The sequence below is a fragment of the Zootoca vivipara genome, chromosome Z (assembly GCF_963506605.1).
Source record: "Zootoca vivipara chromosome Z, rZooViv1.1, whole genome shotgun sequence".
Classification (NCBI taxonomy): domain Eukaryota; kingdom Metazoa; phylum Chordata; class Lepidosauria; order Squamata; family Lacertidae; genus Zootoca; species Zootoca vivipara.
Genome location: NC_083294.1, coordinates 11,717,454 through 11,783,650, shown reverse-complemented (window position 1 = coordinate 11,783,650; position 66,197 = coordinate 11,717,454). Strand labels below are relative to the sequence as shown.

General features: G+C 45.1%; 2 protein-coding genes across 3 annotated transcripts in view; both read left to right on the top strand.

Annotated features, from left to right (window-relative positions):
- NSMF (NMDA receptor synaptonuclear signaling and neuronal migration factor) overlaps positions 1-14,947 on the top strand; it is a gene marked incomplete in the record, with an annotated part of 52,486 nt that extends 37,539 nt beyond the window's left edge. Inside the window, 7 exon segments of the mRNA XM_060270133.1 lie at positions 644-727; positions 2,599-2,632; positions 4,438-4,508; positions 6,920-6,999; positions 10,467-10,569; positions 11,364-11,439; positions 11,776-14,947. Coding sequence (XP_060126116.1) covers positions 644-727; positions 2,599-2,632; positions 4,438-4,508; positions 6,920-6,999; positions 10,467-10,569; positions 11,364-11,439; positions 11,776-11,873 — 546 coding nt within the window.
- A 21,467-nt stretch (positions 14,948-36,414) lies between these two features.
- On the top strand, positions 36,415-65,522 carry ENTPD8 (ectonucleoside triphosphate diphosphohydrolase 8). Of its 2 annotated transcripts, XM_035113732.2 has the most exons (12): positions 36,415-36,565; positions 50,234-50,262; positions 51,306-51,422; positions 52,821-52,956; positions 53,457-53,574; positions 54,418-54,568; positions 55,122-55,281; positions 57,084-57,314; positions 59,046-59,312; positions 60,439-60,549; positions 61,933-62,070; positions 63,224-65,522. In XM_035113732.2, the coding sequence occupies exons 3-12, from the start codon at positions 51,337-51,339 to the stop codon at positions 63,404-63,406; spliced, it is 1,581 nt and encodes a 526-aa protein (XP_034969623.1). In that variant the 5' UTR covers positions 36,415-36,565; positions 50,234-50,262; positions 51,306-51,336; the 3' UTR covers positions 63,407-65,522. The 2 variants fall into 2 exon arrangements, with proteins under 2 accessions (XP_034969623.1, XP_034969624.1); XM_035113733.2 differs by lacking the exon at positions 50,234-50,262.
- Positions 65,523-66,197: the final 675 nt, after the last annotated feature.

Below are 66,197 nucleotides of genomic sequence, written 5' to 3'. Positions count from 1 at the left end.
AACAAATTCTAGAGAGGCCACCCTGTTAGGCTGCAATAGATGGGGGGAGGGACTCGCCCCCCCCCAATTGCCTTGCCCCACTCTGTCCTGTATTTTGCCAGAACAAAGGTGGCAGCCCTAGTTGTATGCAGCCAAATTCTACTCAAAGTCAAAGACCCACTGGAGTCACTAGAATTAAGCTAGCCATGCCCATCAGTTTCAGTGGCTCTGCACTGAGTGGGGCTGACATTCCGTACAACCCAGGGTGTGGCCATCATAGCTGCCAAGTTTTCCCTTTTCTCGCGAGGAAGCCTATTCAGCATAAGGGAAAATCCCTTAAAAAAAGGGATAACTTGGCAGCTATGGTGGCCATGGGAAAAGTGTGGCCTACGGAGAATCCCTAGGGTCAGATAGAGTCCACCCCTTCTGTGTAGGACCATGTGATCTCTAGCCAAACTACTGGGTAGGAAAGCAGCAAGTGCCTTTGTAGCACAGCCCACTTTGGCAAACAAACAAACAAACAAAAGATCAAAACAAACAAACAAACCAGTTCAGCCCTCCATATATGGGATTTGGCCCTCGTCCACTTTCCTCTGCCACTCCCCACCTCCCTGCTGTGCCCATTTTAATTGTCTCTCCTCTCTTTCTCCTTTAATTTTTCCAGCTCATTTCCTCCAAGGTGCCCAAAGCTGAGTATGTTCCAACGATCATCCGCCGGGATGACCAGTCCATTATCCCCATCCTTTATGTAAGTCATAGCACAAGACCTCAGTGGTCCATTCCAAGTTAGTAATTTTCTGAAGTGGCATCACTTTGCCAAGTGCCAGAAAGCGTATATTGATGAATTCCCTCCCAAGGGAGGTTAGTCTGCTCTGAAAGGTATTTGGAAACTAAGGAGCAGGCTGTGCTGATCACTGGGCTGCTGTCAGGGCAAACCATGACAAATTGCTGGTTCCCAATATGTTCTGATGCATTTTAACCATTGTTTTCAATTAGTTTGGTTTTATTGCTTTGCATTTTATAATGTTGTGTTCAAATGTTGTAAGCAGCGTTGAATTCCAACTTGGAGAATGGCGGGATATAAATCCATCAAATAATAACAATAACAATAATAATATATCTCTTTTAGGGAGATTCCCAGGAAAGCTAAACCAATCACCCCCACTCTATGCTGATTCTATTATTATAACATTTTATCACACTGTTCTATGTTATTTGAATCTTCATGCTGTTGGCTGTTTCTGAGTTCTATTTTGGGCGGAGAGTGGGATAGAAGTATCTCAAATCCATAAATAAATTGTAGGCAGAAGATTGGTGGAAGATCACATTAAACGTGGACATTGACTGATAGTTTATGGGAGAACTTGGCCAGTACAGTGGTTGTTTTACTTCTTCTCCTGGGTTATTCCCATGTGACAGAGGCTGGAAACGTTAGCTGTAAATAAGAGCCTGTGCTGTTATTAATTAATTAATAAATAAATAATATTCCACCAGTGGCATGTTACAGCATAGCATGAGCTAATAATAATTGTCAGGGGGTTGTTGTGGCTACTCTCGAGTAACGACGCTCCAGTCTGCTCTGTCTTTAAGAGTTTTATTGTGCATATACTATTTACAGTGCAGAGATATCAAAAACATGACCGCCTAGTCACTTTCAGAACCCGGCAATGGCTTCCGTCTGCTTTTTGGCCAGCATAAAAGCCTGGGCACCCCAAAACGCCTCCCCTTTGCCCTACGTGTGGGTGCGCGCCTCAATTCGGGTGCTGGAAGGAAAGGTCTCCCGTCTTGCTGGCTGGGGCGGCGCCTGGGCTCCGATGTCTCGCTGAGCCCCTCATCTGCTGACCCTCGACCAGAGCGGTGCCAAGGCTCTGACGCATCTCTGAACCCTTCCTGCACGCTCTGTTCCCCATAGCATTGCCAGGGCTCAGACGCCTCACGGAGCCCTCTCTCCATTCCGATCCATTCCTTATTCTCTCCTCCTGACTCGCTGCTCGTGCTGTCGCTGGGCGAAGTGCTGGTCAGGATGACGGAGGGAGGCTCCCTATAGGGAGTCCCCCTGATAACAACAACAACAACAACAACAACAACAACAACAACAACAGCAGGGCATGCTCAAAATGCAACTCTTTTTTGACTCTATATCAGAGGTAGCTAACATAATAATAGTAATAGTAAAAATAATATTACTGTAGTAGTAGTAGTAGTAGTAGTAGTAGTAACAACAACAATAATTTTATTATTTGTATCCCACACATATGACTAGCCATTTGGATGGCTTTAAAAGAGGATTGGATAAATTCATGGAAGAAAATGCCATCAATGGCTGTTAGCTACAAGAACTTCTGAATACTAGTTGCTGGAAATCAGAGGAAGGGAGAGCGCTGCTGTGCTCAGGTCCTACTTGTGGGTTTCTGGTTAGCCACTGTGGGATCAGAATGATGCACCAGATGGGCCATTATAGCCTGATCTAGCAGGCCCCTTCTTATGTTCCAACTCGTTTAAAAAGTTAGTATCACTTTTTCCTGCCTAGCACAATGCGCTTTGCGCCTTTCTGGTGGATTAAAATGTGGTGTGTTTTTTAAATCAAAAAGCAATGGCTCTCTGTTTGTTTGCTTCCAGGATCACGAGCATGCCACCTTTGACGATATTTTGGGTACGTGAGTAATTAAGCTGAATAGACGGGACTGGGACTGGTGGGTGGGTGGGTGGCATCGTGCCCTGAGACAAATGGCTAAAAACTTTGCTTCACTGTCAGTCCTGGATGCAAGACAAAGGTTTCTTCACACCCCACTGGCTCCAAAGGAAGCTCACCTCTAGAGAAAAGGGGAAGGGCTGGGGTGCCTTTCGCTGGCCTCCTTCTAATCTTCTTGGGGTCTGATGGAATGGCGAGATCCATCCTTTAGACTACAATCCCAATCAGCCTCACTCAGTGCAAAGGGTTTTAAAAGTGGAGTAGACAATCAATCAACTTCTCGATTGTGGCCAATGACCAATACAGGGGTACCTCTAGTTACAAATGCTTCTGATTACAAACACTTCAGGATACAAGCTCCGCTAACCTGGAAGTAGCTGCTCCTGGTTGCGAACTTTGCCCCAGGATCTGAACGAAAACCACGCGCTAGAGGCCCGTGCACAACGGGAAGCCCCATTAGCGAAAGCGCTCCTCAGGATAAGAACGGTTTAAGCTTAAGAACGGACCTCCGGAACGAATTACGTTCGTAACCAGAGGTATCCCTATATTCGGAAAGAAACTTTTTACATACATATATAAAGTAATGCAAAGCAAAATAGAAAACCACAGCAGTCAGATTACTAGTAAATGCATTGTGTTATAAAATTCTAGGCGCAAAAAAATATATGAAATTATAAATTTGTTAAAATTAATTCCTGGCAAGTTTTACATGCAGGAGAACATCAGCCACCCTTAAAGAGGTGGAAGGATATGTTCTGATCTGGAAGTATAAGATGCATCTGATCACCCTGGCAGTTTCTGTAAAAAGAGTTCGGTAAAAAAATCCTAGGCATATCATGATAAAAAGAACTCTGCATAAGAACTCAAGTTATCAGTTTTACCTCTACAGATTTGCAGGGGTATTTATGCTGACAATAGCAGAGGTTTTTTTTTTCAACCTCCCCTCCAGACCTGCTGATGGAAAAAAACATTTAAATGCTTTACTTCACGCAGCACATAGTTAAACTATGGAACTCACTCCCACAGGAAGCAGAGGTGGCCACCAACCTAGATGTATTTAAAAGAGAACTGGACAGATTCATGGAGAAGAAGAAGGCTACCAGTGGCCATTAGCCACGATGGTTTTGCTCTGCCTCCACTGCCAGAGGCAGCAATTATTCAGAATACCTGTTGCTGGATATCACAGGAGTTTATAGTGCTCCTCTTGTGGTCAGGTCCTGCTTTTGGGCTTCCCAATGGGGCAGTGGTGAACGGTGCCGCTTGGCTGCCCGAGGCGGCACCTCCTGGGAGTGGGGCGTCACTCCGCAGCGCCCATGCACCCTGACACGCGCGTCCTGACGTAACGACGCGAGCGCCAAGACGAGCCAGGACGGACTGCGCATGTCCACACATGCGCAGTCCGTCTGGGTTGATGCTGCTGCTCTGCTTAGCCAGCGGCGCTCGTTCGGCGCTCTGCTTCTTCCTGCTCGGGCGGAGGAGGCGACGGGCGGAGCTAGGGGCGGCCCATCCCCTTCGCCCCTCCCTTGCTATGTGCCTGCAATGGGGCATCTGGTTGGCTGCTGTGGGAACAGGATGCTGGACTAGATGGGCCCTTGGCCTGATCCAGTAGGACTGCCCTTAAGTTCTTAGGGACCAGCCCTTTGCTTCCACCATGATGGTGATATCTGCACTTTGGTCAAAGCCTTTTCCTGCATGCTGTACATGTCTGATATACCCTTCCTCTTCCCTCCCTGCCACCCCACCTGCCCCTTTCCTTTCTTCCATAGAGGAAATTGAGAAGAAGCTGAACATCTATCGGAAGGGCTGCAAAATCTGGAAGATGCTGATTTTTTGTCAGGTACATAAATGCCCCCTGTCATTTCTTTCTTTCCCAAATCTTGGATTCACTTACCACTGCCTTGTTCACATCTTTCCCCCAGCCCTTCTCCCTAATGGCTTGTTCTCAAGAAGCTGGACTGAAGAAGTCCTTTCAGCCCGAGGGCCAGATTTCCTTCTGGGCAGTCTTCTGAGGGCCACATGACAGTGGTAGGCTGGGCCAGTGACAAATGTGGTTGGAGCAATGAATGACAATTTTGCCTTTGTACAGTAGGCTAGTTTTCTACAGAGAATAAATACACACACTCCTTTCTGTCCTCCACCAGGTCAGGCAAAAGGTGTGAACAAAGTTCAAGGACACATTGCGGCCAGGCAAACACACTTGGGGAGGGGGCAGTGAGGGGGTGGCCTGGAGAGAGTTCTGAGGGCCAGATGGGGAGGCTGGAGGGCTGCATTCATCCCCCGGGCTTGAGGTCCCCCATCCCATCATAAACTCCTTTCTCTCCTTCATCCTCCCGATTTTTGAGAGATGCTAGACTGCACAGCACCATCTTCTAGGTCTGTTCCCTCCCCTTGGCAACCACCAACAGCAGATTTTTTTCCTAGAGCCTCCATTTTTTTTGGTGCTGATTCGTGAAAGTGTATACTTAACCCTCACCAGGCTGCCACCTCCAAAGGCCTAGAAAATGTGTCATGTTTCTTAAGCACTCAGGACTGCCTATTCTCATTACAGTATTATCTTTTAAATGTCAAAGCCCTTGTTTGTGTGTTGCCTGGTCCACCTCCTTATCCTTTTTCAATTGTAAGTTGTTGAAATTTCCAAAACAAAGCAGAGTGCACAAAAGGCCTGGAGTTTTCACATTTCCACCCCATCAGACACACATCCAATAAATTCTCTTGTTCAGCAATACCTTCTTCTCTGGGGATTTTTGGAGTTTATTGGTCTGCATTCACATTTAAAGCATGATGATACCACTTTGAACAGTCATGGCTTTCCACAAAGGATTCTGGGAGCTAGAATTAATTAAGTGTGCTGAGCTCCCCTCACAGAGCTACTGTTTCTGAAGTGGTTTTACAATCAGCCCCTCTTCCCGGGCAATGTCAACTTTTCCACTGAATTTTTTTGCAATATATAGATCTGTTAAAATGTAATCAGTGAAGTCTGTAACATGGGGTGCAATTACTTGAGAGTAAGCCCTGCTGAACTCAACATAGCTGCCAAGTTTTCCCTTTTCTCGCGAGGAAGCCTATTCAGCATAATGGAAAATCCCTTTAAAAAAGGGATAACTTGGCAGCTATGGTTGAACTCAAGCGGGTCTTGTTTCTGAGTAAACATTACCATGATTGCAGTGTTAAGTCACTGGAAAGCAAGGCTGTTAAAAATAGCAGTTGACTGATAGCATGGTTTTTTTAATTAATTAATTTGCGTGTTCAAACAAAAGTTCTAAAGCAACAGACATACTTCCTTTGCCTTTTGAGGATACAAGCAGCAGCAGCATAGCAGAGGTGTTTCCCCTTATGTGAGAGAGCAGGGGGACACTTCTTCTAAGACCGCATTTGCACCATACCGTTAAAGCTCTATGATACCACTTTCAACTGTCATAACTCCCCCCCCCCCAAAAAAAGAATTTTGAGAGCTCTAGTTTCTCCAGAGTGCTGGGAGTTGTTAGGAAACTCCAGTTTCCCTCACAGAGCTACAATTCCCAGAGTGGTTTAGCAATCAGTGCTTCCCAGAGAATTCTGGGAATTGCAGCTCTGTGAAGAGAACAGGGGGGTCTCCTATTCAGCTTTTAGTAAGGTGGGGAGGTAGGATTTGTTACCCACTGAATAATTTTAATAATTAATGGTTCTTTTTTGCATTACATGTGTTTTGCATTACATATGTTTTTATAATGATAAGTCACTCTGAGACATTTTTTTGTTGTAAGCAGCAAATAAATGTAATAAATAATAAGTGCCTCCCATTAGGTGTAAGGTAAAGGTAAAGGGACCCCTGACCATTAGGTCCAGTCGTGACCGACTCTGGGGTTGTGCGCTCATCTTGCATTATTGGCTGAGGGAGCCGGCGTACAGCTTCCAGGTCATGTGGCCAGCATGACAAAGCCGCTTCTGGCAAACCAGAGCAGCACATGGAAACGCCGTTTACCTTCCCGCTGTAGCGGTTCCTATTTATCTACTTGCATTTTGACGTGCTTTCGAACTGCTAGGTTGGCAGGAGCTGGGACCAAGCAACGGGAGCTCAGTCACAGGGATTCGAACCGCTGACCTTCTGATCAGCAAGCCCTAGGCTCAGTGGTTTAACCACAGCGCCACCTGGGTCCCATCCTATTAGGTGAAGCTGACCAAATAATAAAGGAAAAGCAGTAACTGCCATAGCTCCACTGCAGCACCCACAGGCTGTTTCTTCAGACTCTGCCTCTTTTCCTCCTGCAGGGCGGTCCAGGCCACTTGTACCTTCTGAAGAATAAAGTTGCCACATTTGCAAAAGTGGAGAAGGAGGAAGACATGATCTAGTGAGTGAGAGGATCCTGGACTTTTTACTTGTTTCTCATTTGGGAGCCACAGCTATGTGTATCCTGCACATGTATGGAACTTTGGACTAAAGTTTCAACATCTCAGCATTCACTGTGAACCATACTGAGACCAGCTGGTATAGGGCAGTATATAAATTCTAATAATAACAATATAGTTTCCAGTTCTTAGGACTGCAGAATATTGCCCATCCATTTTGGCTGTCCGAAATCTCTACATGTGCACAGCAATTGTGCAGGATTTCGCACAGAATTTGGAATCTGGAGAAGCTTCCAGATTGTTGTTGATTGGGAGAAAGCAAGCTTTCATGACCTCCAATAGAACTCTCCCCTCCTGAGTAGCAAAATAGAAACGTAGAGCTGGAAGGGAATCCAAGGACCACCTAGTCCAACCTCCTGCAGCACATTAAACAGCATAAAATAAATAAGTGAATACATTCATGTTTGTGGGAGTTATCTGCATTCAGATCTCTCTGGTGCAGAATCTGAGATGTGTTGGCCCAGAATCAATCAACCTTGGCTGACTGTCTTACATGGTTTTTGTCCTACCCTTCAAACACATTTTTTATTTAAAATCTTTCTATCTCTTCTCCATAGCAGATGATCCCAGAGCGAGCTACAGATTGATTGCCCATAAAATAAAACTCATCTTATATATATATAAATGTAGGCATTGCGCGTGCAGAGGTCACAGCCTTTCTCTGTAACTGCTGAACCAAATTGCATCAAATTAGGACAAAGCGTACCTTGTCCATCAGTGAGGGATCTGGCATAATTTTTTCCCCAAAACACAGCTTTCATACCTTAAATAGTGATCAAACGCAAAAAAGTGGCGCAGAAATTAGGCATCACCAGCAAAAGCTCTGAAGACTCCAGCAGCATCCAATAGAAAGGCAGATTGCACGCTGTCACCAGCAAAACTTCTGAAGGGCGGTGCCAAATAATGACATCATCAACCAAGCAACTGAAACCATCAAGGCGCCATTACCAGACCCCCTAGGCCCCTGCCAGGCTGCTAGTCCCCAGGGGGGAGGGCGAGTGCCCGGATCGCAGGCCGCAACACGGCCTTTGTTTTATGTAGGCCCCTGCCAGGCTGCCAGGCCCCCACTAGGCCCAGGGGGAAGAGGGCGAGTGCCCGGATTGCGGGCTACAGCACAGCCTTTGTTTTATGTAGGCCCCTAGGCCCCTGCCAGGCTGCCACGCCCCCACTAGGCCTGGGGGGGAGAGGGCGAATGCCTGAATCGCAGGCCGCAGCATGGCCTTTGTTTTATGTAGGCCCCTGCCAGGCTACTAGGCCCCTACTAGGCCCGGGGGGGGATAACCCACAGCAACGCACTTGGGGGCACGGCAAGGGGTTTTTACTTTAAAATTTAGCGGTCGTTGAGTCACATGCGAGGCTCCGGCGGCCATTTTAAGTAAGGGCAGTCGTGCCCCTTTTAATCTAGGCTTTATACTATGACTGATTGCAAGCCTCTGCATCTTTAAAACAACCAACAACCATGCACTTTCTCTCCCCAGTTTAAGTCCTCGGATATTTGCAGTGGCCAACCCCCCCCCCCAATTTACAATCTCCTACCTTCCCCATGCCACTTCCTGGGTTTTTATGGAACCGAACAGCTCGGGCGCTTCGGAACTCACCTTCTGTTGCTACAGGGCTGTGGGTCTTCACTATTTGACACCCCCCCCCCCCGGTTGGGATTATTAAAGTAGTTCTCTGGGTTCTCTGGGTCACCTACTCCAAATTTGGAAAATCCAAATAACAAAACACACACACAAATCCAAAACACACAACAATGCCCAAATCATACAATACCCACCAAAATAAATGACAACCCCAAAAATAAAATTAAACAATAATAACTTCTGCTTCTCATGTTCTTATTTCAATTTTTTTAAAATCTAAATATATAAAAATGTTCATGATGGAGATATTGGGGGGAGGGGACAGCACTCCCCAGGGGAAACAGAGGGAAGGGTATCCTACCGAAACACAGGGAGAGGATGCGATGGAAGAAGAATGGAAAGATTTTAAATTGTATTTAAAAAAATATGCTAAAGTAACATATTAGATCAGAAATTAAGTTGTAAATAAACTGTGGAATTTAGGAATATGTGTTATGAAAGGTAGAAAATAAGGCTAGGTAAGGTGATGAAAATGATTTAGAACTTGCTAACTATAAATGTGTTAAAGAACCACAGGGAGGGAAGCCCGAGGAAGTCCCATTATACCATGTGAGATGATATGAGAATTGTTACCGTATATATTTTCTTTTTTCTTTTTATTCTATGTGTCTATTTTTCTTTTTTTTCTTTTATATATTGTTGTTATTTTTGAGAAAATACTAATAAAAAATATAAAAAGAAAAGAAAAGCTGGTGACACTGGATCAAGTTCATCAATTTTGTTGAATTTATTGAACTAGATAGTTTTAATTGGATTTTTAAAAATGTGCAATTAATTGCTGCTGTTTAAAATTTTTATTGTGGGTTGTGCAAACCGCTATTCTGATGTGTGTGTTTTTTTAAAAGGGTAGGGAGAGGTGGTCCATTTTTTGGGGGGGGAATCACTGGGTTAAGGAATGGGTGGGGGACATACCTGCAAAGTTGCTGTCAGAGAAATAAGGGACCGGGCCGGAAATAGCAGACCGGAAGTAGCGCTGCCGCCATTTTGGAACTGGGCAGAGCAGCATCAAAAGTCGCTTCTGAGCATGCTCCGCCCAGTTCCAAAATGGTCGTCGCGCCAGAATAAACCAGGAAAAAACAAAAAAATCCGTTTTTTCAGCTAGGAACAGCTGGAAAAACAGGGATTTCCCGGGGAAAACGGGAGACTTTGCAGCTATGGTAGGGGAACCTTTTTCAACCAGTGAGCCAGATATTGATATCCTGCCACCCCAGCAGACCATCTTTTATAATCTGACATCCCTCTGGCGCCAGGTGGGTGGTGCTTTGCACCTGTCAACAGAGTTGACCCACTGGAGGACGCAGGGGAAATACCACACAAAGTGGTACTGAACTCCCCACCAATCCTGCTTCGCATTAACATTATTGAAAGTGGGACCATGTATAACTGTCCCAATACCAACATAAGCACAAATCATTGTGAAGACACCATAAAAAGGAGGGCCCTCAAAATGGGCTGCCCACACATGTTTTTGGTCATAGAATTGTAGAGTTGGAAGGGAATCCAAGGGTCATCTAGTCCAACCCCCTGCAATGCAGGAATCTCAGCTAAAGCTTAAAAACCTCCCAAGGAAGGGAAGTCCACAACCTCCCAAGGAAGGTTTCAGTGTGTTTTGTGTTGGTGGTGGGTGTCTCTGAGCCCAGGCATGGTGGGGGCAAGTTCCATTAGGCATTAGGCAACCGGCCAGCCAGGAAAGATCATGTGGCATTTGACAGAACCCCCTCCCCCATGACTGACTAATGGATTCTTCCATCTCACCCCCCCTCCAGTTTCTGGAAGCGGCTGGGCCACCTGATGAGCAAGCTGAACCCGGAGCCAAACATCATTCACATAATGGGGTGCTACGTGCTTGGGAACCACAATGGAGAGAAGGTGAGGCCTTCCACCTTGTTCCCCAGAGAGGCTCCAGGTGACTCCAGCACAGCGTTTGGGAACCTGTTTCAACCTCTGAAACCCACAGGCCAGTGGTGGGTGGGACCAAAGGAAAAAGTGGGTGGGGCAATGGATGTGATTTGTACCTCTGAATAGTAAGCCACATCCCAGCTATGCAAATCAGTATTACATGTGCACACACATGCACACACCCTATTCCACCCTCCCTTCAAAGCAAGCAAGAAGCATGGTGATAAGTTTACAACAGTTTACATCCCAGATAGGCAAAAGTTTCCATGGAGCGTGCAGGCCAGGCCTAGTGCGGAGTAGGCATGTCCAGGGAGAGTTCCAAGGGCCAGATAGAGAGCTCTAGAGGGCCGCTCTAGCAGTTCTGGTCCAGCTCTTTCCTCTGTGCTGTTCTTTTCTGGAGATAACTTCTCAAAGTCTTCCTGTCTCTGATATCACAGTAGTGAAACATACTGTGTAGTGGGGAAGAGCATAGCTCAATGGCAGAGCATCTGCTTTGCATGCAGAAGGTCCTAGGTTCAATCTCCAATGGCACCTCTTGGCAGTGCTAGGAAACGCCTTAAACCCTGGAGAGCTGCTGACAGTCAGTGTAGACAATACTGGGCTAGATGGGGTGATGGCCTGGCTTAGTATAAGGCAGATTCCTGTGTTCCACCAGCCATGGGCCCTGGTAAGATCCTGTGCAATTGGCAGCTGGCCAAGGCTGCCAACTGCAAACAGTGACCCTGGCCAGAAAGCAGTGATTGTGAAGCTCCTTTGCCTTCCAGCTGTTCCAAAATCTGAAGAATCTGATGAACCCCTGCCGAGTTACTTTTGAATCTCCTCTCGAACTCTCTGCTCAAGGTAGGTTGCTTTGTTGCTTGGTGTGGGGGCTGATTCCAGAGTCCTCTGGGAAGGGGGGCTTATTGTTGAACCATTCTGGGAATTGTAGCTCATTGAAGACAAATAGGGAATCTCCCTAACAGTTCTCAGCACCTTTAACAAACTACAGTTCCCAGGATTCTTTGGGGAGGGGAAACATAACTGTTTGAAGTGGCATAGCAGAGCTACAAATGTTTAGTTTGCAGATGGGGCCATGAAATGTGGACTCCAAGGGGTTACCCCAACATAGCTTCCATAGACGTTAACCTAACCTTGCTATGCGGTGTTGACTCGGCCTTCTCTGTGTTGTGTTTCCAGGGAAGCAAATGATCGAGACTTACTTCGATTTCCGCCTTTACCGCCTCTGGAAGACCCGCCAGCACTCCAAGCTCTTGGATTACGACGACATCTTGTGAGCCAAGCAAGTGGTGGCTGAGAGTGGGTTGGTTTTATTGGAGTCCCAAGTGCCGTGCAGAGGGAAAGAGAGAGACCTTTTCGCAGGCACAGGGGAGGCCTTAGGAGCCCCGTCATGGGTGGTAGTTTGTGCTGCAGAGCAAAACAGGAGTGTTGTCGGGACGTCGGGAGACTTGGAGCGTGCAGCCTGCTTACCTGGAGTGCAGTGTCTGATGGAGGGAGCACTGTTGGAGCAGGACAGGATAGGAGTATCCTCGTGGAACTGAGCTGATTTTTTGATCACGAAGGGCCAAACTCCATTGCAGGTCCTTTTAAAACAGACATTCCAAGCTCAGGTTTTCTTAACTACAAAAACTCATCATCTTTTATTCGCCCTCCCCCCTTTCTTCTCGTGCTACCAGAATGGGGGAAACATTGCCTGTGTGCAATGCCTTGTGGTTTCATGTACGGGTGTTGCCTCTTCTTTTGCAGGCAAAGGAACACCATGCTCAACCCTGCGTGCTTTTGAGATGTGAGGTCCGAAATGGTTCGAAATGGATTAAAGGAAGTTCAGACTTTAAAATCTTGTCCATTTTAATAGGATATATATACATATATATGTGTTTGTGTGTGTGTACACACACACACACACACACACACACACACACACACACACACTTTTTTACATGAATAGAGGGAATATTTAATTAGCTAATGCTGTAAACACACATCAGTAACTAATAGATGAGATATTTTTGGTCTGCTTGAAAATATATTTGAAATAGGAATATATCTTCTGTAGACATACCGTATATATATATATATAATCACCAGCAGGATGGTTTTCTCACACGCTTTTTTCCAGCAGACCTGCATGTCTGCCGTTACTTGGTTTCCAGGTTAGCTGTGGAGGGACGCTTTTCAATTATGGGCTCTCATAAGAGGGTCAAGGTGTCCTTGCAAGCAAATTTCTGATTTGCAGCTTGGCGAAATGTTCTTTTGCCAGCCTTTTTTTCCCTTTAGATATACAACAACATGGCCAAGAAGGATCTTGGTCTGTTTCCACAAGTAGATATATTGCAAACTAGAAATGAATAGCCATCTTTCAAAAGACTCTCTCTTGCTGCACTTAACCTAGTTGTTTGGGTTTTTTTCTCTCTCTGAAAGATGGCTGCTGTATAAGGATCAGGGAAATGTCTGCTAGAACATCTTAGTTACAGAGGAAATTTCATTTGCTTGTGTATGGTTCAGAATTCCAACATAGGGATATGGTGTCCATTTCTCCTCCCCTTCTTTTGCACAGAGAAGGGAATTTGCTGGTAGCAAACTGGCTCTTAACTACATACTGGGCTTGTCTATTATCTGTGATTGATCGTAGTTTGGATGATCCAGACCTGTGCTTATTTACCTTTTGGAAGAAGTGCTGTGACATAGCCACATTTTAGGTTTTTTGTGGTCCTCCTACCTCTTCAGGTGATATGAATACCTGAGGAACCTGCACTTTGTGACAAAGGTGTAGTCTCCCTGGTTATTTTGGGTGGAATTTCCTCGTCTTTTTTCTTTCCATGAAGTGGAAAGTACTTCGGAAGCACTCAGTTAGCCTCCCCTATTTTTCTTAGTTTCTAAGAAGATTGTGAAGTGAAAACAAGTATATATGCACTGTAAGTCTTTCTTGTGGTAAAATGAAAACCCCACTTTAACAAGCCCACCACCCCACGTTCTCCACTGTTGTGATGGTCTCCATGCACCCTTGCTATCTATACCATTGCCAAGGCAGATGACAGAACCGCAACCCTCATTGTCTCCCCATATTTATGCTACAAAAGCTGTTCTGAGAAGCGGTGTTGACGAGAGCATCCCAGGTAGCAAGAGGGTGCTGCTGTAAAAATCCACACTGTTCAAATGGCAATGGGTGTTTTGGATTTTGGAATTTTCCTGTTTCAATCATAAAGAACTTTTTTAATACAGTAGGTTCCTTTTAAAAAACAAAACCTGAAGGGTTTGTTTTTGTTTTTGTAAATCTGTACAGCGACTGTATTCTACAACCTGTCATTTTATCTGTCAATGGCAGTCCTTCATTGAGAACCGTACACAGGATAACATAAATTTCAATATTGCGCTGGAGGGAAAGATCCAAGTGGGGGAATTTGTGGGTCTCTCTCTCTCTCTCTCTCTCCCCCTCCCTCTCCCTCTCTCTCTCTTTCCCCCCCCTTCTCTCTCTCTCTCTCTGTGTGCGTGTACCCCCTAAAAACCTAAAGATCTGAAGTGGAAAAGTAGTTGGAAATAACTATTCAAGAACAAAAGTTAGTCAGTTTAGGAAAAGCATTAACTCAAGACTGTTTAACCCACATAGTTGGCTCATTGCTGTCTGTTATGCAAAGCAGGGGGCAAGGCTTTGATTCTATTTTTTGCTTTTCTCAGACACTGTCGAGCAAATACTTAATTAAGCAAAGGACTTTTTTTTTCTTTAAAAGGGGTGAGGGGGTGGGGAGTGGAAAGGATTTACCATCTGAACTCAGCTGTGCCACCAGGGGGCAACCAAACACTTCTTCCCTAGCACAAAGCCTCTGCGTAGAGGTGAGGGTAGTGGCAGTGTTTGGCGGGATGGGGACCGCTTCATACATGATGCTTTTCACACACAGGAAATCTCAGCATGAAAAGAAGCTGAGTGCAGAACCTGCGTTGTGCTGTATGTCACAGATCAGGCGGCCAGCATGGCATCTGCCTGGTCCATAAACTTTTTTTTTTTTGGCACAAGGAAATCACACTTAAAGAGTCTGATCCAGCAGTCAGTCTCCCAGCAAGCACCCCTTGAATGACCCTGCAGAGAAGCTGGTGAGCAGGGTGTACAATGGAGGTAGAAGCCACTGCAACTTCACCTCTAGTATCCAAATATCTAAGGTAGACTGCTTGCAAACAACAGGCTCTGTTTTTAGTCCTCGTGGCTGATAACCACTGATAGGCTTGGCCTCCATAAATCTGTCTAGGCCAGGGTGGTCAAAGTGGGCTGCAAGGGCACTTTGACACAGAACTCACAGGCCACACACTGCCCTTGTCATTCAGAGCGGTGACACACACACACACACACACACACACACACCTTAGCACTTGCACTGCCTTCACAAAGATGGCTAACTGGGGGTCTTAGAGCTGGGAAAGCACTTACTAGGCTTTGGGAAGGAGGCGGGAGAACCATAGCTGCCAAGTTTTCCCTTTTCTCGCGAGGAAGCCTATTCAGCATAAGGGGAAATCCCTTAAAAAAAGGGATAACTTGGCAGCTATGGGGAGAACTCTAGCACCCTGTCAGAGTAGTCATACTTTCTACCCAAAGCTGGGTGGGCTTTTGGGAAGGCAGGAAAGGACTGGTAGGGGAGCATTGAATGTTGCAATGGGTCACCCAGAAAGGCAGATCACACATTGGACCATTCTGGTCCAGCAGCGGAGCAAGCCGATCAGGTGCCTGGGGCGGCACCCCAGGGGCGGGGCAAGCTGGGTCAGGACGCTCCGCGATACAGCTGGGGGGGGGAGGGAGGCAGCAGGCGGACTCTTTGGGGCAGAGTGGAGCCTGCGGGTGCCCAAGCCACCATGTCACTCCCAGGAGAGATGTGTGGCTTGGGCGCACTGCAGGCGCTGTGGTGAGTCCTACATGGCATTTTGTCACCCTCCTTTGGTGACACCCGGGCACCATGCCCACACCGCAGCCCTGTTCCTCTGCCCCTGCCCTGGTTCAGTTCCTTAAAAAATAAAAATAAATAAAGCCCTGTCTTCTAGCTGTTTCCAGGTTCATGTGACAGTTTTATGTTCTGATTCCCCAGATCTTAATGTAGGGGAGAGTTGTGAGCGTGTAACAGTCCTTAGAGATGCCTGCCCCTTCTCTCTCTCTCTCTCTCTCTCTCTCTCTCTCTCTCTCTCTCTCTCTCTCTCTCTCTCTCTGTGTGTGTGTGTGTGTTTGTTGTAGAATTATGCCATTGGAAAGGTCTCATCAGAGCCAATGCTTTCCTTTGAGAATCACCCAGGAGAGGGATGCATTGATATTCCTACCTGAGTACCTTGTTCTATCCATGAACCTCTACTCCTATTTGCGGTAAGAAAGTGTTTCCTTATGTTGTAACCAGATCTACCTCCCTGTAGTTCAAAGCCATCGGCTCTCATCATTTTCTTGGAGGATGGGGTGAACAGACACTCCTCATTTCTGCCAGTCTCTTACATATGCCTACTTTTAACACTTTGTCCCTTCAAACGTGCTCACCCACTTCAAGCTTTCCTTGATCCAGGGATCTACAAAAGATCCCTTTGCAATCTCTCAGTCAGCAAATCCTTCCTGAAGTCTATGGATTTGGGGCTAAATTCAGTATTCTTCACCCCCCCAAAATTTTTAGCTCTCCTTTTGGCCACTGCACACTGGAAGCACTGTGTTAAGTCATTTGATGGGAAAAAGGATGGGAGCTGGCTTCTAGCCCTCAAGGATGGGATGATAAGGCTGCAACTTCTCAGGTAGTGCTCAGTGATAACTAGAACAGTGTGGCCTCCTTGCATAGCTTTTGTCCTCCTTTGTGTGATGCAGTGAAAACAGGATGCTGTAAAATGCAAACACTGAGAAACAGTACATCATCCACGTGGTTTGCAAAATTCAGCTTTCCTTGAGCAGAATACAGTGTCACCTCTTTGCAGAATTGATTTTTATTTAATGAATGTAAAGTTTTTTGAAAAAGTCTATTGACTGATGGTGTGAGAAGCCACAACAGTACCATTTAAACACTCCCATGTTTACAGGACAATTTGCCATGAACCCTGAATTGAAAATAGTAAGATGCCTTATACTGTGTCAGACCATAGATCCATCCAGCTCAGCATTGTCTATGCCAGTCTTTCTCAACCTTAGATCCCCAGATGCTGTTGGACTACAACTTCCATCATCACTGGCCCTGTTAACTGGGGATGATGGGAGTTGTAGTCCAACAACCTCTGGGGACCTAAGGTTGAGAAAAGCTATACTGACTGGTCTTTCCCAGCCCTGTCTTGGAGATGCTGGGGATTGAATTTGGAAACTTTTGCATGCAAGGCAGATGTTCTAGGACTGAGCTACCATCCTTTCCCAAAAGCATGGCCCTGCCCCTGCATCTTTTTCAGATGCACCACTGCCTGATCTATGATCCCTTTCAATACTTGTTACTCATTTAAACATAATCTTTACAGAACGTAAAATGCCTGGAAATCTTCAATCATTGATGCAAAGAACTAATTCTTTTTACTACTCTGCTTCAGAATAAATACTTAGCGCCCCACACTATGCATTTGAATATTTCATGAAATACATTCCCTTTAGTGAAAAGAGAAGCAATGCAAATCAGAAGGTCTCTGAGAAGTCATGGGAGCTGCCTCCTTCCATTCTGCACAATAAAGTGGCATTGGTGGACTTCCTTGTGCAGGGAATGCTATGGAAATATGGGAGCTCATATAAGGTAGGGTTACCTAGGTAGGGTACTTTCCTATTTTAAAAGTCATGCTTTCTCTTGTGATGCCGTTTCAGCACCACCACCCCGCATGACACGAATCTGGTACAACCACTATAATTCTTGTGGGTTTTTAGTACCAGCAGTGGTCAATTTGGACCACTGTGGACATAGGGCTGATGGGGATACCTCCTGTCATCTTCTGGGAGGACTTTGGTAAATCCACAGTAGCCCCATTCACTGCAGTACTCCTGGGCTTTCTCTGAAATCCCCTCTTAGCAAGGCAGAACAAAATTTTATCTTGCGCAACTGCCTCTTAATGCAAATCAAGCATCTTCAGAATGTTCTGGGAAAGAGATTGGTGTCCAACCATGGCTTCCCACTTCTTTGCTCCTCCAAAATATATACAAGCCTTTGTGACATAAGTAACACCCCAGCCTAAGTCAGACCACTGGTCTGCCTAATTCCGAATGCCATCAGTTTCCCGAGGTTCTCAAGCAGAGAAGTCTTTCCTAGTTCTACTTCTGAAAATGCTAGGAACTGAATTTGGGGTCTTCGGCATGGGAAGGTGTTTTCCTCACTGAGCTATAACAAATTACCATTCAAGACAATCAACTGCCTTCTTCCCAATGCCCCATTGTGGTTCTGTGCTTCAGTTCTGGAAGTCCCCAAGCAGAAGGTGGCCTCAATGTAGACACAATTCTGTTTGGACACCATGTACCTCAGTTTTTGAGCTGCTGGCATGGAAAAATTGTGTACGGCAAGGAGTGCACTGCATTCTAAAGCCATGAACCTCTGAATTTTGTCCCAAACCTAATCCATGTTTTCTTTTAAAAAAATAAAAAAAATAAATGAAATAACTGATTAGCTGACAAGGAAGGTGGCATTTTATCCTCACTTCATTGCTCATTACAATTGGCAGTTTGTACTGTTCATTGAAGACCAGGACTGTACTGGGGTTGCATTGGAACTTACCTATTCCAGTATACAGCAATAACACATCAGAGGGGTCTCCTGTGACAATAACCCCATTCTTTCTGGCCCTTGGTCTTCTCCAAGGAAGTCCATTTTATGAGACCCATCCCATGTCTTACCATCTTGATCTCCGGGATCATTCTCTCTGTTGAGCATAAATAGCATCCTGGATCAGATGAAACTATGAGCCTCAAGCTTTGGACAGGGGAAATACTACACTTGGCCAGATTCCTAGACTTTTAGATGGGCATGTGCCAAATTCTGTGGTTACTGTTAGCTTGTTTTGCGGTCTTGCCATTTTTTGGTGCAAAAAGGATGATTGGGTCTGAACATCTATAGTGGTCTCCATAGTGGACTGTAGAGTGACACTGAGACCTGGGATAGAAAAAAGATGCTATATGTCAAGGGCATTTCACCAATATGACAGTTAGCTAAATGTCTTCACAATATCCCAATTTGGAGGGTAACTAGAAAGTTGGATTGATGCAAACTAGTGGCACTGATAGACGTGCTCTTATCATGAAGGACGCTGTGTTGGTGAATAGTTTTTGTTTTTCACAAACAAGTGGATAGTATTACCTATCCTGCATAATCTGAAGGAGATATTTGTTGACTGGGGGAGGCATACAGAAGACATTCAGTGTGGTGTAGTGCTCACCACTGAGGTAATAACCAGGGAGTCCCTCATTCAAATTCCCACTTGGCTATGAAACTTATTGAATGACCTTGGGCCAGTCACTACATCTCAGCCTAACCTACCTCACAGGGTTGTTGTGAGGATAAAATTGTGTGTTTAAGGGCAGAAGAACCTTGGGTGCTGCTCTGAGTTTTGTTTTGTTTTTAGAAAGGGCCATATAAAAATGTAACATAAATACAGAAGAGGAAAGAAGCTCTAGCTTCTTGTGTCTAATCCCCCCAGTGAGAGAGATATTTGGAACATCACAGATGAAGCTCCTGAAACTGAAAAGGTTTTGAGTGTTGGAACTGGGCTGCTTTATAGTTTTCTGTTATGCTTTTGGTAAAAGACACAGGCTGTGATACATTTAAAGGACAGAGAACGAACTCTGAATTTAGGAACTGCTACTTTCAACACAGCTGCTTCCATTGCAGAAGAAACTTGCCTCCTGTGCAGTGGAAGATGCTAAAACAGCAGTGCAAGGGTAGACAGCAGGGTGCCCTCCTTTTCTTGTTTGACCACAAGGCCCATCAGTCCCTCCCATCGTGGCCTGTGGTCAGGATGGTGAGAGCTGTCATCCAACATCTTCTGGAGGGCACCACGTTGCCTACCCCTCCCATGGCATTATGTGCAGTTCTCTCTGAAGCAGCCGCCGACCTCAGGAGTATAGGGTGAGGTATGTGAGCATAAGAATTATCTTGTTGGTTCTCACCAAGGCCAATGGGTTCTATCCAATGTAGCGCTGAATTAAAATCACTTAGCAGTATACTTGTCTCTGCTACCGGTAGTGAAATGCTTTGCACCAGTGTAACATAGTTGTGCAAGAGGCATGAGTACTGTAGGTTGCTCACCTCTCCACTACAGCCTTGGCAATAGCAGGCAGTGAATGTTGGATACAACTGGAGCTTTGCTTTCAGAACCCTGGCTCCATCTGATTTACCACGGTTGAGACCCTGGTGTGATGCAGCAACACAGTTCTTAGTTCCTAAACCTCCTTCATTGTCCTTAAGTAGTTTTAAGGCTGGCCTTGTTGGTTTCATCATCACCGTGCAGGTGGTCTTTCGCCTCCCGCCTCTTCAAGCTGGGCTTCTCATCTCCTGTCTCACTCATCTGTATTCAATTATCATTTCTGAAATAAATGAAAGTTTCTAGGTTTTCAGATGTGATTTAATAAAAAGAACCCTTGGGGATGACTGACATTTGGTGTCCTTTGTTCTTTTCACTATACATACCTTGTTTGCTATGCACCTTGTTTATCAACACCCCCTCTGCATTGTTCCCATTATATAGGAATTTAGGAGACTCATGTTTTCATTATACGGAACACAATTTACTTATTTGGAATATGCAGGGTCAGAGTAGTGGTAAGAATGTTAGACTGGGACCTGGAAGACCAGGGTTCAGATTCCCCACTGGGTGACCATGAGCCAATCCCTGTCTCTCAGCCTAACCTATCCCACAGGGTTGTTGTGAGGATAAAATTGGAAGGAGGAGAACCCTGGGTAACCCCTTGAGCCCCTTGAAGAAAAAGCGGGCTATAAATGTAATAAGATTTTAATGAAAAAGCTATGTAGGTCAACTTTTCAGTCTGTTAAAGCAACTCACAGGAGGATAGTATGCAGGGCCAGCTCTAAGGCAAGGCTGGGTGGCGCAGGGCGCCGGGCCGCCAGGGGGGAGTCGCACGGCTGCACCTGCTGCAGCGGCGCTGCACCCACCAGACAGCTGTGGGGGGGCGCCCTGCACCATGGTGGGGTAGAGCGATCTTCGCACCACGGCACCAGGGCGCCTGATATGCTTAAGACGGCCCTGATAGTATGATGATATAATTTGCAAGTGGGGACCTATGCTTTGGTTTTGTTGAGAGCAAAGCATCTTCAAGTCCATGTTGAAGCATAGAATCAGAGTTGGAAGAGACTACAAGGTCCATCCAGTCCAAACCCCCTGCCAAGCAGGAAACAACATCAAAGCATTCCTGACATATGCCTGTCAAGCCTCCGCTTAAAGACCTCCAAAGAAGGAGACTCCACCACACTCCTTGGCAGCAAATCCCACTGCCGGACAGCTCTTACTGTCAGGAAGTTCTTCCTAATGTTTAGGTGGAATCTTCTTTCTTGTAGTTCTGGGCATTATGTTTCCAGGATCCAAACTGGCTCTGCCTACCTGAGCATGCTAGGAGGGCTTCCTGTTTGCATGCACAGCAATAGCCTTCCTGGCAAGGATAACCAACATGGTCCCTCCAAAATTATTGGACTCAAGCTGGCATCAGTCGCAGCTGACCAATGGTGAGGAATGATGAGTCATCCAGCAGGAGGGCATCACATTAGCTACCCTTCTCTAGTATATTTGTTTGCCTCTGACTTCATTGTTCCTGCCTTCTAGCACCCCTCAGTTGCCTACAGCTTAGCCCTCGTAGACATGCACCCATTCATATATCAGTCTTAAACACACCATTCATGTGCACCTTTTTTCTGTGGTTTTCTCTCTCCTCACCCTAGGAAGACCCCACTGCCTTGGGACTTGCAGAGCATCTCTAGAAACAGCAACACAGGTGCAGCTGCAATGTTAGCGGATATTCCATTGTATTCCAACGTTCGAGTCAGTGACCCTGGAGCCCTAGAGCTAGCAAGGTTCCAAACATGACCGTTTGTATTTACTTCCACCCCACCCCCTTGATTTTATCAAACTTCTCTTATCAGGAAGGGACTGTAAATTGGCAGCACTTCTCGTTTCCTGTAAAGTGACACATTTGCACGTCTTTAAGCCAACATGCCTTAATCTGATACTTCATTTCTTGTTTTACTTGGTGCCTAAAATAGAATCCAATGTTGGCTTTGCCTTAGTGATCTAGATACAGACTAGATTCCAGCCTGTTGACAATGCAGAGAAGCTTACACGTGGCTTACTGAAACTGGGTTGGCCTTAGCAAAGGTGTGGCTTCACTGACCCAGTGGGTTGCTTCCACCTGTGAGCTTGGTTTCAAGTGGACCTCCTGCACTTCACCCTACAGTAGGCTTAGCTGCCAGATGTTGTCTTCCAGTGGTGTACCCTGACGAAGCATAAAGAACCATTGCAAAAACAACAACACAATCTTAATTTGCAGATTTATCAAAGAAAGTGAAAGTGGGGGCTATTAAAGAAATAGAATTGAACATTATAAAATAGAGGGGGGGGAATGTGAATAATACCAATAGTATCAAAACACACACCATCAATTCACATGCAGTAACCATTAGTACATTCATTTTAACAGAAACAAGCAAGTTACGGTAATATAAGCCCACATTCATACTGTGATGCCACTTTAAATAGTCCCAACAAATTCAGGAAGCTGCAGTTTGCTAGGGGTGCTGAGAGTTATTAGGACACACCCACCCACCCACACACACACACACACACACACACACACACACACATATAAGGGTCTGGCTCTTCTGTTTCAGTGTATCTGAAGAAGTGTGCATGCACACGAAAGCTCATACCAAAATAAAAACTTAGTTGGTCTTTAAGGTGCTACTGAAGGAATTTTTTTATTTTGTTTCGACTCAGACCAACACGGCTACCTACCTGTAACACACACCCCCTGTTTGCCTCACAGAGCTGCAATTCCCAGAATTCCCTGTGAGGAGGGATTGATTGTTAAACCACTCTGGGAATTGTAGCTCTGGAAGGGAAACTGGAGTCTTCTCACAACTCTCAGCACCCTGATCAGACTGCAACTCCCAGGATGACTTGTGGGAAACCATGACTGTTTAAAGCGGTATCATAGTGCTCTGTATGTGCAGTGTAAATATGGCCCAGGTGTCCAAATAGGTGCCCACATGAAACTGAAGTTGAAAAGAGATACCGTAAGTTCAAATGTGGCCAGGGCTGTGACAATTCTGTAGTAAAGGTAAAGGAACCCCTGACCATTAGGTCCAGTCGTGACCGACTCTGGGGTTGCGGCGCTCATCTCGTGTTATTGGCCGAGGGAGCCAGCATACAGCTTCCAGGTCATGTGGCCAGCATGACAAAGCCACTTCTGGCGAAACCAGAGCAGCACATGGAAACGCCGTTTACCTTCCTGCCAGAGCAGTACCTATTTATCTACTTGCACTTTGACGTGCTTTCAAACTGCTAGGTTGGCAGGAGCTGGGACTGAGCAACAGGAGCTCACCCCATCGCGGGGATTCGAACCGCTGACCTTCTGATCAACAAGCACTAGGCTCTGTGGTTTAACCCACAGCGCCACCCGCATCCCAATTCTGTAGTAGATGCTGGTTATTTATTTTTCCAGGCTCACAAGTATGTATGAGGTTTTTTTTTAGCAACCATAAGGGCTAACAAAGTCCTCTTTTTTTGTCCTGCCATTTAATCCCCATAGTACTAGGATATAATTTTAAATGTACATATATGAGGATTAAGAATTTTGCCAATATGTAGCTACATAATGGATGTGGATCACTACAATTTCTGCCTCAACCCACCAGCTGCTTCAGTGAGCCATTACAGCATAAAGAATCCAAGTTTATTACGCAGTTGTAGAGAGGAGTTGGTGGCCTCACCAGATACTGTGAATTAAAACAGGTGCTACCCGCCCCATCACCCCAAATACTGCTCAGGGTGGGGTCCCACAGGAGGTCAATACTGTAATGTGAAATTTGGGGGGTGGAGATGATAGAGGATTTTGCAACATAAAAAGGAAAGGATACTCTGTGATGATTCAATGGGCGGTAGATATTGGACACACTATCAAAATCTCAGCCTGGCAGAAACTATGGAACATAAAGATTTTTTTTTTTTGGCTTGCTACCAGATGAAGGAGAATGTATTAAAGATGGTGTATAAATGGCACCTGACACCAGCAAAAGAGCAGTGGTTAGATAAACTGACCAGAGTTTGCAGAATTAGTGAACACAACATGACCGCTAAAATAAGGGATGGTGATGAAGGGAGGACAAGGGCTGAGTGGGAATACTTCAGAGAATATTTAAAAAGAAATGATATTACAACCGCTCTGCATGTAGGGGTAACCTTTTGAACAAAAGTAAGATAAAAATGAAGGAATTGGTAGAATTAAAATAAGGTGAAGAAAACAATGGAAAATGCAGCAAACCAATACTTTGTTAGAATGCCACTGAAGTTTAGGTTGGGAAGTCTGTAAAAAATAGTGTAAGATAAAACAAGCAAGGCACACTGTAAAAACCAAAAATGCATAAATAAAACTAAAAAATACACAGTGAAAAAAATGAAAGGATACTCTGAGGTAGGGATGGAAGGGCAAATTGGTTTCTATTAAATGCAAACTGGCCTAATTTGCACTTCCTGAAACTAAATGCTGACTGAAAGGCAGCTATCCTTGAAATTTCTCACTTTGCCAGATTCTACATTGTGTCGAAGAGTCGGACACGACTAAACGACTAAACAACAACAACATTGTGGCTATCCAGCCCAAAAATGTGCACAGTAACACACATTAGGGGCAGTGGGGATATATGAATGCACAGGTGCGTGAGAATCACATACAAAAATGTGTTATACCAGGGAAAGTCACTTGGAAAAATGTACAGTATATATATTAGGAGATAGTATATATATATATTAGGAGATGCTGGTGAATTTTCATAAGGATTTGAAAAAGGCAGTGTGTGTGATATGCAGAATCATGGCAAACAAGACATATTTGTCCATCTGTATTCTGAGGGTGCTCCATGAGGTGATAATGGTGCTTCTCCACGGGGTGTAGCGTGCATCTTGCCTGCAGAAGGTCCTGTGAATCCCCAGCATCTCCTGATAGAGGTGAAAGAGACTCCCTGCCTGAAATTCTGGAGAGCTGCTGCCGGTCAGTGAAGACAACACTGTGCTAGATGGTCTTATTCAGTATAAAGCCGTTATTAAATTGTCAGTTCACAATCACAGGACATGTGTTAATCACCCTCTACAAGCAGTGTTACATGCACTCTTAAAAACAAATGCATAACACAGACAACGTCTGTAGGCAAAGCAGGAAGAGGAAACTGGTAAAAAAAATGTGCAGAATGAATAGGAAGTATCAGGGAGGGGGAGTGCATTGGTTTCTGCTCCCTACCCTCTTATCATACATCTTTCAGCGTCTTTATGTAAATCCAGTGGAGCGATTTGAATTGCCAGGTGGCCAGGTTGAAAAAGAGGCATCCCAGAATGCCATTGGCTGGGGCTACGTGTCATTGCTACCGTCTCCAGCTAAGCTCGCCTTACAGAAAAGGCTTTTGTGCCTGCTTAGAGGCATTGTTTTCCAGCCACACTCCAGCCACTCCCAACCAAGAATTTATTATCATGCTACCTCACTGTACCTACAAATCTTGGTCTTTTGAAAAGGGTTGTCTTGTGGCTCAGATGATGAGTCTTGGACCTAGGCCATGGGATGAGTCTTCTGAGAGCTGCCATATTTTATCAGGTTACAGGTAAATGGAACACACACATACACACAAACTAATTTTTGCTGAAAGCAGACCCATTGAAATTTGACCCATTGCAGCAGTTTTTGTTCTTTTAGTAAAAACAAAATGAAGCGCTGGTACGCATCTACTGATAAAGGGGCTGTGGGTGCCAGCACAAAATGACTGCCATGGGCAGCATAGAAAGAGGTGGCAGTGAGTAGTGTCACAAAAAAAGCCCTGCATTCAAGTTAGTCACATCAATTCCAGTGGGTTTACTCTAAGTAGGACTAACACTGGATACAGCCCTCCAACTTGCCTCCAGCTAAATTCTACTCAGAGTGAACCACAGACTTGTTTAATATAATGGACCTAGTCCTATTATAACAATTATTAGGGTTGTCTCCAGCTAAATTGTACTTAGAATTGACCTTGTTGAATTTAATAGATGTAGTAGTAGTAGTAGTAGTAGTAGTAATAATAATAATAATAATAATAATAATAATAATTAATAATAATATAATTTAAATATTTCATGTAAACTGCTTAGAGTTTTTGTCACAATCAAGTAGCATATAAATGTTATATAAGGGTCTGGTGACTTCTGTTTCAGTGTATCTGAAGAAGTGTGCATGCACACAAAAGCTCATACCAATGACAAACTTAGCTAGGTAGCGCTGTGGGTTAAACCACAGAGCCCAGGGCTTGTTGATCAGAAGGTCAGCGGTTCCCTACAGCAGGAAGGTAAATGGCATTTCCATGTGCTGCTATGGTTTGCCAGAAGCGGCATTGTCATGCTGGCCACATGACCTGGAAGCTATACGCCGGCTCCCTCGGCCAATAATGCGAGATGAGCGCGCAACCCCAGAGCTGGTCACGACTGGACCTAATGGTCAGGGGTCCCTTTACCTTTACCTTTAGGGTGCTACTGGAAGGAATTTTGTTTCAACTACATAATTATTGTTGTTGTTGTTGTTGTTGTTATTGTTACATATGTTGTGACGTGGGGTTTGTGATTTCAGCTCTCTTGACATAACATGGTGGAGACAGTTCTCTAGTAACAGCTCTTTATTAAAGTGAACAAGACTGACTGTGAGGGCAGGAAGGCTACATTTATAGGGACAGGGAACTAGCTAGAAAGGGATACATTTTGGAGGGAACAATATCAGGCAATCACAGTGCTGCCTTTTGGAGGGAACCAATAAGACAGAGGATCCAAATACAGCAGCTTAAATGAACCAATGGTAGCTGTACCCTCTGGAACCAAAAGGCAGTTACTTTATCCTAATGCAAATACAGACAATAATAATACAGATATAAAATCCTTTGACTCAATACACAACAACATAATTGTTATTGTTGTTGTTATATAACACAGGGTAGCCACTTGACAGTGGAAAACATCAAAGCTTGCAGGACATCAGTTGAATTGACATGAAAGTACATACCGTACTTGGGGCTGGTGGATGATAAAGCCAGCTTGCTGATATACCCTTGAAGAACATGGGTGCCTTTTGCTTAAAAACAAACCCCAAGCACCTTTTCTGTTTTAAGATAAAATATATTTAAAAATATTTTATTTTCTTCGTCCACCAGACTAAGAAGGGTTGCTACAGTCCCTAACTAAAAAGGAAATGTGCCAAGCAATAGTTTGCTCACACCCCTGTGCTTCATGGTTAATTAATGTTGCCTCGGTGACTGTAAAGGCAGGAACTCTGCCTCTATCAGCTAATGAGTGATAAATGAGGACACCTTGAACTACCTAAGAGATGTCCTTTCCCTGAGACCATCATATAATTGAAGCTCTGCTACTTTGCACTTTAACAGAACCCCTGGTGTCCTTGGTCTGACCTCCAAGTCTGACCAAGAATTGGCATTCCTGCTAGTAACTCACCAATTTAAAACATGGTCTTGAGCAGGCATCCCCAGACTTCGGCCCTCCAGATGTTTTGGACTACAATTCCCATCATTCCTGACCACTGGTCCTGTTAGCTAGGGATCATGGGAGTTGTAGGCCAAAACATCTGGAGGGCCGCAGTTTGGGGATGCCTGGTCTTGAGTGTAAGCCTTTTCCTCCTTCAGAGATTGGGTACATGTTGGTTTCACCTGTGCTAACTGCTTACATTTTCCCTTTCATCTGATTCCTGTAGTGTAAAGGCTTGAACCCTCAATAGAACTAGGTTTTTCCAGAGGACAGATCATGGCCATAAAATACATGCTGGCATGGATGAATGGGCACTAGATTTCCCTATTTAAGAAAACATTCTTTGTGGGGGCTGGCTTTTTCTACTGTGTTAGTCTATATAACAGATGGGCAATTCTATAATCACTTGCATTATACAATCTTTGTATATAGCAGTGATAGCCTGCCGATTTCTGGACCTTAACTGACCCAACCTACTTCCAATACTGGGTAGAGTGAGATGGTACTTAGGAATGGGGTGAATAACAAAGCCCCAGACAAAATTTCTCTAAAACAAGTTGTGTTTTTCTTAATAATCTAGTGAGACAATGTTTAGCAATTTTTGAGAAATGTATATTAGAAATAGAAGGGGAAGAAATGGAGGCAGTGAGAGATTTTATTTTCTTGGGCTCTTTGATCACTGCAGATGGTGACAGCAGTCACGAAATTAAAAGACGCCTGCTTCTTGGGAGAAAAGCAATGACAAACCTAGACAGCATCTTAAAAAGCAGAGACACCACCTTGCCTACAAAGGTCCGTATAGTTAAAGCTATGGTTTTCCCAGTAGTGATGTATGGAAGTGAGAGCTGGACCATAAAGAAGGCTGATCGCCGAAGAATTGATGCTTTTGAATTATGGTGCTGGAGGAGACTCTTGAGAGTCCCATGGACTGCAAGAAGATCAAACCTATCCATTCTTAAGGAAATCAGCCCTGAGTGCTCACTGGAAGGACAGATCGTGAAGCTGAGGCTCCAATACTTTGGCCACCTCATGAGAAGAGAAGAATCATTGGAACAGACCCTGATGTTGGGAAAGATTGAGGGCACTAGGAGAAGGGGACGACAGAGGACGAGATGGTTGGACAGTGTTCTCGAAGCTACGAACATGAGTTTGACCAAACTGCGGGAGGCAGTGCAAGACAGGAGTGCCTGGCGTGCTATGGTCCATGGGGTCACGCAGAGTCGGACACGACTAAACGACTAAACAACAACAACAAATATTAGAAATAATATAATTTTACCCAGAAGAGCAAATATATATATATTTTTAAAAAGCAAAGAGATAAATTCATTCAGTTACATCAGTTCTATACTGTTTCCAGTGTTCCAGCTCTCATACGGTTTGAACTATTTTTTTATTTATTGAAGCTCTTCAATTCCAGCTATGCAAGTTTTCACCTCTCTGACTTCATGACTTGCATAATAATAATAATAATTTATTATTTATACCCCTCCCATCTGGCTGGGTTTCCCAAGACTAACTATCCTGTATTCTACCTTTTACCTTCACATACAAAATATTTTCATCCCCTCTAACCTTTTAGCCAAACAGGACAAACGTAGACTTCTGGTTAAATTTCTGTTTCTCCTTGATTGTCAGGTTGCTAAGATGGACTTTTGACCCTCCTGTGCAAAACTTCCTGAGCTAGGTATCCTCTTAAACTTTAATCTTCCTGTGAATTTTTGACCGTCATATACCCGAGAATATTTTAAGCAAAAAGGAACCATTTGTTTTACAAACAAAAACCTAATAGAAAATGGCCTATTCCATCACAACACCCACAAACCTTCTCCCCCTCATTCATCTCTCTATTTTTGTGCAGGCACATTTTCACACACTTGTTTGGGAATTGTAGTGAAGGCGCAAGGAAAGTCAGCATGTTGCCCAAGCCACCCTGGGGTGCTCCTTTTCATTCTGTGTATGTAATGCGAAGAAGATTGGAACAGAAGTAACGGAGTCATGCCTCTGGAGCTTAGATGCTCAACTTGGCCAAGAGGATCCAATCAACAAGGACCAGAGTATACCCAAACAAGTTCTAAACACAAACACAAAATAAAAAAAACCCATTCAATGAACAAGGAGAGTCTGAAGTGGCTTAGTAAACAATCCCTTTTATTTAGGAACTCTGAGAATTGTAGCTATGGGAGGGGAATAGAAGAAGTCTCTTAACAACGCTCAGCACACATAACAAATCACAGCTCCCAGAATTCTTTGGAAGAAATCATAACTCGGCATGGAAGTATCTGCCAATTTCAATTCTCTGTTTTTCATTTTTCAAATCTTCAGTTCTCTGAATTCAACAGCATTTTAGTGTGATTTTCTTGCAATAAACACATTTTTATATGCAGATTTGATGAATATACACACTTTTTGCGACACAATGTTCACTAACAGTACATTTTTGTATGTTATTTTCTGTGCTTTTTTCCTAGTAAAATAGCACTAAAACAACACCATGAAGTTGTTACTGTAAGTGCCCCACTTTTATCAACAACAAAAAGAAGTGCTGGTACTGCGTACCTTTGAGTACCTCCTGGGGGAAAGCACTGGTTTAGGGAAGTTTTTAATGACTGAGGTTCTATCGTGTTTTTAATATTCTGTTGAGAGCTGCCCAGAGTGGCTGGGGTGGGGGCACAGCTAGATTAGTGGGGTATAAAGAATAAATTATTATTATTATTATTATTATTATTATTATTATTATTATTACTAATGTATGCATTTCTGTGAACACATTGGAGAATTTCACTGCAAAGCTCAGGTAACTATGAAGTTTGAAGGATTGCTGTGGTTTGGTTTGGTTCACGAATTGTTTCAAAAAGTATGAATGTGATAGATTTGGCTTTAAGTGAGCACTGGATCAAATTTCTCATCCATGCCTAGCCATGACTGCCAGAGCAGAGTAAGAGTGCTTTAAATGTCTGATACAGAAGTGGCCATAGAGGGATGAGTTGGCTCAAACAGGCTAGTGGTGATCAAGTGGCATATGAGGAGGGTGGCCAGCCCCTCCTCCAAATGCCCCCTGAGCCCTCTTACCTCGCCTGTTGATTTCAAGTGTGGTGGAGGATGCTGAAGTGAGGATACATCCATATCTGGGGAATATTGAGCTAGTTTCCCTGAATATAATGCTGGTGCTGCTGTCCTATTTTCTAACATTCCTTTCACGCTGTAGCACATTTTGTCTTACAGAACCATGACTTTTCGACTGATATGCTGGCATGTTATGCTAAATGTCATCCACACCTTTGTGACACATCAATGAACATCACTGGGGAATGCTGCAAGTCATCACACATTTTCTGCACTGAGGTGCTTCCGTTCCCCCAGGATTTTCCCACTGAACCGGGATAAAATAATTACATGCTGTTATGCCACTCAAAACTTCATTATTTTATTCCTGCAATTTTCTGGGTTGAGGCAGCTGCAACTGGATTTCACATCCCCACCCCACCCCCAGGAATCAAATGACACAGAAAGGAGTGTTAATCATGCACTGTATTCTGCTAACATTTTACCTTATTATTTATTAAATTTGTATAAAGATCTCAGGGTGGTTCACAGCACAAAAATAAAAATATAAAAACACAGAATACATCATAAAAACAATAACAGAAACAAAACAATACCCCCCCCCAAAAAAAACTATTTAAAAGGATATAGAATGTTAGTTAGCCAAAGGCCTGGTTGAAAAATGCTTCCAGAAGTGACTTTTACATCATGGAAAGCTCATATACAATCTATCCAACTGGATAGATACTGAGGCTATTCTGGCAAGCAGGATTTAGGCAAGGCAGATCTACTCTAGGCCATTGCTTTGTCCTAGCTCATCTCATTAACAGGTTCTTTAATTCCTCCTCACTTTCTGCCATCAAAGTTGTGTCATCTGCATATCTAAGGTTGTTGATATTTCTTCCGGCAATCTTAATTCCAGCTTGGGCTTCATGCAGTCCAGCCTTTTGCATGATGAATTCTGCATATAAGTTAAATAAGCAGGGAGACAATATACAGCCATGTCTTTTCCCAACTTTCCTTTCCCAATTTTCCTTTCCTTTCTCCTTTCCCAATTTTCCTCTTAATGAGGGTGAAAGAGGAGAGCGCAAAATATGGTCTGACTCTCAACATCAAAAAAACTAAGATCCTGGCCACTGGTCCCATCACCTCCTGGCAAACAGAAGGGGAAGAAATGGAGGCAGTGAGAGATTTTACTTTCTTGGGTTCCATGATCACTGCAGATGGCGACAGCAGTCACAAAATTAAAAGATGCCTGCTTCTTGGGAGAAAAGCAATGACAAACCTAGACAGCATCTTAAAAAGCAGAGACATCACCTTGCCGACAAAGGTCTGTATACCAGTAGTTAAAGCTATGGTTTTCCCAGTAGTGATGTATGGAAGTGAGAGCTGGACCATAAAGAGGGCTGGTCGCCAAAGAATTGATGCTTTTGATTTATGGTGCTGGAGGAGAGACTCTTGAGAGTCCCATGGACTGCAAGAAGATCAAACCTATCTATTCTGAAGGAAATCAGCCCTGAGTGCTCACTGGAAGGACAGATCGTGAAGCTGAGGCTTCAATACCTTGGCCACCTCATGAGAAGAGAACAGAAGACTCCCTGGAAAAGACCCTGATGTTGGGAAAGATTGAGGGCACAAGGAGAAGGGAACGACAGAGGACAAGATGGTTGGACAGTGTTCTCGAAACTACGAACATGAGTTTGACCAAACTGCGGGGGGCAGTGGAAGACAGGAGTGCCTGGCGTGCTCTGGTCCATGGGGTCATGAAGAGTCGGACACGACTAAACGACTAAACAACAACAACAACAACAAGCTCATCTCATAGATAAGTATGCTAAGAAACCATGTGGTGTGCTATACGTAGCTTTCATTGACTTGAAAGCCGCATTTGACTATCTCGCAAGTAAGACTATAGGTGAAGCTGACCTCAACTATAGGCAAAAGATTACTGTACCTGATTAAATGCTTATACAAAGATACTGTGCTGAAAGTTGTGCTGCTCCACAAATTGTCAACTTACAGGATCTGTAACAGCTACAAAGGGAATTAAGCAAGGCTGTATCCTAGCCCCGGCACTGTTCAACTTACATATACAGTAATTGACATTGTCCAGTGCCTAAGATCTCCAGAGTATCATGCCCCTAAACTGGCCATAAAACCCATCTCAATTCTACTATATGCAGATGACGCGGTTTTCCTATCTCAAACAAAAGTAGGCCTAAAAAGACTGATCAGATCATTTTCAGGGTATTGTCAAAGAGAACAGCTGGGCATGAATTACAAGAAAACCAAAGTCATGGTCTTCTCAAGAAACTATAGAGCTCATAGATGGCATATCGACAACCAGCCGATCGAACAGGTCAAAGTTTTCAAACATTTTGGCCTTATTTTCCAGTCCACGGAGTCATGGAGAACACACCATAAATGTGCAAAAGAAAAAGCGCCCCAAAGCACCAAAATTCTGATATACTTTTTCCACACAAAAGGTTGCAAACATATACTCTCAGTTCTGGAAGTGTTCCAAGCTAAACCCCTAGCACAGGTATTGTATGGGGCTCAGATTTGGACTGGCACTTACCATGGATCCATGGAAGCTGTCCAATCAAAGTTCTTAAGGCAAAAAAATGTCTGTCCCACCTTGTGTGCCAAACACATCATCGTGCCTAGAGGCCAATCTCTCCTCGGTAGAAATACAGATCTGGCACAGGACATTCAACTTCTAGAACTTCTAGCTTCGCCTAAATGCAAATCCCTCTAGTCTACATAATATCCCTAGTGCAACAAGACTGTCACAAGAGTGCCTGGTCTAAAACTGTCAATCAAAAACTTCTCTCTTATGGTTTATCCCCACAACAGCTACTCACCGTGGGTTATAGTAAAGCAAACAGTTTAATTTTATTTGCCAAGGCGTAAATGATATCGAGCGTCAGAACAACTTGGCCACAATAAGGAAATTTTGCCCATGGTATGACCATTTCCCATCCTCCCACTTTGATTCTCTGGCACCCTATCTAGCAATTTCAAAATATAGATACCCTTGCAAAACTGAATGTACTGCCCTTGGCTATACAGTACTTGAGGGATGATTCCAACAGATTCCATATGAAAAACGCTCATGTCCCTGTGGAGATGGCAGCCCCAAATCAGTGGCACATCCCTTCCTCACGTGCACTCTTTACAAAGATCTGAGGAACGAGATTATCACCCCTCTTTTATTGTCCATTCCGGGTTGCCCAACCCCTGCCACAGTGTCTTTTCTCCTGGCAGATCAAGAGGAGCAGATGACTGCAAAGGTTGCAAAGTTTCTAGCTGGGGCAATCAGAATAAGTTCCACGATTTGACTGCTCATTCAGGACTCTAAACTGTGTTTTATATAATCAACTTTTTATTTTATTCCGTGTATATCGCAATGTTCTTTTGTTGCTATGGCCGATGGCTGGCGGAAATAAAGTTTCATTCATTCATTCAATGTGGAAATTAAGAGTTCCAGAAAAATTGGGGAAATGGAATAAATTGCCATGTGAGTGCAGCCTGAGATTCAACTGGAAGTCTGTCTTCCTGTCAACTGGAAGTCGGTCTTCCTGTCAACTGGAAGTCGGTCTTCCTGACACTGACTGGCAGCAGCTCCCCTGGGTTAAATTATTATGATTATGATTGTAATTATTATTATAATTATATATTATATATACCGCGCCCATCTGGGTGGTTTTCCCCAGCCACACTGGGCGGCTTCCATCAAAAGATTAAAAAGACATTAAAACATCAGTCATTAAAAAATTCCCTAAACAGGGCTGCCTTCAGAAGTCTAATAAACGTCAGATAGTTATTAATTTATTTGACATCTGATGGGAGGAAGTTCCACAGGGCAGGCACCACTACTGAGAAGGCCCTCTGCCTGGTTCCCTGTAACTTTGTTTCTCTCGGTGAGGGAACCTCCAGAAGGCCCTCGGTGCTGGATCTCAGTGTCCAGGCAGAACAATGGGGGTGGAGACGCTCCTTCAGGTATACTGGGCCGAGGTCATTTAGGGCTTTAAAGGTCAGCACCAACACTTTGAATTGTGCTCGGAAACGTATTGGGAGCCAATGTAGGTCTTTCAGGACCCGTGTTATATGGTCTTGGCAGCCGCTCCCTGTCCCCAGTCTAGCTACCGCATTCTGGATTAGTTGTAGTTTCCGGGTCACCTTCAAAGGTAGCCCCACGTAGAACGCATTGCAGTAGTCCAAGCGGGAGATAACCAGAGCATGCACCACTCTGGCGAGACAGTCCATGGGCAGGTAGGGTCTCAGTCTGCGTACCAGATGGAGCTGGTAGACAGCTGCCCTGGACACAGAATTGACCTGCGCCTCCATGGACAACTGTGAGTCCAAAATGACTCCCAGGCTGCGCACCTGGTCCTTCAGGGGCACAGTTACCCCATTCAGGACCAGGGAGTTCCCCACCCCCGCCTACCCCCTGTCCCCCCAAACAGTCCTTCTGTCTTGTCAGGATTCGACTTCAATCTGTTAGCCACCATCCATCCTCCAACCTCCTCCAGATACTCACACAGGACCTTCACTGCCCTCACTGGTTCCATTTTAAAAGAGAGGTAGAGCTGGGTATCATCCGCATATTAATGAAAATCCAGCCCAAACCCCCTGATGATCTCTCCCAGTGGCTTCATGTAGATGTTAAAAAGCATGGGGGAGAGGACGGAACCCTGAGGCACCCCACAAGTGAGAGCCCAGGAGTCTGAACACTCATCCCCACCACCACTTTCTGGACACAGCCCAGGAGGATGGAGCGGAACCACTGAATAACAGTGCCAACTCCCAGCTCCTCTAGACGGTCCAGAAGGATGTTATGGTCGATGGTATCAAAGGAACTAGGAAACAGCTCTCACCTTTGTCCCTAGCTCGCTGGAGATCATCGACCAGCGTGACCAAGGCAGTTTCAGTCCCATGATGAGACCTGAATCCTGATTGGAAGGGATCCAAATGGTCCGCATCCTCCAGATGTGCTTGGAGTTGTTCAGCAACCACCTGCGCAATCACCTTGCCCAAGAATGGAAAATTTTAGACTGGGCGATAGTTGGCCATGTTGGCCCGGTCTAAAGATGTTTTTTTAAGAAGCGGTTTAATGACCGCCTCTTTCAGCAGTTCTGGGAAGGCTCCCTCACAGAGGGAAGCATTCACCACCCCGTGGAGCCCATCACCCAGTCCTTCCCAGCTCACTTTTATTAGCCAGGATGGGCAAGGATCAAGGAGACAGGTGGTTGGTTTCACTCATCCAAGAAGCCTGTCCACATCCTTGGAGGTAACAGATTGGAATTGATTCCATGCAATTCGACTAGACAGGACTCCAGCACTCTCCTGCCCTGGCCCTGCTACCACAATAGAGTCTACCTCTTTCCAAATCTGAGCGACTTTACAGTATCTGCAAAAAACTTTGCAAAATCGTTGCAAGAGATCTTGGGGTCTTTACCAGGCCCCGATGGCAAAGGTGGTTCCATTAAATTGTGAACCACCTGAAAGAGTCCCCTGCTGCTATTTTCTGCAGCTGCAATAGAGGCGGTGAAGAAAGTCCTCTTTGCCATTGCTATCGCCACTTGGTAGGCTCAATGTCAAACTCTAACCCGTGTCCGGTCCAATTCAAGATGAGTTTTCTGCCACAGCGGAATTATTATTATTATTATTACAGACAGGGCTCCTTCCCACCCTACCTGGTGATTCCTGGTATTTGAATCCAAATATTCTGGCAGGATATGAGCTATGGGCCTCCTTACTCAGGGAAAGACGCTGACTTTGTCACTGGGGCCCTCCCTCCCTCCCTCTCTCCCGGTTTGGCACAGGTGACTGCTCACCTGCCATACTTAGAAACAGGAAAAGAAAACACCATCTCCTTGACCCTCAATTGTGCATGCATCAAGGAAATTCTTGCTTGACATGCTCCGCTAGGGAAATCGCCTTGCCAAGGCCCCGGCTTGTAAACAAAACCTGTGGGTAGGATGTGCCAAAGAGGTGTTGCTCAACTGGGCGTCCACGACACAGAAATGGGCAGGCAAAGCAGAGTCCCAGTTCCAATGACAAGGGAGGGAGGGAGGCGGGGACAGAGGGGGGCATGATTGGCTGCATCAATATCTACAAGAAGGCAACCTTTGTACAGTGGCACATCTACCTGTGTAAGCTTTGTTTGGTGGCGACGGGATCTGACAGTTCGCTCGCTGCATTCCTGCTTGGGGTCATCCAGCTTGCCCTCTTCTGCCACCTGGAGGTAAGTGGAGAGGGGCCCCCTCTTACCACGCACGCACCAAAGGCAGGTATGGAGAAAGTGGGTAGCAAAATAAGTTTTCTCTTTCTCTCTCTTAATCATTACTAAAATCAGGAGCCTCAGAACAGCTGTAAGAAAGGAGTCCCGCTCCCAATTATCCTGTGGAACATGCTGCCACAAGAGGCTTGTTCACACATCACACTGAGCTCAACTACAAACTTGTCTCTAGACATTTGCAAGTGTTTATGTGGAACAGTGTGTGTGTGTCCCCTTGATTTGTACAGCTCAGCTTTTCGCGTACACAGATTGTACACATGTTGGATGCTGTTGGAACACCTCTAAGGTGTGGGCTGTGGCGATGGTAGCCCCTAGGTTTTAGTGATCTGAAAAGAAGTTTGGATTAGGATCAGAGTTCTCTCCATGACTACTTGTCATGATGGGGAAATGGAACTTCCACGTTCAGAGGCAGTGTATCTCTGTGCATTCGTGAGTGCCAGTTGCTGGGCAGCAATATTAAGATGTGGCTGTTACTTTCATGCCCTGTTTATTGGCCTCAGCAGCCAGCAGTTGGTTGGCTGCTGTGTTGGGAAGCTCTTTTTATATGAGAATATATATATATACAGTGTGTGTGTGTGTGTGTGTGTGTGTGTGTGTGTGTGTGTGTGTGTAGGCATGCTGCCTGTCGGTTCCCTCATGATATCAACATAGCTGCTAGCCATGACAGTTATAGAGCATCTAGGTTCAGGAGCAGTCTATCTTCAATTGCCAATTAATGGGAAGCTTTCATGCCCTGCCGGGGGGTCCTTGCAGGTCATCATGGGAAATGGGAAGCAGATATTTCATGGGACCTGGGTCTCATCCAGCATGGCTCTTTTATTTTCATTTATACAAAGTGGTGCTCTGTTTATTTATTTTATTGATTGAATGTTCATACGTAATCTGAACTTTTCATAAAAGTACTGTATATCAAGTCAACAAAATCATAATAATATCAGTAAAAAGCAAAATAAAACATAATTTTAAAAACCCAGTATAACAACAGTAAATACCAGTAAGTTAAAAGAAAATTTCATCCTGCGGTATAGTTTTCAGAAGATGTTTGCTAAACCTCTACTGGCAGGGAGTTCCCCAGGTAGAGCCTGCCACTAAAGGCTTGCTCCTAGTGTTGGCCAACTTCAGAGATGGGGGGAACCACTGGAAGTACTCCATTAAGAGGATCTCAGCAACTGAGATCGCGCATAAGGGATCAGATTAATCCTGAAGGTACCCTGGGCTCAGGCTGTTTAGGACTTTGTGGATTACCTGGTATGGTAGCAAAATGGCAATCAGTGTAGTTTTCTTCCTGTTCTGGTCAGAGAACGAGTTGTGTCTTGGCTCCACTGTAGGCAGCATTTCTTGTCAAAATGATGGTAGACTAGCCATGCGTCCCCAGGCATTTATATAGAGCATTTGTAGCCTGCTCTTTGGTCAAAAAGGGTTCCCAGACTTGTCCAAAGCTTGTAATATAAAAAACAAAACAAGAAGGGACAAGAAGGGAAGAGGAGAAAAGCAAACTCAGGCATTCTTAAACTGAGTGCCATAGCCACCAATGGCAGTTCTGTTTATTTAACAACAACAACAACAACAACAACAACAACAACAATTTTATTATTTCCATCTTGCCCATCTGGCTGGGTTTCACCAGCCACTCTGGGTGGCTTTCAACAGAATATTAAAAACAGAATAAAACTTCAAACATTAAAAACGTCTCTAAAGAGGGCTGCCTTCAGATGTCTTCTAAAAGTCAGATAGTTGTTTATTTCCTTGACATCTGGTGGGAGGGCCGGTGCCACCACCGAGAAGGCCCTCTGCGTGGTTCCCTGTAACCCCACTTCTTGCAGTGAGGGAACCGCCAAAAGGCCCTCGGAGATGGACCTCAGTGTCAGGCTGAACGATGGGGGGTGGAGACGCTCCTTCAGGTATACTGGGCCAAAACCGTTTAGGGCTTTCAAGGTGAGCACCAACACTTTGAATTGTGCTCAGAAATGTACTGGGAGCCAATGTAGGTCTTTCTGGACCAGTGCTATATGTTCTCGGAGGCCGCTCCCAGTCACCCGTCTACCTGCCGCATTCTGGATTAGTTGTAGTTTCACAACTATTAATTGCACCAAATGTTTTGTGCATCTGTGCCTAATCCCGCCCTGAATGAATTAATCTTTATTTGCATCAGCCATTGGCCATAGCAATAAAACAACAATACGATATACAAAGAATAGAAATAAAAAGTCAATTATATAAAATACATTTTAGGGTTTTCAATTAAATAGTGAAATAGTGGATCTTATTCTGATTGCCCCAGCTAAGAACCTTGCAACCTTTGTTGTCACCTGCTCATTTTGATCTGCCAAGAGAAAGGACACTGCGGCAGCGGTTGGGCGACCCAGAATGGACAATAAAAGAGGGGTGATAATCTCACCCTTATCTACAGTGTTGGGTTTTTTTTAATTAGTGTGTGTATTTCTTTTTGTAAATCTAAATATATAAAATAAAATTGGGACTAAGGTTTATTCTCAGGACAGTGGAAGGCGTGTGTGCTGTGTCCCACTGGTGAAGTGGTGGTGTCAGCCCCCATCATTCTTCTGATAGGAAATACTGGGCGTGTATGGAATGGGGGTTTGAGGAGGATCAGCTGAAAACGTCCCTATTTTCACCTGAAGAATGTTGGAGGGAATGTTAGACTGGCTTCCTCTTTGTTATCCTTTCACCGGTAGGCTAAGGCCTTCCTGTCCAGACAGACCTTTGGAAACTAACGTTCAGGCGACACTGATCACTGACTGGGCTGTGGTCCAGACAAGCAGGATTTTAGTTACTGGTTCCAAATGTGTTCTGATGTTTTTCAATTATTGTTTTTAACTAGTCTGTTTTTATGACTCTATATTTTATAACTGAAGTTTTTAAATGATGTGAGCCACCTTGAATCCCAATTTGGGAGTAAGGTTGGATAGAAATGTAAGAAAAGAAAGAAAGAAAGAAAGAAAGAAAGAAAGAAAGAAAGAAAGAAAGAAAGAAAGAAAGAAAGAAAGAAAGAAAGAAAGAAAGTCTGGGGAGATTTCCTGAGGGCCAGACAAAGAGGTATGGAGGGCCGTATTTGGTTCTCAGGTCTGAGGGATACAGCAAACATCCCACACACATAGCAGCAACACATTTGCCTCCCCAACATAATGAGAGTACTGTATAGCAATGCTTTACCCATCTCTTAAAGCTCCAATATTTTAACAGTCTCATAGAAAAGAGAATTCTGGCCAGGGCAGTTCCCTAGCTTCTGCAGCACTGAGAGGTGATAACCCTTATCTGTAAAGTTCCCTCATCCACAAATGACGAATGGTTTCGCACCTCATATTCCAGTCAACTATTCTACTTATGTTTCCTCTCCTTGCTACTATTTTCCATGATCTTTTTTGTTTATATGATGTCTTATTCTGATTTTATTTCATCAATTGTTTGTAGTTATAAAGAGAAAGCAAGACACGTGTATTATAATAATAATGATTTTTAAAATGATATCCAAATAAGTCATGTACAGAGGAAGTCAAAAGAAACAGATGGGCTTAAGTGTGACTAACATCTGGATATGATTGTGTTGATACAGTACAAATAAGACATTACTTGGATATGATTATGTTGATATACAGTACAAATAAATCACACACAGAGCAGACCCATGGAAATCAAAGGGAAAGTATGACTCACATTGCCAATGACATAATTATTACCATCATTATAGGAGCTCTGTGTTCAGCTTCAGGTACAGTATATTCCTGCCAATCATTTTCTCTACATAAAATAAAGATGGTGATGCCATGGAATGAATCAGCTTAGGTCCAGGGTGTACTTAGGAAGCTGTCATGGTGAGAAAGACGATTGATCTACCTAGCTCAGTATTGTCTACACTGATTGGCAGCGGCTCTCCAGGGTTTCAGGCAGGGAGTTTTTCCCAGTAGTAGTCATACCTCGGGTCACGTATGCTTCGGGTTACGTACTTCCAGGTTGCGTACTCCGCAAACCCAGAAGTATTTTTCACCACTTTTCGCCCCGCATGCGGTCTGCGCATGCGCAGAACCACGATATCACGCTTTCGCGCATGCACAAAATGGACGCTCGGGTTGCATACTTTTCAGGGCGCGAACAGCACCATGGAACGAATTGAGTACATAACCCAAAGTACCACTGTACATGGGTAGGAATTTAACTTGGGACTTCCTGCATGCAAGGCAAATGCTCTACCACTGAACAACGACGCTTCCCTACCTTGTGTGGGACACCTGCCAGTTGACTACCAGACCAGGCCCATAGCTCAGTTGAGCATGAGATTCTTAACCTCAGAGTTTCAGAATCATGCGTTTGAGCCCCACTTTTGAGGAAAAGATTCCTGCATTGCAGGGAGTTGAAGTAGATGGCCCCCGTGGCCCCTCCCAACTCTTAGATTCTATGACTTTCTATGACTGACTGACTCTGTGGTTGATATAAGATTTAGGCTGCAATCCTGTACACACTTACCTAGGAGCAATGGAGACTGGTCCACCATTAGTGCAAATATGGCGCAGTCTCATGAACTTCAGTCTGCCCTCAGCCAATTCCCTCCTTCCTGCCTTCCTACTTACAACCACTCCAGGAGATGGCCCAAGCTGCCAGCTTCCTCCCCCTCCTTAGTTTCACTGTTGCCGTTAACTCTGCAGGGAAGAGCATGGGGATAAAACTTACCTGGCTCTACCTGACAGCAGCTATATGGCACCACCCATTTTTAAGCTCCCTGCCTTCCACCCTACCAGTCCCAATGGGCACAAGGCAACACAGCCTGAAAATAGCTTGCATTAAACTCAGTGGGGCTGCACTGTTAAACTTGTGGCTTCTTCAGACTGCATTTGTAATCACTAAGGCTACCATACACCATACATTTAAAACACCCACACAAACACACACACAGAGAGAATAATAGGAACTGTTGCCCTCTCTCTTTCTTTGCCTCTTCAGCAGTGCAATGGCAGATTCAGAAGTGCAGGGTCCCTTCATGGTAATCACCCAAGCCTTCTACAGTTACCAGGAACAAGCTTAAAACTTTACTCTGCTTATATTAGAACCGGATGTTTAATCCAGCTCTTGCAGAACACCAGCCAGCAGTCTCAATCCAAAACAGTGATAGGCTGATCAGAGAGGAGATAAGCATTCTTTCTAATAAGGTCCTTTACAAGGTTGAATATCAGTGCAAGTAAAAGGAAACAGAGGGAAAGAACCAGTGCTTTTAAAAGTGAATGATTATACATAGCATACATATATGGCGTGCTGCTTTGCATATGGTTCGGGAAACAATACTGTCCACCAAGGCCAGCCTCCTTTCAATCTGTTACTAAAAGCACACTGCCTTCTGACTAAGGCCACATTCATACATTTAAAGCACCACTATACCACTTGAAATAGTCATTAAGTTCCCTCAAAGAATTTGGAAGCTCTGGTTTGTTCCCTTCCCAGAGCTACAATTCCCAGAGTTCCTGTGAAGAGATATTGACTGTTAAACCACTCTGAGAATGGTAGCTCCAGCAGGGTATAATGGGATGTCTCCTGACAAACTACAAACTTCACAGAATTCTTGGCAGGAAGCCATGACTGTTTCAAGTGGTATCATAGTAGTAGTAGTAGTAGTAGTAGTAGTAGTAGTAGTAATAATAATAATAAATTTTTATTTATACCCTGCCCTCCCCAGTCAAAACCGGGCTCAGGGCGGCTAACACCAATAAAATTACAATAAAACATGAAAAACAATTCATTAAAATACAGATTGAAATAAATATTAAAATTTAAAATGCAGCCTCATTTTAAGTAGTCCATAAATCCAAACCATGAGGGAGGAAAAACACAGGGGTCAGACTAAGTCCAGCCCAAAGGCAAGGTGGAAAGATGACAAATCCCACAGGGCCCTGGTCTCCTGTGAAATAGTGTTCCACCAAGTTGGGGCCAATACTGAAAAGGCCCTGACCCTAGTAGAGGCCAATCTAGCCACCTTATGGCTCGGGATCTCCAGAATATTGTTGTTTGTGGACCTTAAGGTCCTCCGCGGGGCATACCAGGAGAGGTGGTCCCGTAGGTACAAGGGTCCCAAGCTTTAAAGGTCAAAACCAGCACTTTAAACCTGACCCTGTACTCCACCGGGAGCCAGTGCAGCTGGTAAAGCACTGGATGAATGTGATCCCGCGGCCGGGACCCCATAAGCACTTTAAATGTATGGTGTGGATGTGGCCCAATAATGTATTGATTCTGCCTTCAGAATCCGATGGTGATCCCTGAAGAAAGTTGAAGCAGAAGAGCTTGTAAGAGCAAGACGGGGGTTGATTTTGGGGGAACTTTCCTTAAGAGATTATTTTTTAAGGGTGGAAAACAGCAGTTTAGCCCCAGGAACAGGTCTGTTTCCTCAGCACCCTCATAAAGTCACCCTAGACACATTTACCTGGGAGGAAGTCCCTTTGTACTCCATGGGTCTTCTCTACTGAGTGCAAATGGACTTCCTCCCTGGTACAGAAGCTGTTTTAGGGCAGCTCCACCGGTTCACCCACACTGGGCACCGAGTGGATAAGATGGGAGGGTTCTAGGACCCTGTTGGAGCCCTCGCACCTCCTTCCCAAAGCCTAGCACAGTGGCCTAGCTCAGGACCATAGGACCAACGTCCAGCCCTACCAGGCAAATGTGATATGATGGTTTAATGCGACCATAAATGCACTCACACATCCCTTTATCATCCAGGCTGCCTGCTTGTTGATGTTAAATGTCAGACAGGTGCCTAAGATTGAGTTTTTATTCAGTAAGGACTGCCGGCTGCATTTTCTATCATTTGTTTGGAACATTAGTCGTTCAAGGGCACTAAGTTTAGGGGTCGGCATTGCAAGGGAGCAACAGGCCCCTTCGGAACAACATACACTCCAGTGTGGGGCTGGATGACTGCAACTCTGCCCTTCTTCCCATGGGCAAAGTCAAGCGGGAGGGGGCAGCTGCCCCCTCCCAATCAAGAAAAATAAATAAAAATGCAAAAATGCATAGGTAACTAAGGTCCTCCCCCCCCCCCGCTTTCCTACTTCCTCCCCACCCAGAGATCTGAACTGATTACTTCTCACCTGGAGATGGTGAGAATTGGGAATTCCTGCATCCAAACTAACACTCAGCTGTGGACCTTCCCCTAAATATAATTTTTATAAAGCAAGATTCTCATCCTCAGAGTCCGGAACAAAGAGCTGTTTCTTTAAAATAGGAACATAGAAAGCTGCCTTATCAGTATCAGTCAGACCCATTGGTCTTTCTAGCTCCATACAGTAGACACTGACTGGCAGCAGCTCTCCAGGGTTTCAGGCAGGCGCCTGTCCCACTTGTTATTGGAGGTGCTGGGGATTGAACCTTCAATCTTTTGCCTGCAAAGGAGATACTCTACCACTGAAGATTCCACCCCTCATGCCAAAGATCTGGATGGGTTACAGTGCTTGCGGAATTAGGTTCCAGTCGTCATGGTTCTGAATAAAGGCCTTGTTATAAAATCATATTTGGGGGGGAGTGTTGCAGGTCTCTGTCATTTTCCCGACGGAGCTGAACTTAGCGCAAATTCAGGAGCTTCCGATCAGCGCCTGTCCTTCTTAAAAGGCAACGCATTTTGGGGTTCATATTTTTCATAACAGCCTGGTATGAATAGAAAGCTGCCTTGTACCAAGCAAGACCATTGTTCCATCTAGCACAGTATTATCTACACCAGGCACCAGCAACCTCCAATCCATGGGCTGGATCTGGCCCACGGAGGCCGCTTATCCGGCCCATGAGCCGCCTGGTCACTGAGCCGCCCACTTGGCAAGCCCCCCCCCACGCTGCGCTAAACCGGCACAGTGTAGCGCAGGGACTCACTGAGCAGTGCCGGAAATGGTGCCTGTGCCTGCGCAGACACCGGAAATCGTGGGCGCGATTTCCGGCGTTTGTGCAGCCGCAGAAGCGATTTTCGGCACTGCAGACCTGCGCAGACACCATTTCCGGCGTCGCACTGCGCCTGTCCGGCCCACGGACGATGCCCATGGCCAGATAACCTTGCTGGCGCCTGGTCTACATTGACTGGCAGTGGCTCTCTGGGGTTTCAGACAGAGTCTTCCCAGTCCTACCTGGAGATGCTGCTGGGGATTGAACCTGGGACCTTCTGCATGCCAAGCAGATGCTCTACCGCTGAGCTGTCCCTTCCTCAGCATTAGGCTATTACTCGTATCACAGGTGATTTATATCTGCCACTGAACCAACCAAACTTCCTGGATTTTTCCACATACCTTTGTTTCAAGTGAAATGACGCAAAAACGCACTGCACCTAACCTTTCAAAAGCGAGACTTGAGACTTATCACACGATCCATCTTCATTAAATAATAATAATAATAATAATAATAATAATAATAATAATAATAATAATAAAAGTAGTGACAGGCCTCAGCTGACAACGTGACTGTGTGCATTAGGCATTTAAAGTGTTTTTTTAAAAAAAATATCCTGCTCTCGCAGGAGAACAGCGTGCCAGGCCGCTGTAAACTTGTTCAAACAGCAATGTTCTTTTGCTCTCAGAGATGTCACTATTTTAAAGGGCATAGGAGGCTGTTGCAGCCCAGATGTTATCTTGCGAACTCCCCTGACTGAAATCTGAGCCCCAATTAAAGGGGATGCCATGCGTGCCATACCCTTAACCAGAAGGGCAGGATACCAAAGGATGACCAATTCATTTATCATAAATTTATTTACATTACTGTATTACATGTGGTATTATTTATGTTTACCTGTGGGATTAACTTACCCCATACATGCCAACTTGACAACTTCACAAGTGCCATGCAATACTTCTTCCACACTTGAAAGAAACTGAAATGTTAGCTTGGGGGCACCTACACTTTGGAACTCCCTGCCTATTGGCATCAGGCAGGTGCCTTCCTGGCACCCTTTTCAACATCTGCTTAAAAACATTTTTGTTTAGTCAAGCCTATCCAGACATGTTGTTGTTGTTGTTTAGTCATTTAGTCGTGTCCGACTCTTCGTGACCCCATGGACCACAGCACGCCAGGCACTCCTGTCTTGCACTGCCTCCCACAGTTTGGTCAAACTCATGTTCGTAGCCTCAAGAACACTGTCCAACCATCTTGTCCTCTGACGTCCCCTTCTCCTAGTGCCCTCAATCTTTCCCAACATCAGGGTCTTTTCCAAGGATTCTTCTCTTCTCATGAGGTGGCCAAAGTATTGGAGCCTCAGCTTCACGATCTGTCCTTCCAGGGAGCACTCAGGGCTGATTTCCTTAAGAATGGATAGGTTTGATCTTCTTGCAGTCCATGGGACTCTCAAGAGTCTCCTCCAGCACTCAGGGCTGATTTCCTTAAGAATGGATAGGTTTGATCTTCTTGCAGTCCATGGGACTCTCAAGAGTCTCCTCCATGGACAAAGACAACAGGCATCCAGACATGTAGACCTGACTTATGTTTTGTTTTCAGCAAGCGTTGATTTTAATCATCTTTTGAATATTTTGAATACCTGGTTTTTTATCAATCATTTCAATGTTTTCTTTTATATAACTGTAAACTGTGTTGGGGTTCTTATTTTTCTGGGCACCACAGTTTAAGAAAGATATTGACAAGCTGGAGGTTTAGGATCAGAGTTCTCCTTCTCCTATATGGGCTGCCTTCCCAGATTGACAAGTTCCATCTGCCCCTCACTTCCCTCTACAGCACATGCAAAACCGCCTTCTTGACCACTGGACCCACTCTTGGTCTCATCCGCTCAATCCACCAAAGCCTGTCTTTGCATTCAGGGTCCCTAACTCACCAGACCCATCAGCTACCTTCACCAGGTTTAGGTGGCCAGTTGAAGCCATTCCTGGGGTGTGGCCGCTGTCACATGCTGACAACTTCTAGGAGCCACACATGAGAGCTAAGTGCTGAGTTGGGGCAAAGGAGGACAAACTACCCCAGAAGAAGCATGACGTGTCACCCACCAGAGGTACTACCTCTCCCCTAACACCCCATACACCCCATAGGTAGATACCGTATAATATAATTAACAGAATACTGGGTGTGGGTGACGCTTTGGTCTAAACCACTGAGCCTCTTGGGCTTGCCAATCAGAAGGTTGGTGGTTCGAATCCCCACGACAGGGTGAGCTCCCGTTGCTCTGTCCCAGTTCCTGCCAACCTAGCAATTCGAAAGCATGCCAGTGTAAGTAGAAAAATAGGTATCGCTGCGGCAGGAAAGTAAACGGCATTTCCGGGCGCTCTGGTTTCTGCCATGGTGTTCAGTTGTGCCAAAAGCAGTTTATTCATGCTGGCCACATGACCCGGAAGCTGTCTGTGGACAAACGCCAGTTCCCTCGGCCTGAAAATGAGATGAGCGCTGCAACCCCATAGTCGCATTTTACTGGACTTAATTGTCCAGGGGTTCATTACCTTTTACCTTAATGCAGGGGTCAGCAAACTTTTTCAGCAGGGGGCCAGTCGACTGTCCCTCAGAACTTGTGGGGGGGCAGGACTATATTTTGAAAAAAAATATATGAATGAATTCCTATGCCCCACAAATAACCCAGAGATGCATTTTAAATAAAAGGATACATTCTACTCATGTAAAAACACCAGGCAGGCCCCACAAATAACCCAGAGATGCATTTTAAATAAAAGGACACATTCTACTCATGTAAAAACATGCTGATTCCCGAACTGTCTGCAGGCCGGATTGAGAAGGCAATTGGGCCGCATCCGGCCCCCGGGCCTTAGTTTGGGAACCCCTGCCTTAATGAATAGAATAGAATAGAATAGAATAGAAAAGAAATATGTGATGTGGGGCGTGTCCAAATGGCCCATTCATTCAGAATTAATCCCAATTTCCTTACACAAAGTTTATGTGATGGTTAGACTAGGTCTGGCTTTTATTGAGTATTTGTCCTGCTTTGTTTGTGCGGAAGTTATGTGACAATGAGCATTCAGAGTTTATCCTGATCTGCTTATAGAGTATTTACTTGTCTTCCCATTAGTCATTTGTTCATCCAACACTTTCCAGTGCTTTTTTCCTGTCACTTTCTAAAACATAAAAAGTCACTGAAAAAAATTGAAAACATAGGAAGCTGCTATATAGTGAGTCAGACCCATTGTTTTTTCTAGCTCGGTATTGTTTGCACTGGCTGGCAGTGGCTCTCCAGGGATTCAGCCAAGAGAACATTTCTGGCCCTGCCTGGAGATGCCATTAGGGACTGAACCTTGGACCTTCTGCATGCAAAGCAGGTTCTCTGCCCCTGAGCCGCAGCGCTTCCTCACAGGACTCAGTCATCAGGCTCCTTCATCAATCTTCTCAGGGCATGTTAGGATAGGAGTACAGGACCCCTGGTCTGGTGGCTTAATTAGTGTGCCTCCACCCCACCCATTTCAACCAAGCCACATCAAGTGTTGGGCATGTAAGGATGCAGCCAACCCAAAAGGGTTTTTTCAGGAAGTATAAATCAGCTGACCAGTGCACCCAGATAAAACGACTCCGAAAAACCCAGCAATCAGCTGATTTCAAACCCTGCAATAGGCGATGATGTCATTGTGATACCAGGTGATTGACAAGTGGCCGGCACCACCCCCTGTCAGACTTCACCCACCAAGGGTGGGGGAGGTATCAACCTGCTGGCTATCCAGATCTACCTCACCACACTTGGTTTGCACAGACCAATGGAAAGGCAGCTTTCTATCACCTTGTCATATTTCATCATGATGGGCAGGTGTGGCTGGTATCAGATCCTTCACATGCACCTCCATCTACATCCAGCCCCTCCTGCCCAGGACTGGCTGTTTGGAATGTGCTAGTGCTGTTTGCCAGGGTTTTATTTCTGGGCAGAAGCCCAAGGCCTTGTTGAACATATGGGTGGATCCCTTTGTCGATCCTGTTTTTGTGAGCTTCTTTATTGCCAGTGGGTTTATCTAAGGCCTGTTATATATAGTTTCTTTGAAAGGGATTGTTAGACAAGCTATGTCAGTTGCCAAATGGGTGACAGGCAAGGAAGCTACTGAATCAGACCCATTAGGCCATGGGTTGGCAAACAAAGGCCCGCGGGCCGCATCAGGCCCAATTGCCTTCTAGATCCGGCCCGTGGACGGTCCTGGAATCCTGGCAGCTAGCATAGTGCGTGTGCGATGGCTTTTTGCGACTCAGCCAGGCTTGGGCGTCAAAAGTGAGGAATCCTGGCAGCAATCTTTTCTTCCGGGGGGGGGGGAGAGGGAAAAGGAGCCACAGTTTGGATTTCCTCCATGGAGCTGCTGGCGACTGACCTCAGGAAGAGCAGTTGCGGAGGCAGGGGCTTGGAGGTGCCTTGGGACCGACACCTGCCGGTGTCTGTGGCGGCGGTGCTCCCCACCAAAGGAAGCGGGGAGCGCCTGGGCGGCTGCACTCCAAAGCGGTTCTGCGCTCTGCTGGGAGGCCGCTCGTTAGCTACACAGTGCGAGCCATGGAAAGGTGAATAGCTGCTGCCGCCTCGTCTTTCCTCACAAGGGCAAAAGAACGTTTTTGCTTGAGTGGCGCCGCTCTGACTTAGCGTGGCCAATGGCTGTTCCCTTCACCCACGCATGCGCACACGTTCTCCAGGGCTGATAGGAATGGCGTGCTTACCTCAGCCCCCCACCCCGCCTTACGAGAGAAATAATGTCAACATATAAAATGCAAAGGAAGCAATATGGGTGTATGAGGGAACACCTCCCACCCCACAAAAAAATCACATTTGGGCAACGTTGGGGTTGGTCCCAATAAGGTTTGGGGGGATGTAAAAAAAATGTGAGTCATAATCATGGCAACATATAGTCTGGCCCCCCACAAGGTCTGAAGGACAGTGGACCAGCCCCCTGCTGAGAAAGTTTGCTGACCCCTGCATTGGGTGATGTAGCTCTGTACTTCCCACACTAACTGGCAGCAGCTGTCCAGGGTTTCATGGAACTGTGTGAGAGTTTTTAGGGAACCCATATCCCCCTCACAGAAATATAGTTCCCAAAGGTCCCTGGGAAGAGGGATTGACTGTTAAACTACATCCAGGAAAGGAACAAGGGTCTCCTCTCGGCACCCTTAGCAAACTACAGCTCCCAGGATTCTTTGTGGGAAGCCATGACTGTTTAAAGTGACATGATACTGCTTTGAATGTACAGTGCACATGTGGCCTCAGCTGCTTCACTAACTTTAGGTGGCTTGGGAAGAAATGGATGGAGGAGAGAAGAGCCATCAGCCATAGTAGCTGAAAGCAGCCTCCAGGCAAGGGACAGGCAATTCTCATACAATGAGGTCCTTTGTGAGATTACACAGTCTTTATCTTTAAAAAAAGAAAGAAAGAAAAAGAAACACTTATGATATGTGAACTGCCAAATTCTACTTCTCAAGCAATGGTAAGCCAGGAAAGAAAACACAAGAAGAGAATACCTTTCAGAAGTTGGCAAGGTCTTATTGGGGAGGGGGGTTAAGGTAAGGTTAGCAGATTCCCCCCCCCCAATTAATCCAGGGACACTGTTCAATTTCATTGGATTTTGTCAGGAGACTGATTTGTAAATCTGGGGACTGGGAAACGAGAATGTCTGGTAACCTTAGGTTAAGGTGCTCATGTGCCCTCTATTTGACAGCGTCTTCTATTTCTCTATTTAACAGGCCATCCAATACAAGGTCAACAACTTTAGGTGGGTATGCCAGTCATTCAGTTCCTAACTAGTTGAAATTCCCAAGAGGGGCATAAAGCCAACATTCTGTCTATAGTTCTATGCTCCCACCACCCAATATTCTGAGGTAGGCTGCATTTGAACATAGATGCTCCATTCTTAACTTTCATGACTACTGTTGGATCAGATCAATAGCTTATCTAGTCCAGCACCCTGTATCTCCCAGTGGCCAGCCAAATGCCCCAGGGAATCCCACAAAGAGAGCTTGAATCCAAATGGTACTCAACAAGTATTGATTGATTTTATTATTATCAACTTATGTTCCTTCCCCTGCTTTTTAATGGAATTTGGAGGGAACCTGAGAAAGGCACGGCAGTTATTTCCATGAAGTGAGGATTGGCGTAACCTGCCAAGCCCCACCTCCCCACCTCAATATTTATCTTGCCACAACATACAGAAGACTTCAGGCTCGTTCTCAGCTGAGCCACACAGCAAACTCTGGTGTAGCAACCAAGACTAACACATTAACCCTCCTTTTCAAAGCCAAAAAGGCACCCATCCATGTCTGTCTATGTTCTATTTTAGGGTTGCCATATTTCAAAAAGTGAAAATCTGGACACACAAAAATTGTTTTTGACCTACTTTTAAGAAAATTAACCAAAGTCTACATTTCCGACATGGGTTGCCATACGTCTGGATTTTCCTCAACATTTGATGGATTTCCGCCTGGACACGACTGCCGAATCCTGGGAATGACCGGGAAATTCTGGGTGTATGACAACCCTTTATCTACTGGCGGAGGCATTGCAACTCTGGATGCCAGTTGCTGGGAATCACCAGTGGGGGAGAGTTGCTCTAGCGCTCACTTCCTGCTTGCGGCCTCCCCACGGACATCTGTTTGACCACTGTGGGAACAGGACTGGATGGGCCTTTGTCCTAATCTTGCAGGGCTCTTATTTATTTGCTTCTAGGAAAAAGTGCTGATTCACATGCTGCTTGGTAAACAAAGAGCTGGTGTGGTATGAGCTGAGTAACCACTTGTTCAAATGTCACTCTCACCATAGATGCATTAAATTACCTTTGGAAAGCACTTATATGGCCTCAGACAACTCGCTCCAGTCTCAGTCACAGCTACCGGCCGGTGAGAACTACCGGAAGAGCTCTCTAGGTTCCTGCTACAGGTAGGTAGCCGTGTTGGTCTGAGTCTAAACAAAATAAAAAAAGTTTTTATTTTGGTACCGGTATGAGCTTTTGTGTGCATGCACTGATGAAGTGTGCATGCACACGAAAGCTCATACCAAAATAAAAACTTAGTTGGTCTTTAAGGTGCTACTGAAGGAATTTTTTTATTTAGGTTCCTGCTGCTACTGCAGCATCAGCAGCACTTACGGAGTTAAAAGGAAAAGGGAAACCAATTGCACCTGTTTATCTACTGTGTGGCCTTGGGAGCTTTCCTTTCCATTCGGATATCTTTAGTGATCCATGTAATTGATTCTGGCACAAAGTCAAGCGGCAATCAGACGTGCCGCCCAGAGATTCACACACCCATACCCACACATACAACATACCAGGTTTCTCTCTCTCCCCCCCCCCCGCCTCACGGTTTCAAAATTTTCAATAGTGAAAGAATTGGGGGAATCTTCATTTAGATGCAGAAGCTGTCCAGATGTAGAAGTCATCATCTGCATCCCCCAGGATTCTGGGCTCAGTTACAACATACCGTAAAAATTTCCCCAGAATTTGCATCTGTTACCAATGCCCCAATGCAAGTAACTCATTTGGGAGTGATCTGCAGAGGGTTGGATTAGATGACCCTTTAGGCCCCTTCCAGTGCTACAGTTTTATGATTCTGTGGTTCATGTTTGCCTCCAGCCTTACAGAAATGCATTGCCTTGGTATAATGCATTTACTGTATGAAGCTTTCAAAATATGTACATGGAAAAGGGAAATAAATCCACAAAAATTCCTATCCCCACCCACCTGCAAAAATAAAAACCCAGACTATTTCCTCATATGCCCTTTAGTCATTCATTCACTCATTTAATCTTAACTAAAAGACTTAAAAGTGGCTATTCAGGACTAGTAATAAGCTTACATTCTAAAAGTCATAGAGGGGAGGGGGGAGGAGTAGCAAGCTCAGGGACCAGTTCACTTGCCCATATATCCCTGTGGCAGAAGGTGATTATGGTAAGGTTGCCATATTCCCAAAAGTGAAAATCCGGACAAAGTTGTTGTTAAATCTTTGGGATTTTTACAGCATTTTTCTTAAGAAATTGCTCTAGTTGCCATATGTCTGGGTTTCCCCAGACATCTTGCTCATTCGATGAAAATCTGCCCAGACACCATTTTGACAGCCTGATTCCCAGACATGTCTGGGGAAACCCAGACGTATGGCAGCCCTAGATGATGGACTCTCCCTTGTTGGAGCTTGGTTGGTTGGTCTCTGTCAGGGATGATAAAATGTCGATTCCTTTACCAAGAAGGGAGCTGGATTAGAGGACTTCCTGGATCCCTCCCAACTCATGATTCTATGGTTCTATTATCTTGATGGATGGACAGGAAATTCTTTGTGTTTTTAGGAATTTAGCTATGGGCAACAGATGGAACAGCTGGTACCTCCCAGCAGCCCTGGGCATTCTGAGCATGTTCTCCTTCACGGCCCTGCTCCTCATTTTGGTGGGAATCCACAATGTCACACTGCCTCCAGATAACAAGGTGAGTGTGCAGCCATACTTGATACGATGGACTTTTCTTTGAGGCAAATCCACTGAGTTATTTAAGAAACAAATGTACTCCTATTATATAGGCGTGGGGAACCTCAGGCTTCTCCATTTGGCCTCCAGGATTCTCCCCAGGCCATACACCCCTTTCCAGTCACACCCCTCATTGGAGCTTTTCTGCCTGGCTGGAACATGTCCCCTTGAGCTCTGATTATGCCTCTTCTTTGTCAGGATGAAGGGTGTGTTTGTGTGTGTGTAAGCTAGCCCACTGTACAAAGTGAAGAGAAACACTCATTGCTCCACCTACTTGGTGCTGCTCATCACTGGCATGTGGCGCCCAGGTGAAATTTGGCTCTCCGGCCAAGGAAGTTCCCCCACTTCTATCTTAAACCCTGATGAGAGTTCAGTGGTTTATTTTTTATTTTTTTCATTCTAACTTAGCAGCTCAGGTTTTGCACCACCTGACTCTTTCATTCTAAATGTCTCCCCCTCCAGTATGGGCTGGTGTTTGATGCGGGCTCATCCCATACCTCGCTGTTCATCTACCAGTGGCCAGTGGACAAAGAGAACAACACAGGCGTGGTCAGCCAAACCTTCTCCTGTTATGTCAAAGGTCAGCTTCTCCTAGTTACATAAAAACATGGTAGGGGCATCTGAGGGGGGTGGGAGAGGAATCCAGAAGGTCTAAAATATCAGCTGTATTCAACTCCCAGTGACCAAACAACATTGATTATGGAATGTTGACTCTCGGGCTTACGTTGGGGTTATGTTCTGTACTGCATAAAGCCAAAATTCCATATAGACAAAATAGTCTCCCTGCACCTACGAATACTCTCCCAAGGTGAGTGCAATGGTGGCTGGGATTGCTGACCTTCCCCCTCCCATACAGGCACCTGCCCCCTTTTTATTTATTTGTAAAAAAAAAATCGGCCAAGCGCGTAAAGATGAATTGGCACAAATTAAATGTGCCTAAGTTGTGAGTCAACTGTATATAGGTCACAGAGAGAGAGGGAGAGAAAGAAGGCATGTCATAGAGGGGGGCGAAGTGATGTTACTCAGAGAGGGGGCATCAAAGAGGGGGGTATGAGAAAGAGAGATGGGTGTCAGAGAGTGCTGGGGTGTCACAGAAAATAGAGGGGGGTCATGGGTGGGTGGGTGAAAGAGGGACAGTAGGGATAATGGGGATTCAGTTCAGTTTGCAATTAAAAGGAGGCTTAACCTAATTCGCATTTTCCAAAACAATAAAATACTCTTTAAAGCGCTGTCAGAGTGCTTTTAATGTGTGTTGTGAATGTGGTCTACAAACACAAAATATTAGGATAAATTTGCACTAAAAGCCTTGATGGTGACTTAAAAAAATAAGCTGAAGATGATCTGGAAATATGGGGAACTGAAATTAAGGCTGGAAAAAGTAAGATGTGGACCATACCGGTATCTTTGCTTTTTTGTGTTTCAGGGGGCGGGATATCAAGTTATGCTGAAAACCCTCCGCAGGCAGGTGCCTCCCTCGAGGAATGCCTGGATGCTGCCATGACCGTTATCCCCCGAGAAAGGCAGCAGGAGACGCCAGTTTATCTGGGAGCCACAGCTGGCATGAGACTGTTGAGGTACAAAGACAAAGAGCCAGGGTTTACAGAGTGAGGTGAAAACAGTCATGTTAACAAAACAGATGCCTAATAATAATAATAATAATAATAATAATAATAATAATAATAATAATGGATCTCAGACTAGGAGTCTCAATTTTGAGTTGCTTTATTTTAAAGGACAAGTATTTAGTCTTTAAGGATGCAAATACAATATAGGCTTGAAAGGGCAGCAGTTCTAAGGGTACAAGGCATGGCTTAGGTCCAAGCTATCTGAAAAGCTGCACTTGCCTGTCGGTACTCTGTGCATTTGTGTGCATTTGGACACCTCTTAAGATAGTGTAACCAAATTTTGCGTGATCAACGGATGAGCACTTCTGCATTTGATTACAATTGGACACCATTTTGCTTCAAGATGGCAGACTGAACCTTTCAAAACCACACCAACATTTGGGTTTCTTAGAATACCTGAGCAATGCTGGGTACGAAGCTGCCAGTAAACAAACAAACCCCAAACTCCAAGTTAGCCTCATGCTTCCAAGTTCACAGCTCTTCTTGGCAAATTACCCTACAGAATGGAGAATGAGTCTGCATCAAAACAAGTTCTGGAAGAAGTTGCCAAGACTATCAAGCAGTATCCTGTGAGTTTCCAAGGGGCTCAGATCATCAGTGGAAACGACGAAGGCGCTTACGGCTGGATCACTATCAACTATCTGTTGGACTCCTTCACCAAGGTGGGGGTGATGCTACATGACTATGAACAGGATGCATATATCAGGCATATTGTTCCAGGCCTAGAACAAGAATAAGCTAGATATTTCTGTAGTACAGTTGCCATCTTCCCTGGCCATGCTGGTTGGTTCTGATGGGAACCCAATAAGGATAAGCTATGTTGTGATCTCCAATCATTCCTGACCATTGGCTATGTTGGCTGGGGCTGGTGGGAATCCAACAACATCTGGAGGTCACTACGGTATTTTGCCTACTTGTGGGCTAGAGCATCTTATTAGAAATAGGAAGAGACAGATTTGAGGCTTTCATCAGCCCATGAAGCTGATCTTGGGCCAGTCATATAATCTCACGCAAGCCTAAAGGTAAAGGTAAAAGGACCCCTGACCATTAGGTCCAGTCGCGAACGACTCTGGGGTTGTGGTGCTCATCTCGCTTTACTGGCCGAGGGAGCCAGGGTACAGCTTCCAGGTCATGTGGCCAGCATGACTAAGCCGCTTCTGGCGAACCAGAGCAGCGCACGGAAATGCCGTTTACCATCCCGCTGGAGCAGTACCTATTTATCTACAGTACTCGCACTTTGACGTGCTTTCGAACTGCTAGGTTGGCAGGAGCAGGGACTGAACAACGAGAGCTCACCCTGTCACGGGGATTCGATGGAACACAAATATATTCTTTATCATCATGGTATTCTGCTGGTTGAGGCTTGACAGATCCTATTCCACTATGAGTTACTTCACTCCCGTTCTCTGTGCCTACCAACAGCTACTGTTGCTTAAATATTGCTTCTGGCCCTGCCCATTTCTCTAAGTCAGTGGTTTCCAACCAGTGTGCCATGGCACCCTGTGTGCCTTGAATGATGATCAGGCATGCAGCGGGCAACCCTCGCCTCTCTCCCTCTTTCTTTCCCTCCCACCTCTGATGCCCTCTTGCGTCTCTGCCTCCCAGAGGCTTGCACAGCTGTTTATTGCAGCAGCCCTGGCTATAAGCTCCGCAGGCAAGGGTGCAGGGCAGCTCAACTGCCGCCCAGAGGACTCCCAAGGAGATGGGAGAGGAGAGGAGGCTAGGGGAACACTCCGCAAGGGAGAGTGTTCTAAAGGGGGTGAGAGGTTGCCAGCTCTACACGCAAGGGTTGACATAACTCGGCTCTTGAGCCCTGCAGGGGTATCGAAGAAAGAATGTAGTTGGTCAAGGGAGCCGTGGACTCAAAAAGGTTGAAAAGCTCTGCTCTAAGGAGCCAATGACAGTTGAGTGGTGGGACATTTTCAAGATGGCAGGTATCCACCAGCTGATTAAAGGGGAACATCCAGGCATTTGATGTGGGCCAATTTAAGAATACAAGCCCCAGTGGATCAGATCAAAGGCCTGCCTCTGGTATGGGGACTCTGTAGGCCCTCCAGATGTTGCAAGTCAGGCAAGTCAACCCCAGACTTTTGTGCTGAGGGCTTCTGGGGTATGGCAAACTAATCAGGTACTTTTGTTTTGCAAGGTCTTTAAGAGCTTACCCTTATTACCAGTCAAAAAACCATAGTTAATAAACTCCAGTTAAACCACTGAACCGGGTTCTCACCTAATGCTGAACCATGGTTTGTCAAACTATGGTTGTTAAATCATGGTTTAACATTATGTCTGAACAAGGCCATAGAGCATTAGGAAATGCTGACCAGAATAAATGCAGAGGTGGGAAGATTGTTTTTTTCAAAAGTGGGAAGGTGCTCAGTACTAAAATCGGGTAGATCTCTAAATGATGTTCCTCCTGCCTCTTGCCAGGCCTCACAAGTGCTAACCTTTTGTGGTATCTCTGCAGTATTCTGCTAAAGACAGAGGATGGATTCACCCCCCTTCAACCAATATATTGGGCGCATTGGATCTTGGAGGGGCATCAACCCAGATTAGCTTTGTTCCAGCTGGCCAGATCACTGATCCAAACGAAGCCGCTCACTTCCGACTCTATGGGTTTGATTACACCATCTATACCCACAGCTACCTGTGCTATGGTCAGAACCAAGCCTTCCAGCACCTGATCCGGATTCTAATCGTAAGTCACTCGTTGCCAGTCAGAAGCTACTCTTGAGCAGAGAGACTTGGCTGGTGGTGGGAGGTGTTAACTGAAAGGGAAAGGAATATCATCTAGGAATATCATCTACAGAACCCTTAAAATTTCCCAAGAGTCTTGGCAGACCATTTAATGATTTTTCTACCTGTTGTACCCATTGAAATGTGCTGTGCTAGATGCTATATGGCTTTTAATAGTATTTTTATTGCTACTTTTATTTCTTACATATTTTATTTTATTGTATTACAGTTTGTTGCATTGGATTAAAATCAAACTAAAATAAGCAATAATAATACACTTAAAATCAGTATGAATGTTTAACATGAGCATGCGACAGACCACTTGAACAAAGCTCACAGACCACAGTTTGCAAATCCCTGATCTGGGCTACAATAAAACAAAAATAGGGATCAAACCTTAAAGAATTTCATGCACAGTATTGTTTTTAGATGTTCTTAAAGAAATTTAAAACGTAGGCATCAAACACTTTGAAACTCCCTGCCTATTGACATCATGCAGGCACCTTTATTGTACTGTACTATTTTCAGTACCTTCTAAAACCATACTTGTTTAGGCAAGCCTATCCACTTTTAGAATGTTGGCTTGTGTTTAATCTGGTTTTTTAAATTTATCATTGATTCATTGATTTTATTCTGTTAACATTTTAAGCCGGGGGGGGGATTGTAAAGATATTATTATTATTATTATTATTATTATTATTATTATTATTAAATCAAAAGATGACCATTTTTAAATTGTTGTGTCGTCCCCCCCCCCGATAATTTTATTCTTTGATTTGCTTTGTAAGGTTTTATGAATCTATTAAAAATAATTTTGGATAACAAATGCAAATGAAAAGGTATAATCAACAGGTTGTAGGTAAACTCAAGGTTTATCCCAACTCTTTGTTTTCTAATTGTCTTGTTTGCAGGAGTAGAATTGATTTGTTTTCAACTGCATTAGCCTCATCTGTGCTACACACTTAAAACAGTGTCATACCACTTTAAACACTCGTGGTTCCCCCAGAAGATCCTGGGATGTGTACTTTACTAAGGGTCTGAGAGATGTTAGGGAGATCCCCTATTCCCCTCTTAGATATACCATTCCCAGAGTTCCCTCTTCGATTGCTAAACCACTCTGGGAAATGTAACTCTATGAATGGGGAATAGGGATCATTCCACTCCTCCGGGAAGTAATGGTGGCGACCAACTTCAATGACTTCTGAAGAGGATTGTGTTGCTGTTTAGTCGTTTAGTCGTGTCCGACTCTTCGTGACCCCATGGACCATAGCACGCCAGGCACTCCTGTCTTCCACTGCCACCCGCAGTTTGGTCAAACTCATGTTGGTAGCTTCGAGAACACTGTCCAACCATCTTGTCCTCTGTCGTCCCCTTCTCCTAGTGCCCTCAATCTTTCCCAACATCAGGGTCTTTTCCAAGGATTCTTCTCTTCTCATGAGGTGAAGAGGATTAGAAGAGGATTAGACCAACCCATAGAGGAGGATAAGGCTATATGTTCCATTGTATGCCTCTTAATGTCAGTTGGACAGCACTATTGAGCTCAGGTCTTTAGCTTCCCATTGGTGCATCGGGTTGTCCATTGTGAGAACAGGATGCTGGACTCGTGCCATTGGCCCAATCCTGCAGTGGTCTCCTTATGTTCTTATGAAGGTACATCTGGACTATGGTTTCACTCTGTGGTTCTTGCCTCCAGAATTCAAGCTCATCAGATCGGATCGATCACCCTTGCTATCCAAAGGGCTACACTTCATCCATCACAACTGAGTCTGTCTATAGCAGTCCATGTGCCAAGCAATCAAACCCACCTCCAGCCTCGAAGAACTTTACCCTGGTGGGCACAGGCAATGCTATCCTTTGCCGGGAAGCCTTCAAGAGTATTTTCAACTTCACAAACTACAAATATAATATATCCTCTGGTTTCAACGGGGTCTACCAGCCTAAGGTCAACGGGAAATTTCTGGTATGAGAGCATGCCAATTAATGCTTAAAAGTTGGGAATAGGGATGTTCCTCTGTGTGTCTGTGTCTGTCATGCCCTTGGGTTCACACAGAAGTAATGAATAGTCCAAATGCACATGGGCGTAACCAGGAGGGCCGGTGGGGGGCGTATAAGACTACTTTTTAACCCAGGAAAATCTTCTCAGAAGTCGGGGGTTTTCTTATACGCCGGGTCGTATTTCTTATAAAGCGAGTATATCCCAAACTCTATATTTTAACTGGAAAGGTTAGGGGTCGTCTTATACGCCCAGTCGTCTTATATGCCGGAATATACGGTAAATAAATAAAAATACTTAAGTAGAAATTGTGACAGATTTTTCTGAGTGCTTGGGGTCAAAAGAAAGTAATTTAAAATAGATGTTGTTGAGGCATTTCATTCCAAATCTGCTAGAAAGAGCCAGACAGAGTATGATGACAGGCGGGTGTCCTGCCCCCCCCCCATAACATAAATCTTGGCTACACCCATGCAAATGCAATTTATCAGTTGAATAATACTAGAATGTTTATTACTTTCATTTATTATTTACTTTTTCCACTGAAACATAGTTTTGAATTGTTTTGTATTCTCTTTTTGTGTCTTATAAATGAATTTCATTACTGATTTATCATCTGATTTTATTTTGTTGCAAGCTTTATTCAAGGACCTCATCCTTCAGTTTATTAGCTAAAGTAAAAAGGAAAGTAGAAAACTGGTCCATCTATCCTGCTGTAGTCTACACTGACTGGCAGAGGCTCTCCAGAGTTTCAAGCAGGGTTTTCTCCTGCTCTACCTGGAGATGCCATCAGGGATGGAACCGGGGGCCTTCTGCATGCAAAGCAGATGCTCTACCATTGAGCGACGGCCTTTCTGCTAAAAATAAACTAAGATCCTAGTCCTCATGGTTCTGAATAATGGGCTGAATTAAAACATAGGTCCATCTAGTTCTCTTCCAGCCCTACCAGGAGATGCTGACGAATGAATCTGGGACCCTTTGCATGCAAAGCTTCTGCTCTGCCACTGGTCTACACCCTTCCCCGGGCTTCTATAGCCATTGTTGGTTTTGTGTCTCTCACTCACCTCTTCATGTTTTGTTTTGTTTTAAATTTCAGGCCTTTTCTGCCTATTACTATACCTTCAATTTCCTGAACTTGACTGAAACTCAGCCACTGGCCACTGTTGAAGATACTATCAAGACGTTCTGTGCCAGGGATTGGGACGAAGTAGGTATCCTATCATCCTGGTGTGGTTTGGCTACCTTGGGAAGGAGGTCACAGGAGACTTGTTGACCAATCTGCAAAATGAACATATATTTACGAATATATCAGTTGAGGCACTCCAATTTGGTAGCCCAAATTCTGCTGCTCACACACCAGATCTCTTGGGCAGAGTTGATGAAGGACATTTTTTCTGCCGGAGGGCCACATTCTCTTCTGGGAAACCATCCAGGCCAGGGGGACACATATCCATTTGTGGGCAGGGCCAGAAGTGCAAGTGGGTGTGGTCAGAGAGGCAAAGATGGGCAGAGCAGCCCATGAGAATTTTCCCTTTCGTACAGTAGCCTCTTTCTGTACACATCGCTATCTATACTCCAACAAGCATGATCAGAGTTCAAATGACACAGCCCAGCCCAGCCAAAACACTCAAGGAGGGCACAGAGCAGAGTTGCTGAAATGTGTAGCCTGGGTGAAGCAAGTGTGGCTGGAAAAGAAGAAGAAGAGTTTGGACTTGATATCCCGCTTTATCTCAAAGCGGAGTCTCAAGGAGTCTCAAAGCAGCTAACATTCTCCTTCCCTTCCTCTCCCACAACAAACACTCTGTGAGGTGAGTGGGGCTGAGAGACTTCAAAGAAGTGTGACTAGCCCAAGGTCTCCCAGCAGCTGCATGTGGAGGAGCGGAGATGCGAACCCAGTTCCCCAGATTATGAGTCTACCTCTCTTAACCACTACACCACACTGGCTCTCACACATCCTCTCTGGAGAGGAGGTGTCACCTGGCAAGAGGCCTGAGGGCCAAATACAGAGATTTGAAGGGCTGGATTTAGCCCCTGTACCTGAGGTTCTCAACCTTTTCTTTAGGAAGACAGCCAACAGCCTTCAGATGCTACCAAAGCCCCAGAATCAGTTCCCTGGGTCTGTTCTCAGCCTGCCAAAGTCGTCGCCTATGCTTTTTACCTACACAGGTGCCACAAGACCCAAAGCTGTCTTTGCTGAAACACAGCTGCCCTTCGGAAAGTATTGAAGGTTCACACAACAGGACCCTTCAGTCACCTTAATCCAGGCATGGGGAACCCTGTCACCCTCCAGATGTTGCCAAAATAGAATTCTCACCAGTTCCCAGGCAGCACAGCTCATGGTCAAGGGTGATGGAAGTTAAAGTCCAATGACATCTGGAGGGTCACAGGTTCCCCATCCCTGCCTTCAAAGGATTTCAGGTAATTGCACTGAGTTGCTGCTGGTCAGAGTAGCCAATGAGGTGCCCTCCAGATAAGGTCGGACTCCAACTTGCATCAAACCAGCCAGTATAGCCAATGGTCAGGAAATGAACACACTCCTACCTCAGCTGCTCTTGAAATGCTGTCTCTCTCCCTCCCTGCCTTTCCTCAGGTGAAATCCACCTACTCCAGCGAGAACGAGGCCCATCTGAAAAACTACTGTGCTAGTGCCAACTACATCCTTACTATCCTGCTGGACGGTTACGGCTTTGGAACGGACACCTGGAACAACATTGCCTTCCAGATGCGGGTGAGGGCAGAGCTGAAGGTCATGTCGGTGTATATGGTTTAGGTCCAAGGTATCTAAACCAGCCCAGGTTTTGAAGGGACTGATTGTTTGCAGAGAGTTTGTCCTAACCCCTTCTACCTCTGCCCATTTCAGTTCCCCACCCCCACATAAGCCATTGCTTTCTCCTCCTTGCCAATGGTCTGGGGAAAAAATCACTTTCACAAGGGCTTCTGTAGGCGAAAATAGATACAGATCACCTGTGTGGGATAATTAACAAAATGCTTAGCTGGAACTCTCTAGATCCAAAGCACAGGACTAAACACTTTCTCCAGCAAGAGAGAGCCCCCAGCAGCAGAGTTTAAAAGTCACAAAAGCAAGCAGCAGTGTACTGTGAAGATATAGGCTGTTGAAACCATTTTAATATCCCATTTAGTCCACTTTCAGAACTTCCCTGTTCCTACTGCTCTTAGCCACAGACCACACACCTTAGTGAGTTTTGAAATGCTTTACTTTACTTTACTAAATGGCCTCGGTCCAGTATACCTGAAGTAGCGTCTCCACCCCGATCGTTCTGCCCGGACACTGAGGTCCAGTGCTGAGGGCCTTCTGGCGGTTCCCTCGTTGCGAGAAGCCAAGTTGCAGGGAACCAGGCAGAGGGCCTTCTCGGTAGTGGCACCCGCCCTGTGGAACGCCCTCCCATCAGATGTCAAAGAGAAAAACAGCTACCAGATTTTTAGAAGACATCTGAAGGCAGCCCTTTTTAGGGAGGCTTTTAATGTTTAATAGTATTTTATTTTTCAGTTGGAAGCTGCCCAGATGGGCGGGGTATAAATAAATAAATAAATAAATAAATACCATCATCATCATCATCATCACCATCATCATCATTATTATTTACAAAGTTTCAAAAGTCAGGTTCAGGCATTTATCTATATAGCAGCAAGTAAACACAGGTAGAAATCTTGGGATACAAAATATAGTGAAATAGCCCTAAGTACACGATCTGATCCTGGAGCCCCAGGTTCTCTCCCAGCCCAGGAAATGGCAAGGAAGCCCACCTCTGCCTGAAATTCCAGCTTTGTGTTGGCTCATGGCAAGGCTATTAGCATTAAGTGGTGGGCACGGTGTTTGCCCTCCTTTGTAACTCTACTCTCTCTCTCTCCTTCTCTTGCAGGCTGCCAACTCGGAAATTGGTTGGACTCTGGGCTACATGCTCAACCTCACCAATATGGTCCCCTCAGAGGCCCCTCTACAGCTGAAAGGGCAAGAGGAACCGATGTGGGCAGCCAACGTTTTCTTCATTGCCGCTGTGCTGGCAATCTGTATGGTCCTGCTGATGATGTATTTACTGCGCTGAGACAAAGCAACCACAGTTTGGACTGTTCACCTCCCCACAGCCTCTGTGTGGGTTAAGGTGGGGCAGTCAGCTCACCAGCCCCTCAGCGGACCCACAAGCAAGCAAACACTAAACAGATTGGCGGGAGCCACCAAGCCACACCAGCTTCAACTCTCTAAGTCCCAATGGGACCAACATAGGCTACTTGCCCAACTAACAATGATAATGCCCTTTCTTTTCAGAAGTACATGCAGTATATAATTTATTGTACCATAATCCCCCCTCCCCAGCAGTGCATTAGCTACGTAAACCGTAAAGTCCCTAGTAAGGAACTTATCTCTTCCATGAGTTGTTGCAATGGTCAGCGGCAAGCTGCTTTCTTTCTCATCAACCCCCCCCCCAAAAAAACACGGGGTGATGATAAGATATCTTATTGTCTTTGTCCCCTCGCGGGAACAATGAAATTACTGTCCTATGCTGCAGGAATCTCCTAAGACACTGGGAATAATGGAGGTAGGGCCTTGACCTCCCTCGAAAGCACTCTAGCAATATTATTAGTAATGAAAATTAATTGTAATAGGAATGAATTTACAAGTACTATTGTTTCTCATCCAGTGTTTACTGGGCCAGTAGTTCACTGGTGCAGGGTGCCAGGAGTCAGTCGGACAGGAGCTACAGTGGTCTGATTCAGATCTGGAAGAGGAACTGCCTGGGGTGGGACCCCCAAAGATGCAGGGACTAAAAACACTATGCAAATACTGTAAATGCTTGGGGGAGTTGATTCTATGGGGCTGGTTCTCATCTCCCTGTTGTGGACAGCTAGTTACATCCTTCTTCTTCTTCTTCTTCTTCTTCTTCTTCTTCTTCTTCTTCTTCTTCTTCTTCTTCTTGCACTAAAATATTTTTGTGGGTGAACGGATCTCTCTCAACCCAATCAGGAACAAACCTTCCACAAGACTTAAGGCATGTGCAGGCTGTCTTCATTTTCCCCTTGAGATTCCATCACATACCAGCAAAATTCAAATTTGAAATGAAATTGAATGTGGAGTACTTGGGCAACAAAAAGAGACCTGGACTTTTGTGGCAAGAAATGCGATGGGAAAATGTGTGGGATAGCACATGACACGACACCATAGAAATTCCCTGCAGACAAATTGGAATGAGTGTGCAATAAATACCGGTAGTTGGACATTGTATGACCTCCCTGCAAACTTTGCACAAACAAATCAGGACAAATGTTCAATAAACAGGTCATCAGGAACTGACCTCACAGTGCTCGCTTGAAAACTTTAAAATTCTTTTTATTGCACATTTCTCAAATAAAAACTTTGCTAAGTGTTTACTGTGGACTTATGAAACCAGGAATTATCTGCGGTGCTCTGCTTTTATTGAAGGATTTGGTAATGAAGACCAAATCTGGCTTTCAGAGAAACTTATCTTTCATGAAGGAAGCTTCGCACTAGTCCTTATGGATTTATGAAACCAAGGATTACCCAGTGCAGGATTTGGTATTGGAGGCAGGGTTTGGCTTCCATGACTGGCTGGGGATGATGGGAGTTGGGATAGTCCAAAAGAGCTGAGGGTGCCAGGTTGGGGGAAGCTGGCCTTACAGGCGTAGATGGCTGTAAAAAGGGGGCGGAGACAAATTCAGGGAGCTAGATCCACAGCATACATTTGAAGCACACCTAATGCATATTTAAAGGTTGTAATATCTACCAAAGAATCCTGGGAACTATAGTTAGTTAAAGATGCTGTGAATTGTAGCTTTGTAAGGGGGAACCAACATGAAGCTCAACATCAAAAAAAACCAAGATCATGGCCACTGGTCCCATCACCTCCTGGCAAATAGAAGGGGAAGAAATGGAGGCAGTGAGAGATTTTACTTTCTTGGGTTCCATGATCACTGCAGATGGCGACAGCAGTCACAAAATTACAAGACGCCTGCTTCTTGGGAGAAAAGCAATGACAAACCTAGAAAGCATCTTAAAAAGCAGAGACATCACCTTGCCGACAAAGGTCCGTATAGTTAAAGCTATGGTTTTCCCAGTAGTGATGTATGGAAGTGAAAGCTGGACCATAAAGAAGGCTGATCACCGAAGACTTTATTCTTTTGAATTATGGTGCTGGAGGAGACTCTTGAGAGTCCCATGGACTGCAAGAAGATCAAACCTATCCATTCTGAAGGAAATCAGCCCTGAGTGCTCACTGGAAGGACAGATCGTGAAGCTGAGGCTCCAATACTTTGGCCACCTCATAAGAAGAGAAGACTCCCTGGAAAAGACCCTGATGTTGGGAAAGATTGAGGGCACTAGGAGAAGAGGACGACAGAGGATGAGATGCTTGGACAGTGTTCTCAAAGCTACCAATATGAGTTTGACCAAACTGCGGGAGGCAGTGGAAGACAGAAGTGCCTGGTGTGCTCTGGTCCATGGGGTCACGAAGAGTCGGACACGACTAAACGACTAAACAACATCAACAAGGGGGAAACCATAGCTTCCAGGATTCTTGTGGGGTGTGGGGGGGAGTCATGTACTTCAAATGTGCATTGGATGTGCTTTAAATGTATGTTGTGAACCTGGCCTTAGTCATGAGGTAGGGACATGGGTGGTGCTGTGGTCTTGGGCTTGCCGATCGGAAGGTTGGTGGGTTCGAATCCCTGCAACCGGGTGAGCTGCTGTTGCTCTGTCCCAGCTCCTGCCAACATAGCAGTTCGAAAGCATGCCAGTGCAAGTAGATAAATAGTACCACTGCAGCGGGAAGGTAAACAGCGTTTCTGTGCGCTCTGGCACGCCTCACGGTCCTCCGTGCACCA

Coding starts and splice junctions, on each gene's coding strand:
- ENTPD8 (XM_035113733.2), top strand. CDS start 51,337: ATGGCCTCAGACAACTCGCTCCAGTCTCAGTCACAGCTACCGGCCGGT. Junction 54,569..55,121: donor GCTGGCATGAGACTGTTGAG/GTACAAAGACAA, acceptor ATTACCCTACAG/AATGGAGAATGAGTCTGCAT. Junction 57,315..59,045: donor ACCTGATCCGGATTCTAATC/GTAAGTCACTCG, acceptor TCTTGCCTCCAG/AATTCAAGCTCATCAGATCG.